General features: G+C 35.9%; 3 protein-coding genes across 5 annotated transcripts; 1 reads left to right on the forward strand and 2 right to left on the reverse strand.

Moving 5' to 3' along the window:
- The first annotated feature begins 22,410 nt into the window (after window positions 1–22,410).
- LOC104225741 (vacuolar cation/proton exchanger 3-like) lies at window positions 22,411–28,888 on the forward strand. Of its 3 annotated transcripts, none has more exons than XM_009777606.2 (13): window positions 22,411–22,526; window positions 22,692–22,753; window positions 24,254–24,401; window positions 24,593–24,660; window positions 25,038–25,066; window positions 25,897–26,093; window positions 26,226–26,438; window positions 26,646–26,780; window positions 27,038–27,154; window positions 27,235–27,288; window positions 27,597–27,713; window positions 28,096–28,192; window positions 28,514–28,888. In XM_009777606.2, the coding sequence occupies exons 2-13, from the start codon at window positions 22,713–22,715 to the stop codon at window positions 28,540–28,542; spliced, it is 1,245 nt and encodes a 414-aa protein (XP_009775908.1). In that variant the 5' UTR covers window positions 22,411–22,526; window positions 22,692–22,712; the 3' UTR covers window positions 28,543–28,888. The 3 variants fall into 3 exon arrangements, with proteins under 3 accessions (XP_009775908.1, XP_009775907.1, XP_009775906.1); XM_009777605.2 differs by having other exon boundaries at window positions 22,423–22,526; window positions 24,254–24,517; XM_009777604.2 differs by having other exon boundaries at window positions 22,423–22,526; window positions 24,254–24,660.
- A 205-nt stretch (window positions 28,889–29,093) lies between these two features.
- LOC104225742 (beta-galactosidase 7-like) lies at window positions 29,094–33,910 on the reverse strand. The gene is made up of 17 exons (XM_009777607.2): window positions 33,746–33,910; window positions 33,400–33,495; window positions 33,190–33,302; window positions 33,033–33,099; window positions 32,831–32,923; window positions 32,564–32,713; window positions 32,254–32,339; window positions 32,028–32,136; window positions 31,843–31,930; window positions 31,611–31,738; window positions 31,338–31,499; window positions 30,897–31,105; window positions 30,689–30,792; window positions 30,487–30,596; window positions 30,162–30,383; window positions 29,471–29,688; window positions 29,094–29,366 (listed from the first exon to the last, which is right to left on the reverse strand). Exons 1-17 carry the CDS (start codon window positions 33,908–33,910, stop codon window positions 29,255–29,257), a joined length of 2,232 nt encoding a protein of 743 aa, XP_009775909.1. The 3' UTR covers window positions 29,094–29,254.
- A 2,654-nt stretch (window positions 33,911–36,564) lies between these two features.
- On the reverse strand, window positions 36,565–58,798 carry LOC104225743 (flowering time control protein FPA). Its single transcript, XM_009777608.2, has 4 exons — window positions 58,616–58,798; window positions 57,715–58,023; window positions 38,788–40,019; window positions 36,565–37,849 (listed from the first exon to the last, which is right to left on the reverse strand). Exons 1-4 carry the CDS (start codon window positions 58,619–58,621, stop codon window positions 36,631–36,633), a joined length of 2,766 nt encoding a protein of 921 aa, XP_009775910.1. The 5' UTR covers window positions 58,622–58,798; the 3' UTR covers window positions 36,565–36,630.
- Window positions 58,799–72,089: the final 13,291 nt, after the last annotated feature.

The following is a 72,089-nucleotide window of genomic DNA, read 5'->3' on the forward strand; positions in this document are numbered from 1 at the left end:
AAAGGTGTTAATTCGAGCGAGGTCGAATTGTAACCTATTTTGATTTGGCGATGGCTAGTGTCGCACCCCCTTTTCTCCTCCGTGGAGAAAGTCATTCTGACGTTCATGGGGGTAATAACTCGTTTCCTTTTGGGAATTGGGTATTTTTGAAGAGCCGCCACCTAACGGATTATGGTGCGTTAGGGCACCTAGAGCGATTAACTCTTGGATTTGTTTGCATTACCAGAGATTTAGGGTAATGGCTCGAAATAACCTTGAGGGGAAGGTGTTAGGCACCCTTCTTGGTCCACAACTGTGGGTCCCGGCCGAACTTATACTTACAAATTAGTCCATTAACAAATAAATAGTTGAATCAAATAGTTTGCAAGTAAAGCACGTTGGACATTATATAACTCAAATAATAAGACAGAGATTTGAACAAGTGGTATACATATAAAACAACGTTTTAAACAGAAGAGATTTGGGAAAGGAGCGGTCCTAGGTTGGTTAGCCTACAGGATCACCCTACACAATATCCGGTAAACACTCCTCAATGAGGGGCTACACCTGACATTAGCGCGTAGTCATCATATACCATATCTACCCTTCCCACCCCCTTAGTGGTTACTAAAGCGAGTGTTGGTTAGCGATCTTTATTGTGTGCTGTTACTCGTCCCTTCTTAACGGTCCTGGAGGAAATTTAGGACCTATACCTATAGGCAGTTCTAGACAGACCCCTAAGGTTTAAAGGAGAAAATACTAAGGCGACAAGCAAGAACAAATAGGACATTAGCACATAAGGCAGAAAAGAAGCAATTAAAGGCTCAAATTTACCTCCACAAACAACGCACATAAGCAGCACGACTCAAACACAAATAAGGGTTGTATTGTTAAACGGTATCCTAAGACATGATGTCTAAGTGAATATCAAGACATAAAAGATAGGCAGTTTATTTTATAAACTCAGAAGTAATGGCCCTATCAGTATGCCTACTGATTTTAAACCTGTTAAATTAGAACAACATTAAGTAGTAGAAACAGTTTCAGAGTTGCAGGATTTGAAAACGCCTTATAAGATTGCCTACACGCTGAATAGTGGTGTCCTAAGAGCATGATAGCTACGTCTGATATAGTAAAACAATGGGCAGATTTTAAAACAGACTCTTGAGTTCCTATAGGTATGCTTTCTAATGGTAAATTAGAGCAGTACTCGAAAGAATTCATTTCAGGGAAAACAAACCACTAGTTAGACCAGTTTCGAAGCAAACTAATCATGAACTGGATTGACTTATTTAAACTAAACTGATTTTAGATCTATAGGCAGAATTTCTGATGTTGTTTCCTATATGCATGATATCTAATTGTTAAGAGCTGATGTTAGAAACTTGTAGACATGATAACAAATGAAAATACATATAAATACCCGTTATAACAAAAGTTGAACTAGATCATATTCTATAGGCATGGTATCTACTTGTGAAGTTGATTTTAAGACCTATAAACATGATTTCTATTTTTGGAACCACTTGATACCTATAGGCATGATTTCTAACATGGTAAGGCAAACATAGCAAATAAAATATCCTATAGGCATGGTTTCTACCCATATTACCCCGCAAATATGTAACTACCCACCCTTTTTCACTAGTCACCCAAATATTCGTTTACAAATTATTACAAACCAAATGAATGAATTACATAAATAAATAAAAATAAAAAAAAGTTACACTATAGGGAGCTTAAAGCAGGCCCAAGTGATTTCCAAAACCTCCAATAGCCTCAAATGCCAATTTCATAGGCAATATCATTGTCTAGGTGCGTCAGAGTTCCCTAAGGATCTCAAGGATCTCGGGCAGTGCTCACACCTAGACTTTGTAATCAAATTGAGTAAGTGCAGTGTGGAAGGGCCAGCCTCAGTGTGCCAGAGTTCAGAGAGATCTCAAGAGGATCCCAAGGCAGGACACACACTGGAGGGGCAGAACCTAGGGACTTAGGAGTAGAGTGAAAGTGCTTGACATAGTTTGAAAGGGTTTCAATAGGAAAACAATGTTAAAGAGATTTTCTTGAAATAGTTTTGTAAAGAAACATAGGGAGTTATTAAATAAGACAATTTGAAAAGGGTAAGGTGACTAACAATCAATCAAACCAAATACAGAACCAGAAGAGGTTCACCAGCACTTCACTACATGGAAGCACACAGGTACACACATCCACTCAAGAGTAATGGGGATTTGGGGTAAGCATAGTGCACATAGTAAGCATAGATACACATTGGTACAGAATCAAAGGAGCCTTGAAAGGGACAAGGGCTTTTAAAGTACAGCATGAACTTTAGAGTTAATACATAATCAAATAGGCTTAGGATAGCTAATTACTTACACAGGAAGGTGCATGCCAGAAACCAGAGAAACATAGTCACATTAGGGCATACTAGAAAGGGATTCATGAGTAGGCTAATCCTAAGGGTGTATAGAGCATGCAGTAAAGAAGACAATGAAGTAGACATGTTATTACAGGTTGAACAACAAAATCATAGATAGAAGCATATTAGAAACATGACAAATTGAAGTATTAGGAGAAGCATATTGTTTTGGGACTTGAATTGAAATTAGAACATACCAGTAAAGAGATAGTAAACACAAAGTTAAAGAGAACCCAGTAGTTAGCCTTGGCTTGCAGCCATCTGATTTTAGACAGTACGAAGTAACATAAAAGATAGCAGAAAGCTTTTAGTGTAAAAGAGAGAGAGAGAGAGAGAGTTTTTTTAACCAATTTTTCGTGTCTTTGTGTTAATGAGAGTATATATATATATATATATATATATATATATATATAGTAGTTCAAAACTAGGTAAAATAAGGCAAGAATCACAATAGTATAGTAATTATGGAACTCAGAACCAATTAGAGCAAAATCAGTATAAGTACTCCCGTAATTTAAGGGAATCAGTTCAAACAGTAAGAACAAGTAACAAATAAGGAAAGAAATCAATGTACGACTAATAAGGAAAGATTTCAAATTCAGTAAGTATAGGGTAAACAATTAGGGCTAAGTTCAGAAAACTCTAATTAAGGAGATAGTCAGTAGGAATAAAATACCAATGCAGACAAGGTAGGCGAATCAATCAATTTGAATAAAAAGGGTAGGAATCGAAGGTTTAAAGGAAGGTCTTCCAATCAAACCATGAAATGGGGAATCCAGAATCAATCAAAGAGAAAGTCATGAGTCAGTGTTTAGCATATAAATAAAGTAAGATAAGAATAACCAGACATAGCAAACATGAAGGTTAAACAACACCGATAGAAAGAGGCAAGTCTTGAACAGTCAAGATAAACACAAGCACATAGAGTTGATATAAGTTAGGCTAAAAATACAGTAGGAACATATTCGAGGCAAGATAGTCACAGAAACTCAAACAAGAAACAGTCAATCATGCTAATATACAGAACCAAACGAAGAAACCTAGAAAATTAGGGCTTTCAACATAGACGAGTTGAAGAGGTAGTAAAATCATAGAATCTGTCAAAAATATGCAAGAAATAGAAGTTTAAACACAAAGAATCAGTTAAACAAAATTGTAAAAGAAGTTTTGAAACCCTAATTTTTAGAAGAATGTGAAAAACACTTGAAATCAATGATTCTTGTAAAGAGCTCCAAGGATAGTGTAAAACATTAAAGAGATCTAGGAGATATAGGAAGAAATTAGGGTTTTAGAAGAAACCCACATAGAGATGAAAGAACCTGTCTAGAATCCCAAGGATCGTAACAAATACAACATGATTTTGCTCGAAATCACACTGGAGTAGCCAAGAACAGACAAGTGACGAACCCTAGATGCAAGTCAGCATGGCCCTGGGCCCTTGAAGACCTTAGAGAAGGCAGGCATCGCATGAGAGAAGCCATTGGAGGCTTAGGAGACCATGAGAAGTCACCAGAGATGACCGGAGAAAAGAAGTCAGTGGTTGAAGGGTTAGGGTTAGGTTGAGAGTGTTTTGAGAGAGGAGAGGATCTTAGGACGGCGGATGTGGGAAAATGGTTAGGGTTGGGGGGTCATTTGGAATAAAAAAGGCAAGACTAAACGAGGGACGTTGATCTTTTAGATCAACAACCAGGATTTGATAGGTTTTGGGTCGGGTAGGTGTATTTAGGGCTTGGGTCGGGTTATTTAAACCAAAATTGGGCTGGGTATTGGGTTTAATTGAGGCTAAAATTGAAATGCAATTTGGCTAAATTTTAAATAGCCAATTTATCTCCATATAATTTATAATAAATAATAGATAATTCCTAAAAAAATAATTCCGTGTACTACAATGATTTAAAATAGATATTTAATATTTTAAAAATATAGAAGATCAGTTTTATGCATATAAAGGTAATTATACATTAATAGGGCTAATATTGCAATTATATGCAAATTAGTTTTTGAAATATAAAGGCAATTATAAAAAATGCACAAAAAATATTTAAACAACATTTTGGCATAAATATAGGATTTATATGATTAAATTATTACAACAATTATTCGAGGAATAATTATTGGAGATTTTATGAGTAAAAGGAGAGGAAATAAATCAATTTAAAATCTTTAAAACTATAGAAAAATTATAAAGACCTTGTATATGCTTTTGTATGCCTATATATGCTATTTGAAAGTATATATATCTATAAAATATATAGAAAAAAATTGGGTATCAACAACCAGTGGCCATAAAGGTGTTAATTCGAGCGAGGTCGAATTGTAACCTATTATGTTATTTTTTGGAGAACATTATACGTCGAAATACTGTTTAGGCGTGCATCGGGGTGAGTTCCGATGTGTTTGGTTTTGCTTCTACTGGAGAATACTAGGCGTTTCGTGGGTGAGTCCTAGTGTGCTTAACCTTGCTTTCATTGGAGATTACTGTGCGTTTCGTGAGTGAGCCCCCTGTTCTGGAGATATTCTTGATAGTCGATCTGTGTTGAACCATTTCAGTTATTTGTAATTCAGTACGGCTTATAGGGCTTTGCTCGGTCACTGCTTGCGAGGTGGTATGGTACGAAACCTTTTCATAGGGTGTTTTGGTGGCGCCCGTTCCTTGTTCGCATACCCATGAGAGCGCTCGTGTCCCTGTTCTGAACCAACAAGAGATCGTGGTAAGTGAAATCCAAACGAAATTGCATGTTACCTTGGCCTGATAAGTTGGTGAAAAGAGGAATGGCGCCGTAGGGTCGCTCGCTTCGCCCCGTACTCGAATGATGATTTCAGGTTTAGCGGCCGTTTTCAGCTCAGTCGTTAATTGTGTCTAGGCTTCTCGTGGGTTGGACTTACCTTGCATGTTGGGATATCGAAACCGAGTCCTGGTCCGACCTCGTACGATATGCACAAACAACAAGGGAAACATGTCATACTTTGTTCACAAATTGTCCAGTGTGTGTGGATATGAGAATAGGGCAGGATGTGCCCGCTGTTTCAAAGGATCACACAGTAGGCTATCGTCCCTTCCCAAGAGGTGGGAGTACGGGTCGGTATATATGGTAGATACGTCACATGGGGTTGCGGTCATGCCAAACGCATAGTGACTGCGATTCTACTTTAAACATGTATATGGTGTGCCAAACCCACCGTTACAGGTGAGACGTGAGTTTTGCATAGATATCGGTCACAATTTCTATTTTATGTAGAAATCCGACCTAGATCGGTACGGTTATATCAAAGGCTTACCTACCATTCTTTCGAGTTGGCATTTATGCCGAGATGGTGAGACCATGACAGCCTGGTAGTGATACTTGGCTGGTTCTAGATCTAACGGAAACTAAATAATTTGGCTAAGAAATCCCCACAGACAGCGCCAAATTGTTTGACCAAAAAGTATTAAACCTTTTAGTTAAATCAATTAATAAAGAAATAAAAAGTAAATCTTAGCCAACCATAATTAACTCTAGATCTAAGCATATTGAATATGAGAGGCGAAAGAGATTGAACTCATATAACGTTCTTTAAGATGATTAATAGACATTAAATGTAAATAATAAACTTACATCTTTCATACATTGTTCCGTACTTGTAAAAGCAAAGATGAAAAAGAGGAGAAGTTGTTGATAACTATGGGATCTCTCTTTATTGAGTCAACAATGATGATTGCAAGGGGTTGTAACCAAAATTTGGACTTTTAGTTTGTTGTTGGAGGTTTCTTCCTACAGGGGACCAAAATTCGAGAGTTGTGAAATCTCGGATCCCCTTTTCCCTTGCTTTCTTCCCCCATATATATATTACCAATTTTTCCCTTTATCCAACGGTTTTTAACCAGCGTACCCTCTCATGACTGTAGTCTTCCTTACTCGCCCAAGTATTACGACATATGTTCTGCTGAGTAAGCTTTCTGATGGCTCGATCTCGGCAGTGGCCGAAATATTCATTTCTATTACGCCTCGTGGGCACGAATATGGCCTGGTCGACTCCTTACCATTCCTTTTAATGATAATCATCTTGTAGTCAGATTTTGACCCATACAGTACTTAACCTTTTAAATTATACTATGTGTTCTATTTATATGCTATTATTACTATTTGAGAAATTAAATAACCTTTTATTAATTATAAGGAATATTATTTTTCTATTGTAAAATGATTGATGTTTTACAATAATTTTATGTATTTCCTAATTATCTAAATTTTAATTTAAACTTCGGACTCCTTCAATTCATTTGGTAGCAAATGCAACATCATTAGTTATAAATATTGGCTAACGATATAGTTTTGTAGTCAAGAGGTCATAGTACCAAACACTTGTCATTGTGTATATACCTACCATTTATTAGAGGAAAATCAAAATACTCATTTATCATTGTGTATATCTACTGGTTAATAGAGGGAAATCAGTATATAAATCAATAGTAGTTCATAATAAATGTGATTTTATTATTCTATCTATTTCAATTTATGTCACTTAGTTTGATTTTACATAAGTTTAAGAAAAATAAAAGACTTTTGAAATCTGTTGGTCTTCCTTCTAATCCATTATAATTATAATAACGGATAATTTCAAAGACCTCCCTCCAAGTTTCACCTTATCACCCTGACATCTCTTGTAGTTTACGATATTACACATACCTCCCTTATTTTGATTTTCTTGTAACCATTCTCTAAACCTATTTAAAATAAATATAAATAAAATATAATTTGACATATTTGCCCTTTTTAATATTAATTTCTTTCAATTAATTTTTTTAAAAATAAAAACGCATTTTTGTTGTCTTTGGTTAGTTATATTTAAGTAATTGCCAAACCATTTTACCGATGCTTCGACTTTAGATATCTGCTCATATTATCCGATCTAAACTCTAAAGTTTCCATTGAGATTTTATCTTATAAATATAGACAAACAAGCACATTCTGTCTTTTTCTTGTTGTGAAAGATGTTGCAACTAGTATACTCAAACAACTAGCATATTTTTCATTTCTTTCCTTAATGCTAATGGTGTGATACTTGATGGGTTTATAGTACCGTAGCTTTATGTTTTGATGATCTAACAAATTTACTGTCAAAGAACCAGATAAGTGACCTGACATACTTGGTACACAACTAAATCAATGGACTCAAGCTAAGTTGAGTTATTATAGCTTCAGAAGATTAAAAAACAGGGACCGGATTATTACGCCCCGCAATATTACGTCGATATTACGTCCTAAAGTATCATATTACGATGATGTTACGTCATGCAGTATTATATTACGATGATGCTACGCCTTGCAGTACTACATTACGATGATGTTACGCTTCGCAGTATTAAATTACGACGGTGTTGCACCCTGTAGCATTGTACATTGAATTTGTCGTAAGGTAATTAACATCAGTCTAAGGAAAAGATTATTTGGAGATTAGAAGGATTATACTATTTCAAACAAGTGATGAGAAAATTCGTGAAGGTGAGAGGGGAAGCAAGTCAAAGAAAATGAATTTTCGTCCAAGTTTGGCATGTTGGGGGTACAATTCGGGCCGAGCGTTAATACCCGATATTTATGGACTAGTACCATACAAGGTATCATATGAATATGATAGTAGAATGTATAAAGTGTATTAAAAATACGTAAAATTTTAAGTAATTTGAGACAATTCTTAATTATGCGAATAATTATCTAATTACCGGGTAGCGGGATATTACCTAAGTAAATTAATTAATTGTTGGATAAAGATCAAAATACCCCCAACGTGACAGCTAGCCACCTTATAAAGAAATAACTAAGAGTTATTCTTTGATTAGATGGCATAAGGATTTGATGTGTTAGCTACACATTCCCTTTATTCCATATATCTTTTCAATAACCACTACAATCTGAAGACTATCCATTCTTACAATTTGAATGGTTAGCCATGAATTGACAAGTAAAAGTCACTACAAATCAAAACGTTAGTCATTTTTCAAGCTTTCAATAAAATGTCTTTCAACCAAAATCCAACAATTCAAGTCAAAGTAGGATTTTGCAATTATAACGGAGTACGATGTAATCTTTCTCAAGAATATCATACAGATTTTTTTCTACTCCGATCTTGTCGTTACGTGTTGTCGCAATTGACTTGTATTAGAGGGATTGTCAAGAGAATCGACTCAGGTATGTTAAGGTTATCCTTTCTTTCTTTTGGTATGATTCATAAGATGCAAACGAAACGTGCTAAGGCACAACTTTCATAAATAACTCTATTCATAGAAATGCTAGAGATGCTTATGTTCTTGATTCTCCATGTGTCATATTATTCTATCGTCTCGTCATGGGTCTCAGAAAAATACGTAAGTTAAAAAAAGTTTACTTCATGATATTATTCAAAGGCATAATGGTCTTATGACAATCCAAGAGATTTTATTGACGAACTTCTCATGCATTGCATACATGTACATTGACCCATGACCAGATGGCATTATATACGCGTATATATGTATGTATATTATAAGTGTATGGAATATGGGAAAAGGTTACGGCATTATATACACACCACCACCTGATCAGCTGGTCTACGTTGATGATTTGCCCACAGTAGTCGAGATGATATGATGGGATGCCCTCAGAGGCTTGATGATGTTATGGACAAATATACCCATGCACGGTATGACATTTATACGCATATACATGATATTATAAAAATGAAATGATTTACAGGGCATTGCAAACGTACATGTCGAGTCTTTTACTACATGTCTTTCTCATGTCTATTATTTATTGATTTCCATTTCTTACATACTCGATATATTATTTGTACTGGCGTCCCTTTTATCGAGGGACACTGCATTTCATGCCCGCAGGTCCCGATAGACAGGTCAATAGCCCTCCAAGTAGGCTATCAGCTCAACGGAAGATGTTGGTGCGCTTCATTTACTTCGGAGTTGCATGTTTGCTTAGTATGATTTAGATGTGTATTCTTAGAGGCTTGTAGACAAATATCATGTACGTAAATATTTGTATGGCCTTGTCGGCCTATGTTCAGTATATGAGTGGTTATTTTGGCCTTATAGACCCGTACGTCATATGTATAAGTTTGAATTACATGTTGGATTGTCCAATATCGAGTATTTCTCCATATTTTATTGTACTTATCTCATGACAGCCTCTCTAGCTCATTTACCTATGATAGTATGAAACGAAAGATACGTTACGTAGGTACTAGGTTGAGTAAGGTATCGGGTGCCCGTTGCGGCCCATCGGTTTGGGTCGTGACAAAAGTGGTATAGAGAAGTTATATCCTAGGGAGTCTACAAGTCGTGTCTAGTAGAGTCTTGTTTATGGGTGTGTCGAGCACCACACTTATAAGGAGGAGACTACATGGCATTTAGGACTGTCACTCTTTCTTCTTACTCTAGATCGTGTGGTAGAGCTCAGTTGTAAGAACTCAATTTCCTAAACTCTATCTTATTCATAATACATGATGCCTACATATAGAAAGATGATCAGTACGAGATTGCATGTAGTTGAGGCAGAGGAACTCGATTTGCATCATACTTATGATGAGTAAATGTAAGGTCTTCAGTAGATCATGTGTGTACTAAGACGTGTAAGCCTCTCGATAAGGAGCCTTGAGGCAAGAATATCTATCCACCCTATGGAAAAAGGTAATGAGAGATTCAGAAAGTAGATACAAGCTTCAACAAGTAAAAGGAGCAAGATGAGAAGGGTACGAGGTACCCAATTAATAAAGATTTTCAGTATTTACAAATTCAGGCAAAAGAGTATAAGCCTTTTGAGTTACCTTCAATAATAATAGAGGCACGTACAAATGGCCACACCCATCTCATTTATGTCTTATGGAAGTTAACAGAAGTAGTATAAGAGAAGTACGGGATATTAGGATCTGGCTGGGTTAGAGTAACCCAAAATGGTTAATGAATTGTTTGCGTCAGTTGACATTTCCGAAGGATAGTGCAAATATGCTAATAGATCTCCTTGTAAGACACCTAGGTGATGCACTCTAGAATATTACAATTAGATTTGAATACTAGCGTGATCAAAAAAAAATCTCGAAGATAGGCACTGCAAGCCTGGAAGGGATAAATATTACCTTAGTGTGACACTCATCCCTAGTAGAGCGAGGATATTGAGCAACCTGAAGAGCCGATGAATGAAGCAAGGAGAGCTAAAAATAAAAGAATGTCTTGTTGAAATTTTCACACGAAAGGGACATGCAGAAATATTAGCAGAGTAATGAGAAAAGAGATAAGGAAGAATTATGAGTGAGATGTGATACATGGGTGACAACGGCAGAGTGTTACAGAATCTCTAGTCAAATGAAGAAAAAGACGAGAGGTGACAGGCCTTGAGACTACAAAAGAAATTAGGTCATAAAGTCATATCCTCATTTCAAGAAATAAGCTCGTGACTCCAATGCGACTGCCAAAAGGAAAAGTTAGACCTCAGAGTAATATAAATAAGTATGGACTGGTGAACAAGGTAAACTAAACATGAATTAAGGACTGAGTGATTTGATAATGGTCGGCATCATGAGAATTTCAGATTGCGTTCCAGCCATAATAGAATGGACGACCGAAGAATACCCTTTAATAGTCATTTAGGAAGACGCTTCCCTAAAGTAAGCAATGTGAGCAAAGTAAGGAATTTTGTTATCCTTAGTATAGAAGAATTACCGCAAGACGAGTAAGGGTCATTGATGATGTAAAAGGACGCCAAAGATAAAGAGGTAAAACATCTACAGGTAGATTGTCGTAGCTCCAACTCTTAGTACTCCCCTAAAGGGGGAAATATGGAGTGATAATGGCATTAAGTCAAAGTTAAGCGGTTCTAGTAATTATGGAATGGTAAAAGAAGAATATGATAAAAATAAGAAAGGGATGTTATTGATAAATAAGGAGCCAGTGCGAAAAGTAAGTTAAGACAAAGGAAATAAACCAAGAAAGATTGCGCGGAACATTAATATGAGAATGAGCCAACGAGTAGTTGGTAGTTAATTCAGGAAGAGCCTAGTTATGGCTAAATAAGAAGCTACAGATGAGTCAGCAGATCATGCAATATAAACATGGTAAAACCCAATATAGTGAATTCAGCCTCGCAATAATGTCATTGTAATACTTGAGAAATATTTAGATAAGAGTTGGGTAGTTAAAAGTATCGTATGAATGTTATGAAAATAAAAGAGAGTGCCACTGGGAAGACAGTCAAAATATCAGTTCAGAAGCAACCCTACAAGCACAAGGGCGTGGAGATAAGTAACTACGAATAATTATAGGCAAGGAAGGACATCAAAAGGTCCGTAATAAGCTCACAGTTTTACAAAAGTCAGAGGGTCCTCCCTAAATACCACAATGAAAGACTAGCTGAGAAAGTAAGGAAGAAGGCTTCAGCCTAAGCTCAGTGACCTAAGGAGGGAATGGTCTTATAAAAATAGTCCCACTACAACATTGTATGCAGGCTATATAAAAGTGGCACCTACTGTGGCAAACGAACGGGATGTAAAGTCAAGAGTAATATTCGAGATTATATGAGTTGCACGAAAATTTCGGCATGCGTGAGAACTAAGATAAGCTAAGTATGCATGCAAAAAGGAGGCAGAAGGCCAGGAAAAGTAATAGCTTACATTTAAAGAAAGTTGAGAAGGAACGAAAGGAACTATTCCATCAATGATCTAGAGTTAGTTACGTTATGAACGCACCTAAGATTTTAGAGTATTATCCATGCAGCATATATATCGGCATTCATATAGCCATAGAAGACTCCAATATAAGTTAAAAGAAAGAATTGGGCCCAGGACATAGACAAAGGATTGAATTGTTAGAAGATTGTATAATGAATATGTCATAGCGTCCATAAAGGGCTAAAGTAAAAATCAATACCATGAGCCACAGATCGAGAGATAGCTTAAGCCTACACAAAAGCTGATCATGAGCCGCAGATTGAGATGGAATGAAAAGGCTTAAGCCTACATAAAGGCTGATTGGAAGTATGATGAAACTAAAGAGTTACATCAACGAAGTAAATTAGGAATCTGATTATTGGACCCAGAGAGTTATAGACCTCGTGATTGAGAACATTGCAGGATTACTCTTATTATCAGAGGTACAAGAGAGAAAGTACATTAGCCATATTCTATAATGGCTCTACGATAAAGCCAGTTAGAAGAAGTACCAGCCTCATAAGAAGTCAGTATAAAGCTCTCACCGGATTGTGTTATAATAAAAGCTTCAAGTTATGGATGTGAATTATACCTATATGGAAAAGGGGGTCATGAAGGAGATAGAAGATGTGATGTGAGACTTTAAGGTAAGTAAGGTAAAGGTTAATAACATACGAGATACTCAAATGCAGAAGGTCATAAATAGTCCATACTTCGGATAAAAGGCTAGAAGCATGGGGATTCAATATCCAGGAATAATAGCTGCATCGTTAGTGGCATATCTTGCAGCCTATGGTTTCTAGGTATCGAGAGGTCTAATTAAGAGAGTAAAAGAAGAATTAGAGAAGATGTGATGTCTCGATTGATATTCCAGAATAACATAAGAAAATCTATGGTGCAAGAAAGTTGAAGTAAGGCTGCGAGTAGTGTAAATGGATATGTACGGTCGCAAGCTAAAGTATGGTAGAACGACAAGATTGTAGTAAGACAAGATTAAGGATAAGAAGGGGCGAGTGAGAAGGTGACAAAAATGGATAAGCCCTCGGGATTAAGCCCACAAAAATGAGAGAGAGATGATGGATTCTCTAAATTATATAAAGCTCAGTATAGCCTGAATGAGCTCAAAGGAGTCTAAGACTAGCAACATTTAGAAGAAATGGAATGCTGACTTGGTAATAAAAGGAGGGTATAATTATGACAGATAAAAGATTGCGTTTCGGCCTTCGATTGAGTAATGATTTGAAGAGGATTTCACGAATTTTATAGAATTAAAATACCCACGTAAGGTGAATCACATTGGGATACTATAAAATATGATTATTGAAGTACAATATCGCCCCCAAGTGGATCAGGAAAATCACTTCAAATATTCCTCGATACAACATAAACCCTAGTGGCAATGTATTACGTAAGAAGTTTCAAGTTATCAATGGAAGATTGTAGATCAACATTGAGGTGAATCGACAACGGATGGATAAAAGTTACAAAGTACGAGATGAGACTAGGTCACCCGTCTTAAGGTGAACAGTAATGAAGAAGCATTAAAAGACTTAGATTTATGCATATAGGATAAGCAACGAGAGTAACATGGAGTTTTGTCGTAGACCTCAGTAACAATAAATTGAAGTAAGAGTCAGGGTACAATATGACCTGGCTAGATGCAGTAAAGTCATATGTTTGGATAAACAGATTTACGAAATAAGGAATAGCAATATTCGTAAGTTCAACAGAGTACCGAGTGAAGAATTTCAGTATACCTATAGATGCCCAGAGGGACATCTTGTCAAGCTCTATATATGTTTATAGAGTGAGGCCTAGAGATTGGCTAAAAGCTGGAGGGAAAAGGAGAGAAGATTCACATAGGCTCACTTACAAAGTCAGAGTCATACAGGCTGCATGATAGGAGGTAGCAATAGTTACGAGATTGGAAATATTTCGACCACAAATCGTGGTATGAGAAAGAGGACTAAAGGGGGAATGTCCTGGCCTTTGAATTTATTCACAGAACAACTACCTAAATGGCAAGGGGAGTATTAAAGTATTCGCAAGAGCTATAAGTTATGAAAATGATTAGAGCATCAGTCAACATTCGAGGATGAATGTTCCAAAGGGGGGAATGATGTTACGCCCCGTAATATTACGTCGATATTACAACCCGCAGTATTATATTACGATGATGTTACATCATGCAGTATTATATTACGATGATGCTACACCTTGCAGTACTACATTACGATGATGTTACGCTTCGCAATATTAAATTACGACGATATTGCACCCTGTAGTATTGTACGTTGAATTTGTCGTAAGGTAATTGACATCAGTCTAAGGAAAAGATTATTTGAAGATTATAAAGATTATACTATTTCAAACAAATGATGAGAACATTCGTGAAGGTGAGAGGGGAAGCAAGTCAAAGAAAATGAATTTTCGTCCAAGTTTAGCATGTTGGGGGTACAATTCGGGCCGAGCGTTAATACCCGATATTTATGGACTAGTACCATACAAGGTACCATATGAATATAATAGTAGGATGTATAAAGTGTATTAAAAATAAGTAGAATTTTAAGTAATTTAAGACAATTTTTAATTATGCGGGTAATTGGTTAATTATCGAGTAGCGGAATATTACCTAATTAATTAATTAATTGTTGGATAAAGATCAAAATCCCCCCAACCCCCAAAACATGGCAACTAGCCACCTTATAAAGAAATGACTAAGAGTCATTCTTTGATTAGGTGGCATAAGGATTTAATGTGTTAGCTACACATTCCCTTCATTCCATGTATCTTTTAAATAACCACTACAATCTGAAAACTATCCATTCTTACAATTTGAATGGTTAGCCATGAATTAACAAGTAAAAATCACTACAAATCAGAACGTTAGTCGTTCTTCAAGCTTTCAACAAAATGTCTTTCAACCAAAATCCAACAATTCAAGTCAAAGTGGGATTTTGCAATTATAACGGAATACGGTGCAATTTTTCTCAAGAATATCATACGAATTTTTTCCTACTCCGATCTTGCCATTACGTGTTGTCGAAATTGACATGTGTTAGAGGGATTGTCAAGAGAATCGATTCAGGTATGTTAAGGCTATCCCTTCTTTCTTTTGGCATGATCCATACGATGCAAACGAAACGTGCAAATGCACAACTTCCATAAATGACTCTATTCATAGAAATGCTAGAGATTCTTATGTTCTTGATTCTCCATGTGTCATATTATTCTATTATCTGTTCATGGGTCTCAGGAAAAATACGTAAGTTTAAAAAGTTTACTTCATGATATTATTCAAAAGCATAATGGTCTTATGACACTCTAAGAGATTTTATTGACGTACTTCTCATGCATTGCATACATATATATTAACCATGACCAGATGATATTATATACGTGTATATATGTATATTATATGTGTATGGGATATGAAAAAAGGTTACAGCGTTATATTCATACCACCACCTGATCAGCTGGTCTACGTTGGTGATTTTCCCACAGTGGCCGAGATGATATGATGGGATACCCTCAGAGGCTTGATGATGTTATGGACACATATACCCATGCACGGTATGAAATTTATACGCATATGCATGACATTATAAAAATGAAATGATTTATAGAGCATTGCAAACGTACATGTCTTGTCTTTTACTCTATGTCTCTCTCATGTCTATTGTTTACTGATTTCTATTCCTTACATACTTGGTATATTATTTGTACTGACGTTCCTTTTACTTGGGGACATTGCGTTTCATGCCCGCAGGTCCCGATAGACAGGTCGAGAGCTCTCCAAGTAGGCTATCAGCTCAGCGGAAGATGTTGGTGCGCTCCATTTGCTTCGGAGTTGCATGTTTGCTTAGTATGATTTAGATGTGTATTCTTAGAGGCTTTTAGACAAATATCATATACGTAAAAGTTTGTATGGCCTTGTTGGCCTATGTTCAGTATACGAGTGGTTATTTTGGCCTTATAGAATCGTACGTCATATGTATAAGTTTGGATTACATGTTGGATCATCCAATGTCGAGTATTTCTCCATATTTTATTGTACTTATCTCATGACGGCCTCTCTGGCTCATTTACCTATGATAGTATGAAACGAAAGATACGTTACGTAGGTACTCGGTTGAGTAAGGTACCGGGTGCCCGTTGCAGCCTATCATTTTAGGTCGTGACAAAAGTGGTATCAAAGCAGTTCTGGCCTAGGGAGTCTACAAGCCGTGTCTAGTAGAGTCTTATTTATGGGTGTGTCGTGCACCACACTTATAAGCAGGAGGCTACAGAGCATTTAGAACTGTCACTCTTTCTTCTTACTCTAGATCGTGTAGTAGAGCTCAGTTGTAAGAACTCAATTTCCTAAACTTTATCTTATTCATAATACGACGATGCCTACATATAGAAAGGCGATCAGTATGAGATTGCATGTAGTTGAGGCAGAGGAACTCGATTTTGCATCATACTTATGATGAGTAAATGTAAGATCTTTGAGTAGATCATGTGTATACTAAAACGTGTAAGCCTCTCGATAAGGAGCCTTGAGGCAAGAATATCTATCCACCCTATGGAAAAAGGTAATGAGAGATTCAGAAGGTAGATACAAGCTTCAACAAGTAAAAGAAGCAAGATGAGAAGGGTACGAGGTACCCAGTTAATAAAGATTATTAGTATTTACAATTTTAGGCAGAAAAATATAAGCCTTTTGAGTTACCTTCAACAATAACAGAGGCACGTACAAATGGCCACACCCAGAGGCGGATCCAGGATTTGATAGTTATGGGTGCCACTATATTTAATACAAGCCTACCACTAATCGAGAAAATTGAATTAGGGGGAATCAAATTAGGGTGTACAATCAGTGATTTAAAAAGTGAGGGCGTGAGTCGGAGCGTTTTACTTAATACGGGGCGAGGCAAAAGCCTCGAGACATGGGATGTAAGATCTTTAATTTTTTAAATTTAAGAATTAATAATATAACATTATAACATAAAAATATAAAAGATACATTAAAAGTTCATGAAAACTAAAAAGAATTTAAGAACCACTTATAACATCTAGCGTGTTTTACAAGTATAAATAATGCAATATTATTAAAGTTACTATGAAATATAAATTTTCTACAACGTCCTAACTTTCAAATGATTAAAATTCATAATTTCTTAAAAGTATATCAAACTGCGTATTTTACCTCCTTAAAAGTAAATACTCAATAAATTTTATCAACATTATAATTTAAATTATTACTCCTTCATGAGAAACATAAAATTATTTTTAAAGAGTAAAATAACAAATATATGATAATTTAGTGAGACATAGAACTAAGACATGAAGATCTATCAAGTAAAGATATAAAATTTGGTTATCTATTTCAGAAGAGATATTCAAATGATATTCAATTAGTTGAGTTACTCACATTTTTCATATTCCTATAGATAAAAAAGAGCTTTAATCATTCATTTGTCGAAGAATTTTGAGAGTCTACAATGCTAATTAGTGAATTCAATACATGATTTGCATAGGAATTATGGAGGCAAGTCCCGAGCGTTAAGCGTTAGACATGTTTAGAGCGCATAACCGGGCGCTTGGGGGCGTAAGTCTCACAAAACTAAACCCTACACATGAGTCTCAAGGCGTTTTGATAGTGCCCTGCCCCGGGACGAATCCCAGAAAAACTTTTTAAAACACTGTGTACAATATGTCGCTTCATTCTACTTTGAATTAATTTGATTTAGTTTTATTTTGAATTAATTCGGTTCGCTTTACAAAATATTTTATGCATAAATAAATACGCGATGACCAAATTAAAAATGTTTTGTCCTTTATTGAAATCAAGAAAAAAAATATTAGATGGATAAAAAATAAAATGATTAAAATCATATTCACATAAGTAGTTTAAAATCTAGAAAAAGAAAATAGTAAGAAAGATATAATTTAACTAAATAATAAAAATGAGGTTGTACAAAGAGAAAAAAAACAAAGATGAAAAAAATCAGAGAAACCAAGAAAAAGAGAAGAAAAGAACAAAAAATGAAAAAAGTGACCGGACCTAGTGGAAGAGCGAACTGGATTGCCGCTAGTAGGTTTCGATATTGAGCGTCGCCTGTGCAAAAGTTGCTCACTAACCATGGCACCTACTTCCATTTTGTGCTTATGGGTGCCACTCATTTATAATATACACAATATTCGTGAAATACCAATAAATACGTAAAATTTACCCGAGCGTATGGGTGGCGTACCATCCTCTCTGATCTACATAGATCTGTCCCTGGACACACCCACCTCATTTATGTCTTATGGAAATTAACAAAAGTAGTATAAGAGAAGGATGGGATATTAGGATCCGCCTGGGGTTAGAGTAACCCAAAATGGTTAATGAATTGTTTGCGCCAGTTGACATTTCCGAAGGATTGTACAAATGCTAATAGACATTTCAACTGTCTATAGATGGAAAGTGACTGCATGTTGTACTGTTTGAACTGTACATGCAAACAGTGCAGCACAGTACAACAGTCACTCCCCATTGACCAACCAAGTGATTACATCATTCAAATGATCTCATCTAAGTTGTATTAAAAAAGAGCATTACAACAAAACATCACTTGAACATTTGAGAATTCATTCAAGCACTCCAACCGTTCATCTGTCAAGCATTCAATTCTCAAGTGCATCAAGAACAAAGTACAACACTACTCCGGACCAGTTCCTACAGCAAGTCTCTTGTATGTCCTTAGTTGAGTTGTAACTTTGTAATTGTTCTTCATTATAATTCCTACTTTGGTTATCTAGAAGCTTTATTTAGGAACCCCCTGTAAACCATAAACCATCAGTGTTGTGTCGTGACTAGAGTTAGTCATAAGTTGAAGTTTTTGTAATAGGTGTATTGCAAAGTGGCTTGTAATAGGTGTATTACAAGTTAGGGAGGGATTAAGAGTTTAATTCCTAGATTGCATAGGTTGTAATCTAAAGATTGCTGATGGTGAAATTGAAATACTACCAGTATAGGTCGTGATTTTTTATCCCCTTGGGCAGAGATTTTTCCACGTAAAAGTTCCCTGTTCCATTTACTTACTTTTGCATTAGTGTTATCTGTAGAAACCTATATAGGACCTGGTCTCTATATAGTTTGGTGGACTCATATATTCTATCAATACTACAATTTGCTAAGAGTTAAGCTGACATTTCAGAGTGATTGATGAACTAAAAACAAGCCTACACTTAAACAGAAAATATCCCTATATAATTTTGCGTTAAATAATATGTTTGAGGAAACAAAAACGAAGAAATTCAAGAACTACTCATTACTGATATTATCATTTCCAACAAAGTCTAATTTAATTTAAACAATATGACATAAACATTAATCGTCCTACTTGGTACTCGCCCTTCTCGATTTCAGACGGCTGATGTTGTAGCACCTAATCTTCAACATATTGGAGTATTAAGAGTGAAAGAGAGATGAACTATACTTAATAGTCGTAACCAATAGTTGTGCGGTCACTCTAAACTCTTACAAATTCGATTGCCTTGAGGAACCAACATCATCCTCCCCTATTGAACATTCATTCAAGAGCTTAGATCCAATCTTGGTTCTCCTCTTCCAAATCTCACCAGATTTTGTTGCCCAATAGTCGAAAAACTCATTTTCCTTATACATACCCGTCTTTCATGAATGAGAAGCATATAGGACTCAAACTTGATTTATAGGACTCAATTTTGGATGATTATCTATATTTGTTGAATCCCTTTTCTTCTCAGTTCGTGGATATACTACTAAAAGCTTTTCCGGTTGTTTTCATCAGCTTCCTCTTTTGGGGAGTTGTTCTTATCAAATTTGTTGTCGGTCGCCGGAAAATGTTGGGTTGCCTCAAAAAATCAAGTAGCCGATGAACTGGTAAAGGTACAGATGAAGAGAAGCTACTAAGGGCATCTCCAACTTTACCCCATTTTTGGTCCCCAAAATGGGAATTTCCCCATTTTGGGACAACTTATTCCAACCATTCCTCCATTTTTTCCCCCAAACTTTTTTTATATTCTTCTAATTCTTCTATATTATATTATTATCTTTCATTTCAATTTCATTTTTTAATTTTCATTAAACAAATTCCATCTTTTATTTTTATTAATTTGTAATTTCCATAATTAAAACAATTCCATAAAATTTTAAATAATATAATTTGTAAGCAATTATTATAGATTAACTAATAATTCAAATAAAAGTGAAATCATTGCGATACAAGATTAATTAAATACATATTACATAACGATAAAATTCATTCGAAATACTAGATAAATATTCAACTTCAACCTCTAATATTCTCCCATAAATGATCTATTAATGCATTACGAAGTGGAAAATGAGCATCTTTGTCCTTAATTCTTCTATGTCGAAATAAAAATTCTTGAAATCGTTGATTTTCATCTACTGCCATTTCTACATAAAAATAATAAATACACGAAAATTAATTTATCAAAATTATACACCAAAGTTAAGATATAATATTATAAACATAATTAGGTATATATAAAGAGATAAATTAGAAGATTAAATAATAAAAAGTGATGAATAATAATGGGGGAGATGAATAGTGTACCCCATATTTGAGGGAACACTATTCATCCCTCATTTTGGGGACAAAAATGGGGGAGGGTTGAAGCTAAATTTCCCCAAATATTTCTCCCATTATGGGAGATAGGGGCAAGGTTGGAGATGACCTAAGACCTTTCAGAAGTGTAATTAGTTTACTTTGTTTAAGGGAAAGACACGTGCAAGCTTATTTGGTCAAAACAATCGTGATAAGCTTTGCACATGTATCTATATTTAAATTAACTTATTGGTGCAGGTTTATTTTTAAAGAATTTGTTATGTAAGTTATGTTGATAATGTTTATTAATTGACAGAAACTAATATTAAAAAGGGCAAATCTATCAAATTATATTTTATTTATTTATTTATTTATTTATTTATTTATTTTAAGTAGGTTTAAAGAATGGTTATAAGAAAATCAAAATAAGGGAGGTATGCATAATATCGTAAAACACAAGAGAGGTCAGTGTTATAATGCGAAATCTGGAGCGAGGTGTGACATTGTTGTTTAATCTTTAATTCTATGTTACTCCTTCCGTTCCAGTTTATGTGAACCTATTTCCTTTTTGGTTCGTTCCAAAGAGAATGACCCCTTTCTAAATTTGGAAACAATTTAGGTTAAACTTACAATTTTACCCTTAATGAGAAGTTTTTATAATCACACAAATATTCGGGCCCCTTTTTAACTTGTTTAGGACTACAAATTTTAAAAGTCTTTATCTTTTTTTAAATTTCATGCCCAGTCAAACAGATTTACGTAAATTGGAACGGAGGGAGTACTATTTTGGAAAACTTACACAAATGCCCCAAACAAATCTCAACTTACCAACCTCTAGCCATTAGTCATAGACTTACCAAAACTAGCCAACAAAAATTGAAAAACCAAATAATAGGGTTCTTTCTATCAAAGAATCATATGCAAAAATCATCTTTTATATTTTTAAGCGTGATTAACAACATTACATACAAGACGGAAAGGAAATTTTATGGATGAGGTAGCAAATAAGGTGATGAAATACAAAAAATATATACAATATTCCAAAAATCTAAACAAAAAAGGAACTTTTTCAATGGGTATAGTTGAAATTCATTGAAAATATATAGATAAGTCAATATACAAAATTTGAGGAAGATTGGAGGTGATTTGGACTGATTTTGTATCAAAATTCGTAATTAAATCGAGTTCAAAAAAGTCTTCTGCGACACATGTATCAAACATGTATCACGCACGTATCTCACACACATGTATACATGGATATACATGTGATACACAATTGATACAAATATGATACATATGTGATACACAAATGATACACATATCATTTTTTTTTTCATGTTCAGCTTTTACTTCGAATTTTCAATTCAAACCACCTCAAAACTTCACCAAATCATCCCAAAACTGAGATTCAAGCTCTTTAAGTTGTGCCCGATCTATTCTAATAACACCCACTCAAAACAAAGCAAAAATTTGATATCTTTTTACTATAAATAGTTAATTAGCTAATATTAGTAATATTTTATTAATTTGCCAATTTTTATAATGAGCTACTTGTAAATGGCCGGTAATTTCCCTACTATTTTTCATAAATGAATACCCAACTCTTTCCGCTGTACCAACCGCCCCGTTTTCTCACTACGTACTTCACACCGCAAACTACGCCAAGCAAGTAACTAACGACAAAAGAAAGATCTTTCTAAGAAATTAAAAAAAAAAAAAATCGAAAAATAAATATAAGGAAAAGAAAGAAAAAGAGGGGAGGATTTTTTTAAAGAAAATATTGCAATTTCAATGCTCTGAAAATCTCCTCAAAAAGAAGACATGCATGTCACGAACTGAGTTTTCTAGCAGCAGTTGTTGACTCTCATCAGGTGAGTTTAACTTTTTCTAGGAATTTATTGATCCTTTGATGTGCAAACGCATATTCAGGAATTTCTCCAAAATATTGCAATTAATTCCCAGAAATGTGTGTTCTTGTTTTAAGTTTTGATTAGTTATTGTTGATGGAAAATGAAAGTTTTCTCTTTTCCATGCAGAGAAGAACCATTAATTAGTGAATGATAATTCGCATTTTACAGGAGCGAAGTCCCATCTTGAAGTGAGTTTCTTTCCTTCTCTGTTTGCAGTTACATTTCCATATAACACATTCCTTCTAAATTCTAATGCATTAGTTATATGGCGTCACACCCTAGGAGTGTAGTGAGATGATTGTGATCCCTCCAGGGACGGAAGTAGATCATAACTTCTAGGTTCTTTCGAACCAACAGCTTTGGCTCAGACCCTGTAAATCAATTAAGGGATCTACTAAACAAATACAATTATATAATTTTAAACCAAGGAAATCAAATGGGATGTGGTAGAATTTGAGATTCGAACTCATAATATTCATTTCCTAGATCCGTCTCTGGTCATCCTTTACCAAATGTCTTGAGTTCTAACCCTTACAAATGGAGATTCTCTTTGTAGAAAGCACTTTACCCTTAGTGGGCCTATCCGGTGCGACTACGAATTAGTCCCCCGGTGGGTTTCAAACACCGGATGCCTATACTAGTAAAGACGAATTATGGCATCATTCAACCTTAATATCCTTAATGATTATGCAAGAAGAGAAGAAATGCACTTAAGAAAATGGAATTCAAGTAGACAATTGTTGGTTAGAATTGAATGTATGAGGAATCATTGCTTATTTCCCTTACCAGCTGATTAGATTCCTATCTTTCTAATCTAGGGTTGCATATCACTTGGGTAAGTTTAACGTAGGTGGTTAACGAATTCTTTAAGATTTAAGAGAGGTGATCCAGAAGCGGACCCAATATTTTAACCCAATGGGGGCACAATATTCTACTCAACCAGTGCTCCTAAAGGGTTTTAGTTCATGGTGCCAAGTGATTTAAATTAACCATTTTAAGGTATACACATATACATATACAAGATTTTTGCCAAAGTTTATGGGGTCAGGTGACCCCATAACACATAGGTCCGCCTCTGAGGTGATCACAACATTTAATAACAAATGTTGTCAGTTTTTTCCCTTGCACTCTTAAGCTAGTGAACACCGTGAACATTTTTGAATAGCTATTCAGCCCATTTCGTCAAAAGATAAACAAGGCGGGTTCTATCATAAGTCGTTCCCGACTCAAAAAAAGCGCAACACCAATAAATTCATGAGAGATTATTTGTAAAACAACTAACTTACACCCGAGATTTTTGGCTATTATCAATGAAGGTAATATAGAATATATTTTTGAAGAATTGATTTGAGTTATTAACTTGGAACGTCTTATTATTTGCGCAAAGCAGTAATTGTGTGCACCTGCAAAGAACTCAAATGTGGCAACTGTATGATAATACGATATGATGGCATTGCTGCAATTGATATTGATCAGGAAGGAAATCCTTTTCACTTATGCTCTATATTAACTTTGCCTCCATTAAAGGAGTCGCTTTTGGTTTGTGTCCATTATAGGAATTTGTGTTATGCGTATCAAAAACTTTATCTTTCTGCATATTTATAATGGTCTCTGAATGCATGAAAATATCTTGAAGGGAATAAAATTTGTCCTTCATCACATCTAATGAAGTGATACTGGCTATACAGATGGGATCATCAGAGGGAAGAGCAGTACTTCAGCTTGAGGATGAGGACCTTGTCAGATCTGAGCATTTTGATAGAAAGACATCTTCTTCGGGCGCCGCTCCTCAAGGATCTTCTTATGATGTTGAGGAAGATGATGACAGTCCTAAAAGTATATTGAATAGCATACGAAAAAATATTCAGATTGTTTTTTTCTCCAACAAGTTAAACATACTTGTACCTTGTGGACCTTTAGCCATAGTTGTCAATGAGTTAACTGATCATCACGTGAGTTTTCAAACTGTTTTCAGACCACAAAAATTTTATGATCTTTATACGAGCTCATGTGACATTGTATTTCAGGGATGGATCTTCATACTTAGCTTGTTAGGCATCATTCCCCTCGCAGAGCGTTTAGGTTGGGCCACAGAGTAATTTTCTACAACCAATGCCTACAAGATGTTGCATGAGCAAATCAATAAGGATCAGAGGGAACTAAATGTATAATTGTCAAATGCATGCCAGCATTTCTTGACATGTTGAGCCTCAGGCTTAGTTTTAAACTGTGAAATGGAAGTTCTTTTGAGCTAGGCAACATTTAAACTTATATATGTCCATCTTTTGATGTCTACATAATTTAAAAAGACAATAGCTTTCTGATCCTTTCGCTGTTAAAATGTCAACATTGGACATTGTATTTGGAACATAAGCTGAAGGCTACTGACTTGTTTTTCTCTACAAACATCTAATACTGTTATACATTTTCCAAGAAGTAACTAATTTGTGTTTGGTTTCATTCTTTGTATAGGCAGCTGGCTTTTTATACTGGACCTACAGGTAGTCTTGTCTTTACTAGTCGATATGCATGTATGTTTTGTGTAACTAATTCATGGTCGTTTTGTCTCTTTATGTTTATAATTCTATCAGAGTTGCATAAAAGGAAACAGCAAACATCACTCATCTCCATTTTTGTTTTAGTATATGATGTATAAGAACGTGATGTTTTTGTGTCATCCATTGCTTTTCACCTATTAATTGTCTTTCGGCATTATCTATGTAATGTGTGCCTAGGAGAGCATGTCCCAACAATATCTGTATTTCGAGGATTCATCATGAATTAGATAACTACTTTTATGCTGGCCGCCATCCTACTGCAACCCCCCTCCTTTATCTGGGCTTGAGAGCTGAGACGAGCAATGTGAGCAAGCTCTCACAGGCAGCGTTTCTTGCATTCAGTTAATACTCCACATAATCTCAGGATCTATTGACCTGTCTCCTGTACCAAGTGATTACATACCCTTCATCTACTATCTAAGTAGCACTATTTCAAGTAGCTGTCTTCACCAACTATTTGACTTAAAGCATTAGCTTCCTGCAAAATTACCAGTATCTTCTTTTCTGCTCCTAGTTAAAACAAAATGTGCAGCCAATATATTTCATTTTAAATTTTCTAAAGCTACTATCTTAATGTTGCCTTCTGAACATCGTTACTTAAATAACCTGATAATTTTGGATTTCTTAGATATAGATCTGCTGTACATGTTGCATATGTTTTCTAACTTGTAGTATTAAGTATACTGTTTCTAGCAAACTTTCCCATGGTTTTTGTAGTTGCACAGCATTTAGCCAATATCATCTCGATTAATTCTCCGTTAAAACTTTCGCAGTTGGAGGACTTTTAAATGCAACCTTTGGAAATGCAACAGAGTTAATAATTTCAATGTATGCTCTGAAAAGTGGCATGATTCGTGTGGTGCAGCAATCACTATTGGGCTCCATTCTGTCCAATACTTTACTAGTGCTTGGATGTGCATTTTTTGGTGGTGGCATTATTCATTCTAATAAGGAGCAGGTTTTCAACAAGGTAATAGTTTTTTTACTCTCCATATATATGTGCTTTGTGTACACCAAAATCAATAATAGTTTTGTTCAAGTTGCGTCATGATCAATGGATAACACTAGGATAATTGGATCTTTTCCAAATTCTCTTTGTTAGGGAACTGCAGTGATGAATTCAGGGTTGCTTTTAATGGCAGTTATGTGCTTGCTGTTCCCTGCTGTCCTCCACGTTACACACACTGAAGTGCATTTTGGGAAGTCAGTGTTGGCGCTTTCCAGATTTAGCAGCTGCATTATGCTTGTAGCATATGGGGCATATCTATTTTTTCAGCTGACAAACCAAAAGAATCTTTACATGCCAATGGCTGAGGTTGGGGTTCTTTTTTTTTATAAATGGTGCTATCTTACATACATAAATTGTTGTTATGCGTTAATCCTTTCTTTTTGTATGGTTCTACTAAGTTCATCTCTGATTAGAAAAATTAAAAATCCTATCTCCGTTATATTCCTCCTTTTGCGTCCATTCTTACTTCATGAGTTTGCTCCAAATTTTCCTCTGAGTATAGTACAATTTCAGGAAGAGGATCAGATTGATGGGAGTTCAGATAATGAAGAAGCTCCCGAGATATCAAAATGGGGCTCAATCCTATGGCTCTCTGTTATGACACTATGGATAGCAGTCTTGTCAGAGTACCTAGTCAATACCATAGAGGTAAGTTCATCCTAAAAAACTACTGGCTACTGCTATAGATTTGTATGATTGAAACGATCCAGGTATTACTTTATCATAACTCACAACAAAGAAAAAGTCCTTTTCCAAAATATCTATCAGTAAAATAAAAGAAAAACTGTGTGCCGAACCTCCTCTACTTTTCACTTCAGTATGTTACATAGGAAAATGTGACCTTTTTTCCCTTTCCCTTTTGGTTCTTTGAGTCCCTCATCCAATAAAGATGACAATTTTTTCAGGGGGCGTCTGTTGCAATGGATATTCCTGTAGCATTTATAAGTGTGATACTGCTCCCGATTGTTGGAAACGCCGCTGAGCATGCTGGAGCTGTCATGTTTGCTGTCAAAGACAAGCTTGTACTTTCTTCAACTTTCTTCATTGTAAAGCTAACGATTTACAATCACCATCCCTCATTTACTAATTAGTGGCTGTGCAGGACATATCTTTGGGAGTGGCAATAGGCTCATCAACACAGATAGCCATGTTTGGGGTAGGTACTTTATTTAAAGAGTTCCTGTATCGTGATTTGCACCAATGAGAAACTTTAGGCAGTAAGTTATTTCTGATCTATGTAATCAAGGTATATGTATCTCCATAGCTTTGCAGTTACTTTACACCTCGCTTTTTTTTCAATTTTTTATTTCAAGAAATACAAAACTTTTGTTGCTTCCTGGATTACCCCCTTTTATTATCAAGTAAACACATTTTTAACTCCCAATTTTGAGCCATGTCAACTGCCAAGTGAAAAAGGAAAAAAAGGATAATTTATGCTTGTTTTCATCTGTTCTTTTGGTGCAGATCCCATTCTCTGTTGTAGTTGGATGGATAATAGGGTGTCCTATGAACTTGGACTTCCAAATGTTTGAAACAGCCACACTTCTAATGACTGTTCTTGTTGTAGCATTCATGCTGCAGGTACGCTATCACTCTACATATTTTACTAATTTTTCCCTTTCTGGCCTAAGATGAGTTTATATGGAAGTACATGGTCATTGAAAATTCATATAGCCGACCTCAACGTGTTTGGGACTGAGGCTCAGTTGTTATCGTTGGGCATTCATCTTCTATTTAGAAATGCTGGTGGAGAATTTAATATTTAGCGTTGTTCCGCGCAAATTGCTTCACGACTAAATGTCTAGAGTGGCCATATCTTATCTTGTTAAAGAATGGTTAATTGGTTAACATTGTCGCAAGTCTTGCTATGGCCTGGCTATACTTGAGCACAATGGTTGGAATTTACATTTATCTTGTCCTATATGTTCCATCCTTGCAGTAAAACGATATCCTTTCTTTACAGGACGGAAATTCTAATTACTTTAAAGGGCTGATGCTCCTTCTCTGCTATCTTATAGTTGCTGCAAGTTTCTTTGTACATATAGATCCAGAGTCTATACGTAAGTTTCCCTCTCTCTCTTTGTGCAATTATATTATATGGTAGCACTGCTAATCTAATATGCATTGCTTTCTTGTTTAGTGAAAGCAAAGCCAAACACACACGCGCGCACACACAGCAGTAGGTGTGCTCGCACCGGCTATACCTCATTTCATTCGAACCCACTAGGTTTAACTCAAATCTTGTATGTGTGTTACAAAACGATGAAATTCGTACAAATAAGGATTTCAAACCAAATAAATCAAATGGAATATGGTAGAATTAAACTCGAATGTCCCATAAGTTAAATTCTGGATCCAATGTGTTGTAACTGATTTTGCAGAGGACAAGCCCAGAAAACATAATGGCTAAAAGAGTGATTTCATGCTAAAGCTGAAGTGCCTACGAAGAGTTGCATGAGATGAAGAGCCAACCATTTTGGAAACATTAAGCAGTGATTTTGATAAGAATTCAACTGCTGCTATAGCTCAAGGTTGATTAGTTTTTCCTCCATTTGTTTAGTAGAGTAGTATCTTGCATTTTTGATAGTGTAGGCAAAATGTAAGTTCATTTTTTTCCCATTGCTAAAAATAGGATGTATATTTTTATTTATCCTGGAGCAGAGTTATAATTGTGAGCCTCTGCAAACAAATATTATGCATGCTGTGCCAAAGGAAATATTGTGTTTAATATTAATACATGTTTTCACCTACTAAAATCACTTAACCATGGTTATTACTTATTAGTTACAATCTGGTGTAAGCAGTCTTTTGCGAATAAGTGCATAAATTTAATATTCAAGAAGGATATATTCAATATTGGTTTCGAAGTGCATAAATAGCTAACAGGGAGACTGTAGATACTGAAATAACAAGTAATGATTTTTTATAAATATTATGGTCAAAAACTGAGTGTATGACGTAAATAAATATCCATAATTTCTCTAATCTTGCTAAACTGTATCTAAATATCTAATCTAGGAAATCATACTATATGCTAGATAACTAAGTAAAAAAAGAAACTATGAACTAATTAATTGGAGAAATTATATATCATCCATGATAAGTCTTGGCTAGTCTTGACACTAATCTTGTGAAACTGTTTGAACATTTACTTTTGCAGGGTGACCGCCAAACTCCTCAAATATAACCAAATTGTTGTCACTCTTACGCAAGAAAGATCTTGGTACATGATACCTATCAAAAAAAAAGTGACAAAAAATTTATAACATTAAATTATAATAAGGTTAATATATTGTTTAACCAAAATATTAGGTTAAAATTAGAAGTATATAACGTACCAGCGTTGAGTAGGTTGTCCACAATTAGTTGCACATTTCTCAGGATGATAATTACCACGATAATCACATGAATTACTACAGCCATTCTCTTTCTCAAAATCATAAGAAGTAAGCCAATATCGACCTATATTATTTCCATTTACCCAAGCTGTACCTTTCCCTAATCCCATCATATCCAACACAACAGGATCATCACCAGATGGAGTCTTGAATGTTGTCTGCCCAAAAAAATAAAATACAAATTAATAAAAAAAATAAACAAGACTCTAAAAAAATTTCCATAATTTTCCACAGCCTACTTAGTAGGCGTTTGGATATAAAATTTGTAATTTTTGAAAAAAAGTAGTAGTATTTAGAGTTAAGTTGAAAATGATATTCAGAATTTAAAATTACATGTGAACATGCATTTCACTTGAAAAAATATTTATTTTTGAAAATTTTCCAAAAACTTACAAAATTTTATGGACAAACATATTTTTGAGAAAAAAACTCGAAAAGAAAGAAAAAATTTCTTATGGACAAGCGGGTCCTCATAATAGATGCACAGGGGCGGAGCTATAAGGGGCGCGGAAGGGGTTCGCCAGAAAATATATATCAAATTTTTTATACTTATATAATAGATATTGAATCCTTTTAGTGAAACCGTCACTGTAACATATACCTTATAAAATAGTAATAAAAATAATAGTACCTTATACCATACAAACATTCTGTTTGTTTGGAGAGTTTGAGCTGGTTTCCAGTTTCTATGCATGTAATCTTCATCTTCCCAAAGCCTTCTTTCAAGTCCTTCTAAACCAATCTTGTATTCCCATTGGTTATTTGTTAAATCTTTTACAACACCACTCGGTGATTTCAACACAACTGGACCAAGAATTCCATTCTTGACCTTGTCAAAATAGGCTCCATAATTCTAAGACAAATAAAAAAAATTATTGTTAAAAAAGAATAAAGGTAAAATAAATTAATAAATATTATCTATATAAAAAGTGAAAAATTAGAAAATTAATACTTACAGGAAATCCAACAGTGACACTAAGGAGAGATAATGTGTTCTTTCCAGGTTTGATCTTCAAAAGTTGCTGAAAGTCAAAACTATACTTTCCATCTTTCGCCCATTTAGTCCCTAAAATATAATAGAAATTTAAATAAAATTAAACCAAACCATAATAAAATAAACTTACATATTAAAACAATAATTATTTAAAATATACATACCAATATGCTTGCCATTGAAAAATGCATAAAGAACATGTGCATCAGTATGAACTTCAAGAACAGCTTCACCACCATAAAGTGGATCAGATTCTTTAATATCCACACTACAAAAATACAATTAAATTAGTCGGACCAGTGATTAAATTAGAAAATAAAAATAAAGACAAACGTAGAAATTATCAAAGAAAGAAAAAGAGAAAAATATTACCTTGTCATGTACCATAAGTAGTCACTAGTATCATTTGCCACAACTTTTTGGTCAAGGAGTTGATTGGCATATAAAACACCTTTCTTTTTAATGTTAATAAAAGAAGGCTTAAGATGTGAAGGTTTCTCAGCTCTCCAACTCCAATCTAAGCCATTAGGGTTATCACCATTGTTTGGTTTTCTCACCATGACCTTTTTTGGAGCATTAACCTACGAAAAAAATTAGAACAATTAATACCGCTCATCCAACCACTTAAACTAAAAATAGTCGGCAGATATATAATATATATGTAGAATCTATGTATAATATGTATGTATTCGTGTGTAATAAGTGTACAAACTCTGTGTACCAGCTAAGAAAAGTAAACAATGAATACTATAAAGATCCCATTATATATTTTTGTAAAATTTAAAGTATAAAAGCAAGAATTATATGACATACCTTTGCTGTATTGTATTTGACATTGACACAATCAGGAAGAATACTAACTGACCAAGCAGGAACAGTGTAGTTTTTGCCTTCAAAATTGAATATCCGATCATTTTTGTCATTTGCATTGGCTAAGAAACATACCCTTGAACCTTGGTATTCATACATAGTACTCTGGACAAGACCATATTAAAAAAATAATTCATAAATTATTACCGAATAAATTTTAAGAATATATATAAAAGACGAAAATAAAACGAAAAATGTATATGTATGTATACTGACCGTATACTGCCAATCATCATCACCATAAGCTTTTTGTGTTGCATTGCCATATGTGAGAAGTTTCTCAACTGATTTAAGTATTTCATGAAGCTCCTTGAGATGTCCATATTTAGGTTGGTTTAATTGTCCTAAAATATTTTGAGCAATAATTAGAATTACCCCATTAAATAGTCATGCATTATAATCAAAAAGTTAAATTTATGAAAAAATATTTTTCAACTATAATTATTACCATATTCATTAAGGGGTGCATCATAGTCATAAGTTGTAGTAATATAAGGTCCTCCAGCTACACGGCCAAAGTTAGTTCCACCATGATACTACAAAGAAAAAAAAATTAAAATAATTAATTTTTATGATAGACAAAGCAAAGAATCAAGCCAAAAAAAAAAAAATCAACATGAATTATTTACTAACCATATAATAATTCTGCAATGTGCCACCTTTTTGGAAAAAACGAGCAACAGCAAATGCAACATCTTCAGCAGTTCTATGAGGATCTCTACCATTATTCCAGTCTTTAAACCTTGTTTAAACCAAAAAAAAAAAAAAAGTAATCACATATTTAATAATCAATAATTTTTATTTAAAAGAAAAAACCATGTGTATATTAAATTAAATTTTATAAATTAATTTAACTTACCAGCCAGTCCAATTCTCTGTCCACATCTTGGGAATTTTGCGTTTAGGATAAAAGTTATCAGCATAATAACCATTTGCTGTATTGATCTGCAATTTTCAAAATAATAAAAGGCGAAATTATTAAGCAATAATATAAAACAATCGAGTTGAATAGAATAACCCTGTGTATAGAGTCGCGCATTTAGTAAGGAGTTATTCTCGAATGCAGGATTTTCCGATGCAAATCCGCGATTTAGTGGGTTCCAATATATGTACGAGTGGAAAATAAAAAAAAAATTAAATATAAAAATAAAAAAAATAAAAACACTAACCATGGGGTCTGGAGCATCATCTTGTTGACACATGATCCAAGGGACACCAATATTAAGAGACTCAGCAAATTTTGCACACTCTTGAACATATATTTTCCCATCATTTCCATATTCAGATTCAACTTTCCAATTGCCATATTCGTTCTCAATCTAATTTATTGGAATTAACAAACCAAAAAAAGGAAAAGAAATTGGGAATTTCACTTCAAATATCACGAATTAATATATTTTATTTTTTAAAACTAATAAAAGAGACATAAAACAAACCTGAGAGAGGATAATTGGTCCACCTTGAGAAGCAAAAAGCTTTTCTTTTTTCATCATGTCAACAATCTTGCTGACAAAAGTCTTCATCTCATACTATAAATCAAATTAAAAGAAAAAGTAAGTATTCGGTTTGAGAAAATTAAAGTTATTTTAATTTTGAATTAAATGTAAACTAGGTCAGAAAGCCAAAAATAATACTTACCATAAACGGAGGATTGTTGGTCCTAACAGTCATATTTTGTTTGTTGTTTAACCAAACTGGAAACCCTCTGGAAGAAAAAAACAAAATAAATAAAAGAACATTAAAAATGAAAAAAAAAATTAAAATATCAAATCACATGATTAAATAGAATAATTACCCGTAATTCCATTCAGCACAGACGTATGGACCAATTCTCAATATGGCATAAAGCCCTTCATTTTGTATTAATTTCATAAACTTCACAAGATCCAAGTTTCCCGAGAAATCATACTAATTATTTTTAAAAAATATAAACAAAATCAATTAGACAGAATAAAGAAAATCATTATCTAAAAAAGTTGGCTGATTAAATATGATAAATACAAACCTGACGATATACAGGCTCATGAGCATTCCAAAAAACATAGGTCTCAACTGCATCAAGACCACCCTCCTTAGCTTTCTTGATCAAAGATGGCCACATCTAAAAAATATCAAAAACATTTAAAATTAAAGTTCGCCTTTTAAATTTTGCTTTTTGTTTCACTACCATCGTCTGAAAAAAAAAATCGTTACGTTTTATTAAAAAAAACATGTAACATGCCTCAATTGATTTGAGATTGAGGTATCACACATAGTTGATTGATTGAAAACGTTAGCATAACAAAATAACATTATATGGTACAAATATTTTCGACTTTTTGATAAAAAAGAATAACAAATATTTGATGTACCTCTGCAGTGCTACGAGGATAATGAATAGAACCAGATAATATAATTTTTCTTTCGCCATTAATTTTTAAAGCTCGATCATCATACGTGACTTCAGTAGCAAAAGAAATCAAGCAAGAAGCGAAAAGAACTACAGAAAGTAGTAAAATATTTGTGTATGTAGCCATGGCTGCACCTAAAGTTGAAACTAACGTAGAAAAAATTATTAGAAGTGACCTCTATTTATAATACATAGTAGTAGAGCAATTAGAGACCTAGTTGAAAACTTTATTTTATATTCTATCTGTTATTTAATGTGAATTTATTGTGTTTTATTCAAGCTCTAGTTGTTAATTTCTATAGAAGTCTAGTTTAGCGCCAACTTTCTTCCATCATTCTCTATCTCTTTTTATTATAATTGGGTAATTCTTGTAATTTTTTGGCTATTTTATTTTGTAGATTTTGTTTAATTAATCTTATCGTGTGAAGCATACTAAATTTTACAAAATACTTGATTTAATTCGGTCCAGTAAATATATTACGTCTACATTACACTTTTATTTTATTTTTCCATCGGAATTGTATATTTTAACCTTTTATGAAATTTAAAATATTATTATTGTGAAAGCTATCAGATATATTTGGATCTTGGAAATGCCAAGGATTTAGATACCTTACGTAAATTATTTTATCAACAAAATGATTTGTTAAGGGACGAGTTCTAGCTTATATAAAACAGTTATCTTACATGTAAGTTTCAATTCTTACCAACCTCTTTCTTTTTCCGATAGAACAGGGGAATATTCAATCTGATAAATTTAAATAAGAAAAATTTGAGAAGCAAGAAATTAACTTTGAAATATATTTAAATTTTGAAATTTTGGAAATATTACAATTGTGGTAAAACATTTTACTAGACTTCATATCATGTAAAATGCTATAACAATGAAACGTAGGCTGATTTCAGAAGTATACTTACTGGTTCCTCTTAGTCGGGTCAATTAGTTTTGTGACCAGAGGCGGATCCAGAATTTTAAGTTTATGAGTTTCTACAAAAATCTCAAGTTAATATATAATAATAACTAGATTAACGAACTGAGTTCCAAGCTAAATATTCTTATACATTTAATAAATTTTTCAATACAAATACAAGATCTAGGGAAAAGTTACTAGGGTCACAGGAACTCGTAACTAATGCAATGGATTCGTCCCTGTTTGTGACCTACTATAATTTTTAAAATTTTACGTCAAATCTTCTCCAAAACTTTATTTTTATACATAAGAGATCTGAAAATAAAATACGAGATATTTTTATTGGATTATTTTCTTCTGTTCAAATTGCAAAGGGTTATGTTGAACCATTTCTTATTACAACCTTCAAAAGTGCATAAATATGTGATCTTTAGTTAGTACTATACTGATTAGACAGACTTGACAAGCTTCATTTATGAAAATCAACCTTAACTAATATCTATCCAACAACTACCATCTTTGGACTTACTATTTTAAGTACACCCCAATTTATATACTCATTGGTGTAACAATTAATTAATTTCTTGTTTTAATGGCATAGTATTTTAAGGAAATAAGTGTTATCACTTACGCTAAAGAAATTAAGAAGAAAAAAAAATAGTTATATGAACATGAACTCAATAGTTTGGTTAGAAGTTCTCTATCTTTGTACTCAATGGCTTAAAAAGGTAATACCAAATAAGTGCAGCAGTTAATGTAAGTCATATTATAGCAATATCGAAGAAATTTAGCCAGGTTTAGAGTGTTTGGTAGGAAGGAAAATGCTTTCCTTGAAAAATGTTTTCTCGACAAATAAGTGATTTTCTTACTTATTTTTCGGTGTTTGGTTAGGTAACAAAAAATATATAATCTAGGTAAATACTATATGAGATGAAATGGATAAGAGTGGGGGGTGGGGAGGGGAGGGATGGTAGCTCGGGGTCTAGGGGCCGAGTGGCGGTGGCGATGCTAGGAGGAGAGGGAGGGAGTGGGCGGGGGTAGGGTGGGGACAGGGGATGGGAGGGGTAAGGGTTGGGGGTAAGGAATAAAATGAGGAAGGTTAGGAAGGGTTTGGAAATATGTTTCTCCTTTTGGTAGGGAAGTCATTTTTTGGTATTTGGAGGAAATGAGTTCATGAGAAAAATATTTTTCAAAATGTTCAAGCTAACCAAAAATAGGAAAATTGAAAAATATATCTCGGAAAATATTTTTATTCGTACCAAACATATAGCTCGCACCGGATTGAAAGCATTTCATCTCTACCTTTGCAAATCACCCAGAGTACTTCTAAAAGCTAGCGCTCAGTCAAGATGGTTGTTGATAGGACTTATTTTCTGTTTCTTGATTAAAGAAATAGCTCCATTTAGCCTCAACAAAAAAAAGTGAAGTGCTTGAAATGTCTGACTTCCATATTCTGGTTACAAATCGGGCGAAATTTTAAAGCTTGATTTGAAGAATTACAATTTTAATGCAAAACATAGATATTCCATTTAGGGAGATGAAAATAATGACATGTCAAGCCATGAGCATAAAAGCCAAGGAAATAGAAATGGCACACTTATTTGCACAAAACACAGCCAGACGCCCAGTGTAACAATCAAAACTGTACAGTAGAAATCCCAACTCCAAGCCTCGAGCTATCAATGATAGGGTAGAATGAATTAGTCTTCGACTACAGGACAAACCACAAGTACAACAAGCAATATATTAAAAAGTTAAGAAAGACTTGGATCTGGAGGAACAAAATGATGCAGCAAGTTTCATAGCTCTAGGTCAAATTTGAAAGCAAAGCACAACTCAAGACACTCCCTCCCCCTCCCCCTCCCCCCTCCCATATAGAAGCAACTAAATACATTCAGCGACTATTGACCTCTATAGGTACGTACATATTTGCTCATTAGGTCCCTTTACCCTGTTGAATTTGATGAAGAAGAGCTGCTGCCAACTGCAATGTTGCCTGCAAGCGCTTCTGTGGGTCCGTTTCCTCGTCTGCTGCAGTCTGCAGTTGGTTTAAGTGAGTGCCCTGTTGAAGATCTCTCGGAGGTGGGCCTGGCAAACTCATAGTTGGCTGTTGTTGCTGCTGCTGCTGAAGCAATTGCTGCATTTGACCAAATTGTGATGATGAAAGATCAACAGCCTGATTGTTTAAGGGTGGAAAATTCTGATGTGGTCTGTATGAGTTGTCAGGCATATAAGCAGTGCCTGATTGTCTAGGATCTTGCCCTGTTGATGTAACCCCTGATTGCCTCTGCTGCCCAAGAAGTGATGAGGCTAACAATGCAAGTTGTTCTGATTGAAGAGGTGCTGATGTTGGTGTCTTTGCCTCCAGAGGAGGTCTGTTATTCCCATTTGAATGGATACTTGAAACTTCACCCCTGTAGAAGCTTGAACTTTCGTGTCCTGTACTAGGCATGACAGGATTATATCCCTGAACCATTGCAGGATCATTTCTGCCACCGGATGATTGTGAGGTGATATTCTTAGCACCAGGATTCATGTTCTGCATATCATGGGAAGACCAGTTCTGTCCCATGGCAGGGTACTGCTGATTGACCATGTAATTATTCCTGTCTCCACTAAGTGGCTCCGAAAAGTTACCACCTGGGTGAAGAGAGCCTGGAAATGAAGCAGCTGGAGGTCCTGTATCTATGCCAGGAAAAGACATATTACTACTGATTCCTGGCCTCTGAGTAGTTGGGTAAGATGTAAGTGCGGAATTAGGCCCAGAAGGCGATATCGGCTTGGCAAACGATGTCATGCCCTGGAAACCGGTAATACTGCTTTCATTCTTTTCAGGCTGTTGGTGAAGAGACGCATAACTGGAACCAGTAGGTTCCAATCTCAAAACAACACCAGAGATGCTCAGTTTTCCTGGTACTTTAAGGACTTTTTCAGAGAAGTCTGAAGGAGGAACAAGAAACATAGTGGTCCTATCATCCAATTTCGCCACAGCAGCTCGCTGCTTCTCACCAAGATAATTCATGAATTCATTGTAAAATGCCATGTCAGGATCACTAGCTGGAACGAAGAAGACAACCCAAGAACCAGCTGCTTGATAGTAATGCTTCGCAAGCATGTCTAAACTAGTCCTTGCTGTGCAGTCTAAGAATACAGGTCTGCAGAATTGTGAACCATTGCAAACTCAATGGAAGAAAAAGAATTTTAAGTTCTATACATAACACGTGGGTGTAAAGTTCTCAATCTAACAAGATAAGCTCATTTTTTCTTAAGTGTGGTAGTTTGATCCCAAAAACCCTGTGAACAAATGTATGAGAAGACAGAAATTCGTAATTCTAAGATGAACGAGAAAGTTAAAACAAGTCTTGTGACTACTTAAGTACCATTCTAGATTCTTCCCATGTACTTGATAACATGAACAAAGATTTCCTACTCCATACAAGAGAAATGATGATTGCCTCAAAGGGCAAGAAGGCGCAAAATTCAATCTCTGAAATCTCCTTAAATTAGGTAGAACAGACTATTAACACTATCCATTTTTTATCTCTGACTTCTAAGATAAGAGATACCCTAATCGAAAATTTTCACTTCTACGTAACTAGGTTGTAAAACACCGAATTCTCCAAAGAGTACACTATCAGAGTTCTATTACAATTCATTCTCGACCATATAAACGGAAAATGATTATATTTGACTTGAGCAAGCCTAAGTATTGCTCTTACATCATCAATCGCCCGAACACTGTACAAGTCTTGTAGAAAGTTGCTCTAAAGTGATACTTACCTGAATGTTGAGCTTACCAATCCAGCATTTAAAAGTTAATTCAAAAGCACATATAGGAAACTACAATTGTTATACAACACGAGCTCCATGGACTAAGTATGATTTTATCAGTTACAGCAGAGTATATTTGCACTTGTGATATTTCTGTGAGGAAGGGCTTCAAGTAAAATGTCTAGAGGGTAGGAGCCCTGTAGTTCGAAAAAGATTTCCAACTGGAAGTCGTCTATCAGTTTTTATTTCAATAACTTGTGAGCTTTAGGGTCAGAAATTATGTCTATGGAAACATTTACCCCTGAAGCAAGTTATTACTTACAAGTTCATGTCTAGATGTTTGCCCACAGGAAAGCATCGAGCGCGACAGACAGCAGTTCCTCCCTTGGCTATTGTACCTTCCCATTTCCACTCAGTATTCATGGATGAGGGATGTGGTTCAGGAGTCAATCTTTTCTGCTCAGCATTTAAAGCCAATTGACCAGACCCCACCTTAAAACCATCAAAACGTGAATTCCATCGTTCATTCTCCTCCGGATAAGGTAGATTCGAGTTCATCATCCGCTCAGGGATCTGTCTATGAACATGAGATCCAGAATCAAAGTTTTTATCAAGAACCTCGGATTGGGAAAATTCATGGTACCCCCTGTGTTTTGCTGGTTCCATATCAGTGAAAGGATATTCTGGAAGCTCACTTTCTGGAGGATAGGAGCTGGTCTTCAGTTTCTTAGCTTCATGAAAGACTAAAGGATCTTCAGGCAAGTCCCATGAATCATCATACAATGGATCTTGTCTAGGGAACCGCTGAGGAGAAAACTCACGTATGTCTAAAACTCTTTTCCTTGGAGGACTACGCTGATTGTAAGCATTGTCCCCATGCCCCAGTTCAGAATCCAGAGCTGGAAATCTCCTCCTGTCAAGTGCACCATCTTCACCTGCCCATGAATTACCCCTTCTGCCAAAACCAACACGACGAGAATCACCAGGATCCATATCTGAGTTAAACCTTGGAGACCTCATGCCATGATCTCCAGAAGCATTACCAAAGTCCCTACCATGGCGAAGGTTCTCAGAAGAACCAATGTGCCCATATGATCTCAAATGTGCGGATGGTGAATCATTCATTGAGCTCCTCTCCTTGTTAGAGGTTCCAGATTCCGACCTCGCAAAACAAATATGTACACGAGGATTGCCAAATAATTTTCCTTGTAACGTTTCTTTTGCCCTGCAAGCTGCCATCACATTCTTGTATCGAACAAAGGCATAAGTTCTACCGGGAAATGCAGTAATCTTATCTATTTGTCCAAATGGGGAAAAGGCTTTTCGCAAAATAAATTCGTCTACTTTCAATTGTGCAGGAAACCCAATCCATAAGACCTCACTGGGTTCTCCACTCTTATCATTTAACCTTGATTTGTCCGGATGTGGTGATAAGTCAGGAGTAGAGTGGCGAGGCCTCAAGTCCCTTTGCGGAAGTGGAGATCTTCTTATCATGGGACGTTCATCTCGACGTGGAAAATACTCTTCATCCCGTGCTGGAGGTGATGATTTTTCCTGTGATATAAAACCCTATTTAGAGCAGAATTATCGCCATTTTTTCTAGATATATTTTTAAATTAAAAAACAAACAATAAAAGAGAGGTGGATCTGCTAGCATATAGATTAACTTCTTCAACAGAAAGTAATAATTATACATGGTGAGTTGCGGTATCATTGTTGAGAAGTACAACACCAAGAGACCCATTAGTAGAAGAACATGCTGCATTATGGATCAATCAAAACCCTCAAAATTTAAAACTGGTCTCAGTTCTTGTGAAGGGCTTTCTTTCCATACTCTAGTTACTAGTATACACTCTCCAATATAGTAATACTGCATTATCTTCACGAGGGTACTGTGATAATTGCAGCAAGAATCTGGAAGTAAGATGATGAAGCGTAAAACATACATGCATATAAGAGATGACAAATGCAATCATCTAGATGGACATCAGTTTAACTACTATTTAAACAAGTTGGGAGTAGCTTAACTTCCAGGCTCATATAGCCTACAAACACAGAAACCAAGTCTATAGGGGACGTGGCTACAGCATCATGACTTTAGACCGTCTCTTTTAAGTGCAAAGAGGAAACACGAAGTCCAGACAGAAGTATAAATGTCAATAGATCTGTGTCTTAACAAAAGCAACATTCTTCTGGTAGAACAAATGCAAGATTTCACTGATGCAGTGACCCGTGGATGTGAAGAAGCTTTGAGGGATTTCCACTGAATTTCTATAACCAATTCTTACAGAAGATATGATAGGAATACACCTAATATTTTACTTGCGAGGTTCACTCACATGCAGCTTTCAGTTACCTTTCTGAGACTTAGAGCCCGTTTGGCCAAGCTGTCAAAAACTGCTTATTTTGAAAATTGCTTTTGTTCAAAAGTACTTTTGCAAAATAGCAATTTGTGTTTGGCCAATTCGTTTGAGTAGTGCTTTTTGCAAGCTCATTGTGTTTGGCCAATCTTTTAAAAAAGCATTTTTAAGTATCAAATTACGAAAAAAGACAATAAAGGTTCAATTTGCGATTAGTATTATTTAGAAAAGAAAAATAAATTTAAACATTTATTATAAAGGAATTCAATTAAAATATGAAACGTAAAGTAAGAATATAAATTAAAAATTTCAATCAATATAAAATATAGTTATTCCAAATCAATAACATTGAGTGTTCGGTATTACTTATTGTTTACATGATAATTTAAATATGTCAAAATACATCATTCAATATAAATTTAAAATTTACTCTTAGGAATAGGAGAAAGAGAATATAAATATGATTAAAATAAAAAAGAGAAGAAATGTATAGTAGTAATAAAAAGAAAAAGGAAAAGGAAAAGAAAATGTTAAATTAATGAGGGATAATTTGAAAAATATAAATTTATTGTAAGGTTATTTTTATCTTGAACAAATTATTTTTCTGCTTCTGCGTCTGCTTCTTGGAAGAAGTTTAAAATTTGTAGCTTCTCTCAAAAAGCAGAAAAACTGCTTCTGCTGCTGCTCAAAAGTACTTTTTCATTTTGGCCAAACACCTTAAATTTTCCAAAAAGTACAAAAGTACTTTTGGCCTCCCAAAAGCTTGGCCAAATAGGCTCTTAACTGATCAGATCCATAGGAAAAAAGCCAGGCATAAAGCACAAGTTATCACTAACACAAAAGCCAAAAACGTGTCCAGGCATTTTGAAGAAGACAACCCAACAACATATATCTTCTGTTCTAGCCCCTAGATTATCTATGAAAGGAAGCTCTAGAGATGTGTTAAGTTACAGGACAGCAACACAATCTCCTAACTTGAAAAGAATATATTTCGAATACCTCAACTTAAGACACCTATTTGCTCTTCTCTGGAGAATATCAATGGTGCACTTGGATAAACACCGTGGATGTAACCAATCACTAAGCTAAGCATCAATTTGACAACCTTCATCCTGCCATGAACTGGGAAAACCAGTTGGAGAAGCAGAGTGGGAATAAATAACTAAGAGAAGCTTCTCTTCTCCTTTGCGGAGTGAAGCAATAGTGGTGATGTCAAGAAGCACAAAGTGAAAAAAGGCGCCAAGTTCCGCAAGAGCTCTAAGTTAAAAACACTATTAATACTCTTTACTGAAGAAAGCCATATGACAAGAATTGCACGTGCGTACGCAGAGTCGCAGACACACATACATATGCATGCACTCATATATATATGTACATACACACACATGCATACAATACTGCAAGTAAATAACCCGAACAACAATTATATGGATGAATTAATTAAAAAAACTACAGTGAGTCAAATATAAATGAAGCAAAATGATGACAATCAAATCAAAACCATCTTATATTACTTACTAGGATACAGAAATGCAGTTCTAAAAAGTGTCCATTGAATGGGCAGGAGATATAGGAGATATGTTTTAGAAAAAGCTCTTTTCACTGGGAAGTGGAAAAGATGGCAGCACTATTAGGACCTCAACCAAGTACACTTAGACAACACTGAGCAGAAGTGGAAAAGTTACACCGAAGAAGACGAGGATCATGGTCATTTGCATATTAGTGGCAAACAAAAATCCTTCAAAATGAGGGAACAATCTGCACATCTTGTAAGTCAAACTTGTACAGTTCTTCGAATTGGAATTTCCGAAGAGAAAACGAAAAGAATAAAAATGATTCCATTTCACAAACCTCCCTATAAGCAATCCGGAAACAACAATTCATGCAAAACAAGATCTCACCTAAATTGCCTAATTTCTAACCTGCAAACAAAACAAGAAAATTGGGATCCTAATAATCAATAATTGGCATGAAGCATGCACATAAAATAGCACAATTAAACATGGGCATGACTCCAGAAATCACTTAATATGCAAAACCTACCTGAAAAAGGATAACAGTTTGGACAGCTTAGAAACTCAAATAGCATACGAGCCTTATTCTAACTAGTCAGGTTCAACCATTTAAAGAAAGTATAGGTCTGAGACCGATCATGTTTGTTGACAGATAGACGCATATCCCTCATATACTAGTCAGTGACACATCTAACTCATGTACTAGTCATCCAGGGTCACCTGAAAACAGACGACGACTCGAGCTCGAGGAAATAGCAAGAGTGGAAGAAATTTCATGTAGATGTTTGTGACTTCAGCAAGGGGATAAAAATACAAGGCTCTTTCATAGAATGGCTAATGCCCATAAAAGATATATTTCTATTGGTAGAATAGAAATAAGGGGAACTATTAGAAGATGCAAAAGTGATAAAGGAGCACATACTGGAATTTGTTCCAATTTGTTCAAGGAAGCAGAGCACTGGAAACCAGATAGGAATAATGACAGTTTGGCTTGGATACCATGATAAAAAATGGATTTTGGGTCTAACTCGACCCCAAAATATAGCTCATGAGGTAAGAATTGCTCAAGACCGTCCCCCATCCACCACCGATGTGGAAATCTAACATCTTGAAAGTTTTTTCTCTCCCAAAGAGGATAGGTTTGAGATAGGGTGAATGCTTATCAGCTGATCTTTTTATCATGGTGATGGGACTCTCGACAGAATGTTATCCCAAGTTGTGGAGATGAACTGGTCAAGTGGATACAGAATATTGATAAGGAAGGTAGATTCTTGGAAAATATGCTGACAACACTTCGGTTTTGTGTGATGCAAGCAAGAAGTAGACTACATCTAAAAAGGATCCTAGTTGCAATCGGGGCAGTAACAGATCTTCATAGAAGAACTTATTTTCAAGCAATATTTAATGAAATATTCGAGAGCTAGCAGATAAGTTTGAGCTGCAAGGTTGAACAACTGAAACAAGGTATCTGGAAATACTACTTGGCGCAAAATACAAGACAATAACACATGAAAGAATCCATTGAAAAATGTGAAAAAAGTCTAACCACGTGGAAGAAAACAAAATCTATCTTTTTGAGAAAAATTGTTATTGGTGAATAGTGAGCTTTATAGCATCTCAGCATACCTGATGTCATTAATTCCTATTCCGTCCAAGATAGAAAAGGGTGAATAGAGTAAGGTTAGGATGACGTCAAGTCGTCATGCCCCTTATGCCCAGCGCAACACACATGCTGTTAGACCCCTGACAAAGCTGATCGGCAAGCGGCACGGCAGTGGCGAGGGTTTTGGCATGATGGCCTTGCCATTGGCCTATGTGCGCGGGAAAATCAACATGCAAGACAATGCGGGGGTGTTGTCAATGGCAACAAACTGTTGCTAAGGCAAGTGAGACGGACTACACTTGTATTTGAGGGCTAAAGTGTGACGGACTACACCAAAGCAAGAGTGGGCTGCGTACAAGCAAGGCCAAGACCTTGACGGAACTAGGCGGGCTGGATGGGAGCTTGACAAGGCAAAACGGGAAAGACCTCGGCGCTAAAGTGAGGCAGCTTAGTGCCAAGGCAGTGGCATTGGCAATGTGATGTTGCCATGACTTAGGTGAGCGGGCTGGCACCTAAGTTACTTGTGGGCAAACGACTTGGCAAAGGGAAGGGCATCAAGGCTTGGTGACTTGATGCTAAAATCAGCATTGACAACGGGCAGACTTGATCAAGTAGGGGCGACTTGACAAGAACAATCAACTGTGACAGCAGGCGGCGTGCGGCAAACAAGTTCGTGGCGATGTCAAGGAAATTTATAGCACAACGCAGCTGGATATAATGGCGTTGGAGCTTGGCGCAATGCAGCTGGATATAATGGCATTGGGCCGATCCAAGACTAGACACGAAATTGGGCAGCAGCTGGCCAAGAAAATGCGCACATGTGGTGCACATGATGCAGTTGGCGGTTACAACTGCCTTTGTCCAAGAGTTGCTGATTATAGGCTGAGTCTATGCACGTTTTTTAGGCATGTTAGAGACATGTCCTACACGTTTTGATCATGGGGATCATGTCCTATCAGTTGGGGGATGTCAACTGAACATAGGAAACACTTTTGGATTGACTACACTATATATATGTGTGTTAGCAGCCTTAAAAACGGGCTAAGTACCTAGGGAGGGAAATGGTCTGAAAGATAGACATAGGGTTGTCTATTTTATGGCTTGAGCATGGCGAAATATGTGCCATTGCCTTGCCAAACGAGTGGCAGCACGAGCGGCCTTAGGCAGGGGCTTTTATAGGGCAGAATCGTGCAAGTGTAGGCCATTTTTGTGAGTTGGTGCCTGCCAAGGGTGGCAGCACCTTGCCTAACTCGAGAATTTCCTTTGTAATTGATTTATTATAAAAGGTTGGGAAAGAGTTCCCGTAAATCTGTGTTGCCTTTGTTTATTCATGTTGCCTTAAATTTATTCTAAGTGTTGAACCTCGAAAGCGAACGAAAATTGGGTAAGGCTGAAGTCAAGTGGGGACTTGACTGCCGCACATCGGGCAGCATTTTCGGCGGACTGAAAACGCCCCTGTGACACATGCCATCATGGCTGCCGTTAGGTAGAAAAGAATGCTTTATATAAACATCTCAACAACAACAACAACAAACCCAGTAGTTTCCCACATGTGGGGTCTGGGGAGGGTAAGATGTACGCAGCCTTACCCCTACCCTTGAAAGGGCAGAGAGGCTATTTTCAAAAGACCCTCGGCTAGAGAACGACTGAAAAGAAAAGGTAATTGCAACAAGTAGGAATAACAGCAAGATGTAATTGCAACAAGTAGGAATAACAACAAGATGAAATAAGATTGAATCCAAGAATGCAGTCAAACTCTAGGTAGTAATAGCCATCTATCGATAAAAGATATCATACTAACACTAATGCTAGCGAACTGAGTAAGACAAAGAGAAACGCTCGACTACCTGCGAACCTTCTACCCTAATCTTTAACCTTCACACTCTCCTATCTAGGGCCATGTCCTTAGTCAGCTCCAGTTGCGCCATGTCTCGCCTAATAACCTCTCCCCAAGACTTCTTAGGCCTGCCTCTATCCCTCCTGCTACCCACCGAGGCTAACCGCTCGCACCTTCTAACTGGGGCTTCTATACTTCTCTTAATATGCCCGAACCATCTCAACCTCGCCTCCCGCATCTTATCCTCCACGAGAGCCATTCCCACCTTTTCCCGAATAACTTCATTCCTAATCTTATCCAACTGGGTGTGCCCACACATCCACCTCAACATCCTCATCTCAGCTACTTTTAGCTTCTAGGTATAAGAGTTCTTGACCGGCCAACACTCTACTCCATACAACATAGTTGGTCTAACTACAACCGTGTAGAACTTACCTTTAAGTCTCAGTGGCACATTCCTATCACACAAAACACCGAAAGCGAGCCTCCACTTCATCCATCCTGCTTCGATACGATGCGTGACATCTTCATCAAGGAGAACAAGGAGAAGAATCAAGGAGACCAGTTTCCTACAAGAGAAAATCATGGTGGAAAAAGTGAGGAGAATTCTAAACTCGAGATATGCAAAATAAAACACTCCCCGAGATGGTACTATTTTAGGTCATCATAGATTTTTCTATCAATTGAAGTTATTATGCTAACAGATTAAATTTCTTCATAACGCCTTTAGGGGCTTTTCCAAGACTCTTTTAGAGTGAATTCCTAGGGAAAGGAAATCAAGAAGGAAGAAAGATGCATCTGATAAAATGGGAAAAGTGATGCAATGTAAAGAGGATGAGAAATTAGGATTAAGCAATCCCAGGCTTCACGAAAGCCTCCTATTTAAATGGCCTTGGAGATAGAATAAAGGGAAAAATAAGCATTGCAAAGAGGTCATCAAATAAAAATAAGTGCACAATATCCATAGAGTACTCCAATTCACGCTCCACATGTATTTCATTCTGAAAACGTATTAGTAGTTTTCGAAAACGTTGAAAGTTGGTGATGGAAGGAAAATCAAAATTTGGGAGGAAAAATGGTATGGGATACCGAGATTTAGGAGGAATTTTCATGACTAGAAGTGGAAGAATTTCAAAACTTAGTCGGTTTATTTAACAAAGACGGCACGTCAGAGGATAACCACCACGATGTATGGAGGTTGGGGCGTGGAGTATTCTTGGTTAAGTCATATTATGAGAAGCTCTTGGTTCGGAGGAGGCTTCCTTCCATATAGATCTATTTAGATCTGTAAGGTATCCAAAAAGGTGTGCTTTTTCACTTGGCTAGTAGTAAGAGGGGTAATCTAGACCTAAGTTGCTCGGACTCGAGTACGAGTGTCCGATACGGGTGCAGATCTAGAGGTCGGATCTTTTATGATCTAAAGTTTAAGATTCGGGGATACGGATACAGGTGGGGGGATTCCGCTAAAAATAATTCAAATATCCAAAAATAAAGTTATAAAAATATATCTATTATGAGAGATTATGTGGAAACCATACAAGGTATTTTGAGAAGGAGAAAATATTGATCAACAGGAGAATCCGAGAATGAGATAAAAGGAAAAGGCCTGACATAAAAATTTCTATGTAAAAAGTATTCCATTTTGTTCAATTTCACCCTAACTTTTGTTTTAATTTCAAAAATCATTGTATCTGTCCTGAATTTCTCCGTCGACTTTGGTCAAAGTACCCAAAATCGGTTGACCAAATCCGGTACGGATCCCACACCCACACCAACGTCATGCCAACACGGGTGTAGCACCCAAAGTGAAGAGTCCGAGCAACATAGATCTTGACAACAGAGAATATAATAAAGAGGAAGGTTACGCACAGAATTTGGTGCTTTATATAAGAGAGTCGGGTGAAGACGTCAACAATCTCCGCGTTCCTTGTTTGATAGCCTCGAAGTTATGGTGGGCAATGTTTTCTAAGGCTCATTTAAGGCGCGCTTAAGCCCTGAAGCTTAGAAAAGCTCAAGGAGGGTAATAAGCCTCACCTAAGCGGCGCTTTAGTGTAGGCAAGGTACTAAGGCATGCGCATTATCACCCACGAGTTCTATCTTGAATCAAGCAATACTAAAAACAATGATCGGCAAATAAGTGTATTAGTTGTTAAAGAAAACGTTATAAGTGAATTTGTTACTTTTTTCTTGAATTATAACAACAACAAAACCAGTGAATTTCCACAAATGGGGTCCGGGAAGGGTAGTGTGTATGCAGACTTTACCCCTACCCTGTGAGGACAGAGAGGTTGTTTGTGATAAGACCCTCGGCGAATGATAACAATAAAACAATAGGTAGTAATAGCAATCTTAGAATAAAAGGATACCATAATAACATTGATGCTACCGGTCTGAGAAAGAAAAAAAATGTTCGACTATCTACTAACCTTCTATCCTAATTTTCTTGAATTACACATATTTATTACTATCCTTCATTGTGCTTTTTCTTAACTAAAGCCTACACTTCAATTAATCTTTGCATTTAAAGCCCCAATAATCCTCGAGTGCTTGTTAGAGCTTTTCGCCTCTAACAACACTGATGGTGGGATATTTTGAGATAGTTTGGAATACTTTAAGCGATGCCAGCACTCTAAATGAAGTAATGTTCGGCTGGAACTGTGGTAGATCGAAAAGAGGACGCATGGCGTGCGATGTTGCTCTACTAGCACTTATATGGGCCGTTTGGCGAGAAATAGAGGAGAGCTTTTATTCCTTATTCCTTATTTCAACTTTGTACAATGGTGACCTTTAATTCCTTATTTCCTTTTGGTGCTCCCATGAGATTCTTTATGTATAAAAGAAGATTGTGTGACGTTCGTTGAAAGCTAAATTTTTTTGTTTTCTACCCTTTAGGCATATTTCTTGTATTTCTTGTATATTTGATTTTTTTGTGCCCAAATGTTCATAAAATTAGAAGTGTAGCAAAAAATAGGGGAAAATACCTCAGCAGAAATCTTCCCTAATTTGTACAGCCTCATGGTTAATAGAAATTGTTGCATTGCAAATTGCTGGTATGTAAGTAGTTGGAATTTCCAATTTAAAAGAAATTTTAACGATTGGGGCATCCGGCAGTTGAACGATTAAAAAACTTGCTGGGAATGGTTGAAGGAGGTACTCCACATGACATACAATGAAACTATTGTGCTGGACAGGTAGAAAGGATGAAAAACTTTCTACGAAGTCCCATTACGAACTACTGGCAAGGAATTCCACTAGATACTGCATGGCCATGGAAGAACATAGACCTTTTTCTCTATTTTTACATGGTAATGGTTACCTTAGTTTGTCAAAAGAAAAAAAAAATCCTCTAGGCAAAGTACAGAATGGCTATGGAAGATAATCCGGAAACAAAATGCTACAAGCAAGGTAGCATGTTTTGGATAGATAACTGCACATCAAACTTGTCTGACACAGGAAAATTTGCAAGAAGAGAGCCTTAAACTTATGCAGTTGGTGCTGCTTATGCAAAGAGAACTCGGAAATTGTGAATCATTTGTTGACATTGAAATATGTACATATTCATGGAAGATTTGGTAATTGCTCAAAAAACATGTCTAGCAGATTTGGTGTATGTTCCTAAATCTTTATGGGATTCAATGGATAATGCAAGGTAACCTAAAATAAGTATTGAGCAGCTGGCAGGGGCAGCGAATAAGGAAGGAGTGGAAGCTGATACGGAAAACCATCTCTTTATGCATTCTTTGGACAATTTGGCCAGAAAGAACACATAGGTACGTGAAGGTAGGTAGGAGAATGCTACTTTAGCTAAATATAGATCTATCCAGAATCTGAAAATTTTGGTATAGGGCTCCTTTTGTAAATGATATAGCAATAATGTTTGATTTCATGGAATCTCTACACCGATAAGATTCAAATCCAGCAAACTTCTGTACTTTCTCAGTACCAAATTTATGAAGAAAGAAAAATCTGAGATCTCAATATTAGAAATATATCATGCTCATATTTGATCTTACCATACCAGAAGAATTTGATGCATGCCGAGTTTTCATCTTGCAATTCTGTCTTTACATGATATGAGAACTTCTCCAGGGAATTTAAGATAGCTAGAAATAGGCACAAACCAATTGCTAGTGGAAATAACTGGAAAGTGAGAGGGTGAGAGACACCTAGGGGACAGGGTCGGATGATACGGATGAATACCAGCAGCTAACACTGTCCCCTGTCCCCCAAAGGAAAACAATGAAAAATCAGAAAGAAAATGGTGCTCTAGAAATATCACAGAACACTGAGCAGTTGTTACATCCCGTACTTTCGTACGTTGAAGTGCATCTAAAGTGAGTCGACGTAAGCTCGAAGAGCAAGACTATTCTCAATTTCATAAGTGTTCAAAACCATGAACAGCACATGTTGGTTTAGAAGTTAAAACGAATCGAAGAAAGTAAGTTTCGTCGAAAGTCGGCAAAAGCTATCGCAATTTACGTTCATAAGTTTACTGAAATTTGGGTCTAATTTCACTTAGCTTCTCTCCTAATATAATTGGAGTTACGGGGTCATCCACCCACCAAATTGAAGGTCTACGAGTCTAGTTTCCAACGTAAACCGTTTGTCGATACGGCGTTGGAGTAGAGAGATATTCGCGTTTTTGTGAGATTGCACAGGTAGCCCCCTTTGGGACCCATATAGACGGTGGGAACTTATCCAATTATATATAAACGATGGAGAACATAGACGGTGGGAACTTATCCAATTATATATAAACGGTGGACGGGTGGAGACCCCATTAAACCTCATTTTTCGACCGAAACTGATCCTCACCCTCTCCAAACACTCCCAAGGCAGTTCCCTACCATTCAAGTGACGTTCTACAAGGTTGAGAAGTGATTTCTCCTTTAAAAAAAATTGTGATGTTAATTTAGCTTGTTCTTCCCTTTGATGTCGTGGAATTGAAGTTACTTCAAGTTGAAGCAAGGCATAAGTGGGATGATTCTTGTCGTCCAAGGTAAGAATATCATTCTTCTCTATGTATTTGAGCTTAATAGAGCTTTAGATGGGTTGGATAGCGATGAAATTGCAAATAGAGGTGGCTATGTTGAAGTTGGATTCAGGGTGTTGTTGTGTGACGTTTTGAGGGATTGTTCTTGTTGTTCTTCATGTGTTGGACATATAGTTGTTGATTGTTGTTGTGTTGATGTTGTTCTTGACTTGAGGGATGTAAAAGAAACGGGGGTAATGCTGCCCGATTTGATGTAAAGCAAGTTTGTTGCTCATTTGTTAGTTAGCATGTTTCTCTTTTTGATGCTAGTGTTGTTTCATTTGTTGTGTGACGTGTTGGGACTGATTTTGTGGTATGTATATTTATGTGTTATTGATGGTATAATGAGGATTAGACGGGAGTTAGGCGAAGATATATGTTGTAGAATCAATGTATAGAGCGGATTGCCATTCGTCGGCTAGTTGTTATGCTTCTCTTCATTAATAGTAGTATTGTTTCTTGTGTAGCTTGATTTGTGGAGAAGGCTAGTTCCGTCATCGCCGTGAAAAGGTCCGCTTAGAGGTATGTAAAGCTATTCGTTATCCTCTTCCAAGGCATGAATCTATAGTGAGTTTCCCCTCCAGAAAAGTGAGTTCCAAAATGAAATGCTTAGAAATGTTATACCCGTGTATTCAGCAACTCCCTATGTTTTTAATTGATGTCGCCCTGATAGAATGTGTTTCATATAGCTCTTCACAACCCATGTTCTTTTCCGGTGAGTGTAATTGAGCTATAACGTTTCCCTCGTAAAAACCTCCTTAGTATAATGACCTTTAATGCGAGTTGTTCTACTCATGTAGTAGCTAGTTGTGTACATTCCTTACTTGAGATTGCCCCGAGGTCACGAGTTCCATATGTTCAGTAGTAATCCCTTGTTTCTATCCGAAAATGCATATGAACCACAACGGCTCCCTCGTAAGCATTCATATATCACAACGACCACCGTTAAGGGTTGCTCTACTCATGCTTTTAGTAGCCCGTACATGCCTTAACTAGCAGCACCTTGGTAGGTCCAGTTTCAAATGTTTGTTAGTAGCTTCTTATCCTATTTATAAGGCGTCTATGAGTTATAGTGACTTCTTTATGAGGACTTCGGTATCATGACGACACAAGTTGGCACTATGTGAGCTGTTTGTTGTAGACGATGGTAGAAATGATGAGATTGCCTTTTGTTGATAGTTATTGCTTGTAGTATGATTTGATTACCTTAGTAGAAGTAATATGAGAACTCTACTTATTAAGGCATGGTGTTTGTACGATAAATACGTACAGCAGGCGGGTCTAGTGACCTAGTAGTACATGAGTGCTAGCCTAGCAGATACGGGCATCATAGCCCGATAGACGACGGATACGCTAGTCCAGAAGTACCGGCTTATTAGTCAGGTATAAGATCATAGTACCGGTGCGCGAGCCGAGAAAGTACAGACTTACGAGTCTGGTAGCTAGCACATACGTACGAGACGACACGAGTAGTTAGCATTTCAATTTCATGTGTTCGTGTGACTGACGTATGATAGACTAGACACGGTATAAGTTGGGAGATGTTATTATAGAAAATTCAAGAAGACAAAGCTACATAGCAATGCTACGGGTCCCGTTTGGTAAGACTATGGTATATGACCTTCTAGACTTACTGTATGATGTGAGCTCTGATCTCCAGGTGATTTGACCCTTGTTTTATCCAATTATCTTCCTTCAACATTCTTTTATTTGATTGCGGTACTTATGATTATTCAGTTGCCTTACATACTCGGTACATTATTTCGTATTGACATTCCTTTGACCGGGAACGCTGCATTTCATGTTGCAGGTTTAGGTAGGCAGTTTGACCCCATTTTATGATCGGTAGACTCCATATCATCCGAAGTGTAGCCGAGCCTAGAGGTCCTTATGTTTTGAATTTATACATAGACTTATGGGTAGGTCAAGGCCCTATTCTGACTATGTTTTATCCAATTATCTTCCTTCAACATTCTTTTATTTGATTGCGGTACTTATGATTATTCAGTTGCCTTACATACTCGGTACATTATTTCGTATTGACATTCCTTTGACCGGGAACGCTGCATTTCATGCTGCAGGTTTAGGCAGGCAGTTTGACCCCATTTTATGATCGGTATCCATATCATCCGAAGTGTAGCCGAGCCTAGAGGTCCTTATGTTTTGAATTTATACATAGACTTATGGGTAGGTCAAGGCCCTGTTCTGACTATGTTATGTCTGTCAGATGTTCTTAGAGGCTTTTGTAGACGTATGTGTACTTGTGGTCAGTTACCATATACTAGACAGATGTCTGTGTTGGTTGAGACCTTGCAGGCCTGTGTGTTGATATATATATATATATGTGTGTGTGTGTGTGTGTTTGGGATTTTGTGATTGTAGGTGTTGCAAATGTGGTAAGATACTAGTTTTACGGAATGGGTAGCTCACGTACGTAAGGCATTAAGTGCACATCCACCTCACCTAGGTTGGGGTGTGACAGCAGTATGGGTACAGGCAAATTAAACATCTTCACATGTAGCTGTCTTAAATTAATATGGCACAAAGCAATACACCTATACAGCCTCTAGGATTTTGTCCTTCATGATATAAGTTCTGCTCTGGAGGGCTTGTAGTCTCAAGTGCTCACACAATGGTCCAAGTGATTAATCCCAAAACAGAAGTATCAAAACCTCATCTTAGACAAATCTGGCAGCTGAGCACCTTTGAAACAATAAAACAGAATGCAAATCCTGTTTCTGATTAAATAAATAAATAATTTATTTTAACAAGTGGTGCAAATTCATAAGCATTATTTTGGGATCACCAATGTATTAGAACCCCAATGTCATGGAAATCAACTGGTATCATTTTCCAAAGTTGGCCACACAGCAGCATGAGAAATAGACAGCATAAATACATAGGTGGAATACAATACTTGACTTTTATGCCTGGCGGCAATCTTACATCCTTTAGATGCGCAGTTTATCTGCCAGTTGTCTGGCTGTAAAAGGAAGAGTTAGTTCACAACTCTGGAAGCCGAAGACGAAGCGAGGAAGCAGCTATAGAGCAGCAGATAAAGAAGAGATTTAGGCAACTGATATAGAGCCAATTCCAGTAGACTTTTTGGAAGGTCCCATTGGCATGCATCCAGTAGAATTGAACCTACAAATTCGCCAATTATGAGTTGGGTCCAGCCGGTAGCAGTAACATGCTTCCACTTGTTCCTAGATTGTGACGCTTATTTGGGATAGAACCGTCCAGTCCGCAAGACTATGAACGTATAAAAATAGGCACACCCCTAGACCAACTTCATGATGGACATATAAAAATAGGCACGCCCAATTCAGTGAACCTCTAGAAGAGCGAAGTAGAATCATCTCATCCAAACAAAGCATGTAAATATTTCAAGAGCTGACCAAAAAGATGAGGGAGGCAAACTCATTTAATGTTATGTTCAAGGAAATTCTTTCTGTACATTCATTTGTTTAGGAATCAGGATTTAATTAAATATAAACATGCAGTAGGCAAAGTAATTCAACCGCCTCACATGCAAATAGATATAAATGGATTGCCTTCCCCGGAGGAGCTGACAGAAGTAGCAACAACTTAGTGAGCAGCAGTCATGCATTTTGCTCAAGTGATGATACTCTTTGTTTTGCGACTATAATATTGACAGTAAGTTATACTTCAGCCATGTACTGGCTTCTATTTGCATCTTAGCATCTATGTATGCTTGGCAGCTGTAAAATTTTCTGAATTAAGAAATTTCACTTTTCCTGAAAATATCATCGCTAATTATCCAACTCTTCAGTCTTACCTCTCCTATAATTTTGTTTCCAGAAGCAGGGGGAGTTTGCCTCAAGATCGGTACTTTCTGAATACAGATTAAGTTAGATCACAGACCACCATAGAAAGAGATAATTGTGTCACAATTTCAAAGCATTCAAGTAGGTCACATAAGAGAACTGCTGCTTATTTTTACATCAATGGCCACCAGTCATTCAGGTCATGTATGTGAATTTGATGTATGATAGAATACATCCTGAAAGAAAATTGAGAAACCTTTCTTATCAGTTGATGAACTACCAGATTCAAGTGTTCAACTGGGGAAGGCTCTGTACAATGTCCTGTCATACACTTTAATTTGGATACATCACTCACAGTTCTGGATGGCCTTTTGATCAGTTTGTTTCGTTAGGTGCTTATTCAGTCCAAACATATGGTTGAGAATGAGAATCCTTATCACTGGGGTTGTTGCAGTGTCAATCACTGACACCATTATGATCTAAGAATTGGGGTTTACTGTGTTGGAGTGAATTCTAGAATAGCTAATCTCTGTGTTTCCTCTTAATTTGGTTCATTGATTCAAAAAGGTAATAACCGAAACTCTATGGATGAAAGCAGTTGTAATTCTACTTTGTGGCTTTTGAAGGCACCGCACATGAGATGTTGCTTGTGAAGGACTTCCAGTATAAAAGAGATGTAGCTCATAGGAATTTATTTAATTGTGAAGCCATGATAATAGTAGTTTGAACTAGATCACAACTAAGAAACCATGCAATTTGATAAATTTTCGTGATGCAAATTCTGATAATTCTGATATTAATAGCCTTTTATTATGGAGATGTGTTGCCAACGTAATTTTAATGAAAATAGCAGTAAGATGCGGATGGTTAATTTTCATCTCTGGAAAACTAACAGGTCTACATGATGGTAACTGAATCCCAACTGTATGCCATACAGAGAGGTCATAGCAATAGATGTTTTCCTGCTTGAACAGGATCTAATTTTGATTGTTTACTCTAATCTTATATCACGTGCTGCAAATACTGTTGCCAATTCCTAAAGGCAACTGAAGATAAAAGGAAACAATTTACTAAATGCTAGCTTTTTGCTTTGTCATGGCAAACTAATAAGTAATACTTTTGCAAAATGGAACAAGGTCACTATCTCAAAAACAGGTCCAGATTTATGCTCTGCCTTGGGGACAAATCATCTCTTAAATGCATATGAATAAGAAAGAAACGTGTGCATTCAAACACTCGCAAATGCGTATATGGTGCTGCTGCTGCACGAGTATGAAATTTGTGAGGTGCTACCTAATACAGCTTGGACTATCCTAGAACAAAAGGAGTCATCTAAAATTAGGACTTAACAGATAAATGCTGCCACTGAGCAGCTGTGTGGTCCAGCTCAATTGCAGCACTAAGCAGCCAGAGGTTGATTAAAAGGACAGTCCACCTGTCCTTTAACACATCCGATGAATTGACACCAGCATCTATGCTCTCACTGGTTATTAATGAGCAAAAGTGCTAAAAGAAATGCATAGTTGGATACTCCACATGACTCTGATGGCATTTTACAGTGATCAAAAACAGACATTGCTTGAGCAAGGAGCTCGGTTCCTGATAACTGATTTTCATGGAAACAGAGTAAAGGAGACCAAAATGGAAGGCCCTTGTGGCCATTGTTTACTCAGATGATCCATAACTTGTGGATTAAAGAGTGCACTTAGTGAGGTGTAAAACCTCTCCTGAATCCTGTGAAATTTCTCGTCACTCCCTACCCTCACAAATTAAGGCTACAAGATCCCTTGAGGGAGAAAAATACAAGGACATTCTAATATTTCAGAATTGCTAATGCCACAAGACAATCCCTGCTAAGTCACTGCCATATTCTGCATGTTTGCAAAAGATTTGTGGAAATTTAATCTGCTGAAAATTTCGGAATTGTCTTTAGATTCTCCATGTCATATAGGTATTGGATTTCATTTCTCCTTCCCTTTTTTTGGGTCAATTCTCCATTGGTTTCAGATGATTAAATGTTTGACTACTTTAACCAATTGTTACAATTTTTCCATCCCTTTTTTTTGTGTGTGTGTGTGTGTTTGGGGGGGGGGGGGAGAGCAACCACCTGTTATGATCTATAGTATTAGCCACTTAGTATAAGTTGTGTTAGAGCTTTGAATTATCCTAATTGATTACTCATCATTTGCTCAGGATAGAGTGAAAACTTCTGAACTAGTCAAAAGAGGCTGAAATACACTGGATGGAGTATGGTTGACAACGGATGGACTGGGCCATGCCTGGCATATTTAGGAATTGGACCCCCTTAGGGACACACAGTACTCACCACACACACACACACAGATAAATACACACCACAAGTCCCGTTCATAGGTCATTTTTGATCTTTTATAGAAGGATATCATGCAGGAGTTATTGTACAAATTATACCAGATTGCCGCTCATTTGAAATATTGCTCACTTTTGGAGGTTGCTGAAACAACATTTGCAAATATTTGTGTTTAGACTGCTGAACTTCTACTATTTTCCTTGGTCCAATGATTAACTGCTGGGGTTTCACCACTTGCCTTAGTTTGGAGTTTAAGTCTTCCATAAGATTCTAGACAATTAAACCAATATTTATACATCTACTTTTAATGTTCGGATTGTTTCTGCTTATATTAGTCTAGTCTACAGTTCAGTCCATGCCTACAAATCGAGTTACAGAAGCACTAAGTGCGCCCTACTTCCTAGCCTCTGAAATAAATTCTCATGACCTTCCGGCTTCCACAACAATAATGTACATATAATGCTGCCATGAGTCCAGTATCCTGATTATTGAATGAAAGCAGATAGAATGGCAAATGGAAGATCAAGATCCAGATCAAACTTGGACGGTTGCATTAATATTAACAACAAACGTTTATGAGTAAGAAAATGCATCTCATAGAAACTTTCTACGGAAAAGTATAGCAGTATCAAGTGCTCTGCCGAGAATTTTCTATGCGCAGACAACAACGTCACAAGGAAAATTAGGCACGGAAAAGTATAGCAGTATCAAGTGCTCTGCCGAGAATTTTCTATGCGCAGACAACAACGTCACAAGGAAAATTAGGCAAAGGTTGACAAGACTAACCGCCTTTGTAAACTCAATCCTAAGTGGATTGCCAGCAACAGCATAACCTTGGAGATGTCTTATAGCAGCAAAAGCCCCTTCCTCGTCTCTAAAATTAATGAAAGCATAGCTTCGACCTGGTTGAAATGCCACACTTTCCAGGTCTCCGAAACGTAAGAAATGATCGGCCAATGTACTTTCCGAAAGACTATGAGATAGATTTCCAACCCAAAGATGTCTGGAAGGGGGGTTTTCGCGACCATGATGACTCTTCTCTTCAGATCTTGGAGGATGATCCCTGCGATATCTATCTCTCCCTCCTCTGCCAGTCTGCAAAAGAACCATGTAAAATTTATAAGCTAGATTTCATGGAAAAGAAAAATTCTTTTATGACAGTGGTGTCTATGCAAGCTTGCGCACACCTCAGACTATTTCACCGGCTACCTGCTACATCCTACCAGCACATATAGCAGGTAACTATGCCAACCAGCAGATATGAAGAAATCACCTAGCAAATATTACCGTAATGAAAGGGCACAAATTGAACTGAATGGATACCGAAGATTCATGGAACCAACCCCAACTACCTTGGAGTCAGGGCTTACTTGTTTTATTAAATAGCATGTAACACATTCCCAGGCAGCCTGGTACAAAAAAGCATCCCCGAGTTCGGAAACACAAAAGAAATTGTACTAAAGTAATTCAACAAAACATACACAAGCCCTAATGAACTAATGACAATGCTCAAACTAACTTGTATGAGCAAATTCAGCAAGGAAACAAAAAATAATTCAACTCTATACACCAAAACAAGCAAAAGCACAAATAAACTAATGGCAATGCTCGAACAAAAACAAAGTACATAATAATATCAACTACGTAGGGTAACTGAAATAGAAAAGTTTTCAGAGAAGAAATTTACCGACATATGTAGATTGGAACAAACTGAGGAATTGCAGTTTACGGCATCAACTCTTGTAAGAGAGAACACAAAGGGAGTGAGTGGATTAGGGTTTGAGATAAATCACCGGCGAATCGAGTCGGACCAAGAATGAAGTATCCGAAGATAGGTGGGTCGTGGTACGTGGCCCCCTTTTTGAGCAAATGTTATTCCATCCCTCAATGGCTCCATCACATTATTTAACATATAGTTAAATGATATTATTAAAGTTAAATATACTAACTAAAGGTTTTAATCAATTGCTGAATTAAAGTTTTTATAAAATAAATATAGTGTTATAAATCTATTATATTATGGATGTTCATTTAGTACTCCGTTGTAAATAATCTTCTTGAAGAAGCTTATCCATATGGGACTCCACCGTAAATATGTTTATCCATTTAGTACTCTATTGGAAATAAGCTTCCTGAAGAAAGCTTATCACTTCGGTACCCAGTTATGGATAAATATTACCCTAGGTAGAAGATTATCCATACCAGGTATAATAAGTTTATCCATTCAGTACTCCGTTATGGATAAACATTGCTCTCAGTAGAAGATTATCCATATCTGGTATACTAACAGCTTACACAGCAGCTTGCAGTAGCAGCTTACACAGCAACTTGCAGTAGCAACTTACATAGCAGCTTACACAGCAGCTTATAGTAGCAACTTACACAGCAGCTTGCGTAGCAGCTTACACAACAGCTTCCTTTCTTCTATAAACAGAAGAGATTTCAGTTCATTATGTACATCAGTTTGAATTCAAATAATATATCAGTTTCTCTCTATACTTGTCTTTACTTTACAATCTTTATTTTATAACACGTTATCAACACGAGACTCTGCCATCTCGAGCAAATACTTTGAAAGTATTAGAGGTAAGAACTTTCTTTTCCTAAATAATGTCAAATCTTTCTAAACTTGAATTTGTAGCCCTAGATATATCGGGCAAAAGCTACATGTTTTGGGTGCTTGATGCTGAAATTTACCTTGATGCGATGGGTCTGGCAGACACCATCAAAGACAAAAATCAGGCATCAAACCAAGACCGTGCCAAAACAATGATATTCCTTCGCCATCACCTTGATGAGGGCCTGAAAATGGAATATCTTACTGTTAAATATTCAGTCATACTGTGGAATAATTTGAAAGATAGATATGACCACCTGAAGATGGTCGTTCTTCCACAGGCACATTATGATTGGACTCATCTAAGGCTACAAGATTTTAAATCTATCAGTGAGTATAATTCTGCTATGTTCAGAATTATTTCCCAATTGAAATTATGTGGTGATAATATTACTGATCATGATATGTTGGAGAAAACTTTCACCATTTTTCATGTCTCGAATATGCTCCTACAGCAGCAATATCGAGAGATGAGATTTAAAAAGTATTCTGAACTTATCTCACATCTTCTTATAGCAGAGCAACATAATGTGCTATTAATGAAAAATCATGAAAGCCGACATATTGGTTCTTGTCCATTCCCTGAAGTGAATGAGACGAACTTCCACCAAGCTAAACGTGGAAGAGGTCGTGGCCCTAGTCGTGGTCATGGCCGTGGTCGGGGAAGAAACCCCAATCATGGTAATAATAATGCACCAAAGAAGCCTCCTCACCACCAGCAGTGGAAAAGGAAGGAACAAAAACATGAAGTGGTGCAAGCGCCAAATGCAGAAAATGCATGCTATAGATGTGGAGGAAAAGGGCACTAGTCATGTACCTGCCGTACGCCAAAGCACCTGGTTGAGCTTTATCAAGCCTCTCTAAAGAAGACAGAGAAAAATTCTGAAACAAATTTTATTTCTGAAGATAATTTAGACTTCATGCATTTGGATGTAACTGATTACCTTGCACTCCCAGAAGGAGAAACAAGTCATGTAATCGGTGGTGAATCTATAGAAATGTAAATATTTTAATTTTTGTTGTTTGTAATAGATAGTATGGTTATGTAATTGTTGTACATAAAGAATAAATTATGATTTGATAATGATGTTTACTATAATATATCTTATTTATGTCATTTTGAAGAATATGGATAATATTATTAGATCAACTTAAACTCTAGCAGAGTTTGCAAGAAATATACAACCACCAGAAGTAGTTATATTTCATATATCTCATTGTAATTAACCACCAGAAGTGGTATATGTCTATGACACCAGAAGTGATAATTTAGGCTTTTTATGGTTACAATTGAAGATAAACTACATAAATATTCTCTATATTAAATGCACGCCTCGATTTGCTCCTGAAGTAGTAAATATTTTAAAAGAGATTGTGGCATCACGATTTGATGTGATTAATGCGCATTCAGATAATTATGTTCGATTTCCTGAAGGATGAGAACTTTGGATAATATTAATCCATTCCCTGAAGTGAATGTGACAATATTAATAAATCGGGTAAATATGAACGCACTTTTGATGTGAATATATCACAGTTCACCTTCAGAAGAGGTAATATAATTGAGAGAATATATACTCAATATTTCGTATTTTAAATTTGCTCTTGAAGAAGTAACACAATTTAAATTGCCTCCTGAAGTAGGAAAATATTATGAAGAAGAGTTTTCTTGTGCTTAAACAATTGTTTTACATTATTTATTTGATTGTGATTTTCTCTCATGATACCAGAAGTGTATGAGAAATATTTGATAGTACAAAATGTATCAACAACTCCTGAAGAGCTAACTGTTTGCCTAAAGGATACATGACACCAGTAGTGCCCGATAAATATTAGATTGTGGATAATAAATGAAGGCTCTCGAAGAGCTTATATACAAATATGTCATTCATATTATATGATTATGGTCAAAACATATGTTGTAGTAAACCTGAAGTTTACTAATACAAATGGCTATCATATTGAGACTACAAATGATTGGAAGATTGATAATCTTCATGTTTCCACAATCATAGGGGGTAAAATAATATGTATGTGAGAAGTTACCTGTCTTATTCTTTAATTTGTACTATATCATGTATCACAGTAAACCAGAAGTTTACTAAAGCAAAAGTTTATGCCATAGTAAACCAGAAGTTTACTAAGAGATAGCACATGACATGATAAACTTGAAGTTTTCATTTGCCATTTTTAAATGAGCTATTTGAGAATTCAGATAAGCATATACTAAAGAACTAGAAGATTCTTCAGGAATTCTCATGTGTTGCTTGTTCTCATAATGAATTGATTATACCAGCTAAAGTTGGGACTAAGACCCCTGATTCTGAAATATATAAAAGGTGAATATGGGCCCGTTCACCTATCATGTGAACCACTTATAGGTGCATATATGAGATGGTTACATGTGTAATTATTGTCAACCTGCAGTTTGGCATTTGGAATTGCTTTTCTCGATTAAGAGCATAATTTTCAGATTATGAAATCAAGACAGTTCATCTTGATAATGCTGGTTTATATCCAAGCTGGTTTAGCATTGAATACCTCCTATTAATGGCTAAACCATTGCTTATGAGAACAAAGCTTCATGTATTGGTCTAAGATTTTCTAAATTGCATATAGCAACACTTGTATGTATCAGATCAATAATATATGATAAGTCCTCCCTTCACAATTGGTTTAGGATCGGAAACCAAATATTTTTACTATTTTTGTTGTGTGGTATATGATTAATTTCTCTACCATAATACACAAAGATATGTTTCCCAAAGATGATTGGGGATATATGTTAGTTTTTCTAACATTTCGGGGATGGAATAAACAGTTGAAAAATATGCTATATGAATCGAATTATCATTAATATGTTCCTCACTTAGAAGATAATTCAAGTCGAATGCCAAAAGCATTTGCTGATCCAAAATTAAATATCATATTTCAGCTACAAATGCTCCTATTAAAATTAAAGTCCCTGAAGGATAGAGTTTACTGTACGCATGAAGCGTGGTAGACCAATCGGTTCCAAAGGTAACAATCCTTGAAAAATAGTAGGAGCTAATGATCAAAATGATCATAATGAGGAGGAAATAAGCTCTAGAAGAGCCCACGACATAACATTTCATGAAACTCCCGAAAAAGTTCAGGTACCTGAAAATAAAGAAAGTGATGAGATCTCCACAAGTTATGTCGCTTCGGAACTGACACAAAATGATCGTCGACGATATATTTAATACAATATAGTGCACAATATTGTAAAAGATTGTGAGGATCGGACTAGCAGTCCAGACACTTGAAGATGTCATACCATTTAGATACAAGTCTTAACCTATATGACTTATTTGGCTAAATCTATATGAAGATCCTTGAAGGATTGAAAATGCCCGAAGCATATAATTCAAAGTCTTGAGAAATGTACTCGATCAAATTATAAAGATCTTTGTACGGTTTAAAGCAATCTGTGCGCGTGTGGTATAATCGCCTCAGTAAATATTTGCTGAAAGAAAGTTACATAAATTATGTTATTTGTCCATGTATTTTTATAAAGAAAATGTCATCAAAATTTGTTACACTTGCTGTTTATGTTGGTGACATAAATCTTATTGGAACTCCGGAAGAGCTCCAAGAGGGTCTTAAAAATACTTTTACATGGACAAAGTGTACCCATTAAGTACACCAATGAATATTCAATCACTTGAAGTGAATAAGGATCCGTTCCAACCTCTAGAAGAGGATGAGGAGCTCCTTGGTCCTGAAATACTCTATCTCGGTGTAGATGGTGCACTTATTTATCTTGCTAATGCTAACAAAAGTGGTGCAGATCGTATTGGTAATGCAGATGCAGGTTATTTATCCGATACCCATAAAGCTCGATTTCAAACCGGCAAGCAGGGAGTGCATATGATTGAGATCAGTGATTCATTCGAGAAACATGTGGGTTGGAATGTGATAAAAGACCCACAATATTATACGGAGACAATGTTTCATGCATAGCACTATTAAAGGGAGGATTTATAAAAGGAGATAGAACGAAGAACATTTCACCAGAATTATTCTACATACATGATCTTCAGGAAAATTGTGACATTGATGTGCATCAAATTAGTTCAAGTGACAATCCAGCAAATTGTCTTTACCAACATCAATTTTTGAGAATATGGTATACAAGATTGGAATGCGGAGACTCAAATATTTGAAATAAGGTTTTCTTCAGGGGGAGTAAAATGCGCACTGTACTTTTTTTTCCTTTACTAAGGTTTTTCCCACAGGGTTTTCCTTATAAGTTTTTAATGAGGCAGCCGGCAATGCGTATTACTAAATATGTGTACTCTTTTTCCTTCACTAGGATTTTTTCCCACGTGGTTTTTCCTAGTGAGGTTTTAATGAGACACATTATCTTTTAATGAACATCCAAGGGGGAGTGTTATAAATATATTATATTATGGATGTTCATTTAGTACTCCGTTGTAAATAATCTTCCTGAAGAAGCTTATCCATATGGGACTCCACCGTAAATATGTTTATCCATTTAGTACTCTATTGGAAATAAGCTTCCTGAAGAAGCTTATCACTTCGGTACCTAGTTATGGATAAACATTACATTAGGTAGAAGATTATCCATACCGGGTATAATAAGCTTATCCATTCAGTACTCCATTATGGATAAACATTGCTCTCAGTAGAAGATTATCCATATCTGGTATAGTAGCAGCTTACACAGCAGTTAGCGTAGCAACTTACACAGCAACTTGCAGTAGCAGCTTACACAGCAGCTTGTAATAGCAGCTTACATAGCAGCTTGTAGCAGCAACTTACACAGCAGCTTGCATAGCAGCTTACACAACAGCTTGCATAGCAACTTCCTTTCTTCTATAAATAGAAGAGATTTCAGTTCATTATGTACATCAGTTTGAATTCAAATAATATATCAGTTTCTCTCTATACTTGTATTTACTTTACAGTCTTTATTTTATAACCTATAGCAAGTATTATTGATTTGATGCTAATATTGATTGGAAGTACATTTTTTCCCTTTCTCGGGTTTAGTTTTTTTGGGTACAAATTGCAACATTTGTAGTTTGATGTAATTATAACTATATAGTTTGTAAAAACAAAAATTAATGTACATGTTTAAAATGCATTTAAGTATCATTAAGAAAAAATCTAACTAAAATATCTTTAAAAATGATTGCAAAAACGTAAAAATGATTGGGTAGGGAGGAATACTTAGACCGTGTTCTCCGGTAGATAAACAAGAATATTTTGTTCAATTCTATTCGGGGAAATGGAATAATTCCCAAAAGAATTATGCTACTATAGCTAAAGAAATCTTTGCTATAGTAAAATATGTTATGAAATTCCAGGCTGATTTATATAATCAAAAGTTTTTAATAAAAACTGATTGCCAAGCGACAAGATTCATCTTTAATAAAAATTTTAAGTATGATGTATCCAAACAAATGTTTGCAAGGTGGCAAACTTTATTAGCTCCATTTGATTTCGAGATAATATACAAAAAAGGGTCAGATAATACTGTCCCTGATTTTCTTACCAGAAAATACTTGAACTTATAGTTCTTTATTTGTCTCTTGCAGATTATGAGGCCAGCATACAGACCTCCTCGAGGTGGAGGAAAAGGAAGGACATCTCCCTATGGCAGAGGGAATAATATTCTCGCTCAAATTGGAAACCAATAATTAGTATCTGCCAATATTACAGGAAATTCAGGTGTTAATACAGTACACCCATTATACAAAGATTTCATGGATTTTAAAATCCAAAAAGGAAGAAAGTACATCAAATTCACCAACATATTCCTCAGTGATAACAGAGGACAACCATGAAAATTTGGAGGTTTATAACCGCAAAGAAAAGAAAGAATTAATAATTCTTTTAGAACAATCCGACCTTAAATAGAAGGATAATCCATGACAATTAATGAGTAGGTTTTTAGACACAGCGTCATATGCTACTCCTGTATATAAATATAGAATGCATTATGAGATAATACTCTCAGCAACAGCATCAGCTGAAATTCAGCATTTTTATCCGGCACATACCAAGAAAACTTATAGTTTTTCTAAAATTATTTTTAAAAGAATATTAGCCTCAGATGAATGGAGAATCAGTACCTTAAAGGACAGAGAATATACTCATCCTGAACAAAAAGTCGCAATTAAATTCAATTACTGGGGCTATGTGAAAAGTTTTAATAAAACTTTTCTCTATGAAAATCCTAATAGGAAGCACTCATGGTTTATTAAATTATGTTCTAATATGTTCAAACAACAAATTCCAAACTGGTTTTGCAAATGGTGGAAATTATATGGTCCATCATTAGAAATACTTCCTCCAGCTTTCAAGAGTTTATACACTAAGTGGGTTGATATATCACCTGAAATAATTTCTTTACAAAAAGATAATATCTTTTATGATGGCATTGGAGCCATGTACTTTTTTATAGAATTTTCTTTTCCGTGGATAATGAAATGGGATGTAGATATTGGGTATACAGAAGAAGGAATTCCTTGCTTACATAGAATTTATTATACTAAATTCTGGAGTAAATTACTCCAACCAAACCAACAGGGAAAGATGTATGGTGAAGATTTAATAAATGAAATTAAAGCCAAAATAGAGGCGTATGAAACTCAGGAAATGCAAGAAACTGAAGCGGTAGAATTAAGTCCATTTCAACAAGTCAGCAGAAAACTTCAAATGAAGAAAGGAGCCATCTCCAAAAAGGAAATCCTTGAATCATACTTTGAAGAAATAAAAAAGGACTTGGCAAGAAATTTTGGAGTCAGTGATAATATATCAATGACTTCCATTGATAATACTTTAGATGAAGAAACCTGTATAGCAGGGGAAGCTCAAGGAAGCCAAAATGCAAGTGTTAATCTTGAGGAGATTGAAGAGTTCTTGGCAAGATTGAAAGAAAATGCAGAAGAATCTTCTGCAAATAAAACGACAACAAAGGAAAAGATAAAGCTTGAATAACTGAAGGCCTAACCCCGCACATCAATTATTGGGGAATAAAGACAAAACTTTAATAAAGTCATGGACCCCTCAATTAGAGGGAATCTAATTTTATAAAAGTAGATTGTGCGATAATAATAATTTTATCTTCGTGTTGGCCATCTTGTAATTATTATGTCGGCCATAACATTATTTATGTTTTATTTGTTTTTGTTGTCGATCCATTATAAAAGGATCATTTTATTCATCAAAGAGGGGAGGCATTAGCCAACACTCTCCCTTCTCTCTAACTTCTCTCTACTCTTGTAAAGAACCTCTCTATAATCTTTTAAATTAAAAATAAAAATCAAAAAGGTCACTTGGTCGAAAATCCAGTGGTCTCAAGTATTGAATTTTGTTTTGTTTATTTATATACTTATTCTTAATAAGTCTTCTGATTTCAGACATAGTGTAAGGCCCTTCTTGAGATGGCATTTCTTCTACCTCTGTTCCTACTTCTAAATTTGTAGGAAATTTCTTAATGATTTGGGACCTTAATTCAAGGTTTAACAACCCTTAATAGTTCTAAAATACTATCATTGGTTAAGACATTAATATTCAAGTCTTTGAACTGAGAACAAATATTATATAGATCATCATTTGTGTTACAACACTATTTTGGCATTGTCCCTTATTACAGGATTCTTGCTCATCTTCAGAAGATGAAATACAATCTTCTTCTTGATGGACTCGTAAGTCTTCACTGGTCGATGAATTATCACTATCAAATATTTCTGGTGAGGAATTTAAAAGAATCTTATATAAAGAATCTTTGATATTGTCATCTAAATCAAGTTCTTTAATCTTATCCTTAATTTTACAATTTTTAGCAAAATGACCTACTCTTCCATATTTGTAACAGGCCTGAGGTTTTTTGATTTTATGAACACTTTTCTAGCCCTATGAAAAGCTTTTTTCCTTTGAGATTTTGCATACTGTTTTTCAGGAGAACCCTTTTTCTTATGTAATTTTTTCCTACTAGTAGGAATATCAATAGCAAATTGTTTGCAAAATTTCCCTAATTGTTGTCTCTCAGTGAGACGATGCTTCTTTATATGTTGATTTAGCTTAATCTCATTGCATAAAGCTAAACCTTCTTGAGTGCATACACTAAATAATTTTCCATATGAGTAATTATTATAATCAATACTCATTGTTGTGCCTCTAAGGGTTTTTCTGACTCTTTCAGCAAATAAAGGAGGGAGTCCATCTATAAATTTAGACTTCCAATGAGTATTATTACTCTCCCGTAATTCCATTACTTTGGATAGGAAAATATCTTTATACCATCTAAAAGATGTTAAGGTTTTACACCATAGATTTTGGAGCATAGTCCTAATAGTCTCACTATTATCAGACCATCTTCCAGAAAAATGTTCTATAATATTCATAACTAAAGAATAGACAGAATTTTGAACAACCTTATCATCTTCTATCTTTGTCGCGTTCATAATCTGAAAACGCTGGTCGTGGGTGAGCTAATTATCCCACCAGCCCTTTAATTGACCAGTAAATCTGGCTATGATCATTTCAGTAATAGCCATATCCGTATTTTTATTAACTTTACAGATAGTACTGTACATAAGCATTCTATGTACTATCGTATAAATTTGCCTATCAACAAGGCCATCTATGTTCTATTCATAGATGTCTGATCCACTATAACCTTAGTGATAGTGGTCATTGTCTTATTCTTCTATTAGAACATATTGTGGGGTTGGTCTTGGATTGTAGAACATCCTTTGGTATGTTTTGCGAGCATATTTCTCAGAGATTTTATTAATCTCGTCATCCACTTTTAGATTTTTATCAAACATATGCTCTAAACTTAAATGATTAACTTTAAATTCACCAAACTTCTTATTGAGAAGTTCTTCAATGTCATCAAGACTTTTTAATCTAAAGTATTTTACCTCAGGAGGAGGTTGGATACTTGTAGTAGTAATCTGCTCTTTACCTTTAGTATACTTTTGTTGGATTTTTTGGACTTCAGCTATATTCTTGTCCAATTTTTCCTGTATTGTAATAATTTGCTCACCCAGAATACTAACATACATATTAGTATAATTATTTTGTCTGAGAATAGTATTCAAATTCTTAGATGTAATAGTAGCTACATCATTTTCAAATAATTTTGAAAAACCAGTAAAATATACTATTTTATTCTTTTCCCCTATTTGAAAAGATTGTTGTGGTGGAAAAACTGATTTGGTTATTTTTTCACTAGTGTTGGCCCAAGTTCAGATGAAGTTTTGAAGAATGACAAACGAACTCAGTCATGGACCAGGTTCATCATGTGAGGCACAATATTTATCAACCTAGACATGTGAGATACCCGTGAAGGAGATAAGTCTCAGTAATCAAGCAGCAATGTCTCCTGAACTGATAGAAAAGGTTGTATATTGGATGAGGAGAGAAAGTCTCCTTATGGGAAGAGGACACAATCACACAATCTGGATAAATGATAGGGTTGGAGTTTGTATTGAACAAGGACTCAACTTCGATGGAAGATCAACAAATGAGTCTCAATCAAACTCTGATTACTAACTCATTAAATAACAGTGATTGTTCTCTTTTACAGGTGTTGCACATACGCAGAAGTTAGACGTGAATAGGGAGCAAAATAGCAACGCTTTTTGCAAGCAGTTCGTGTGTGATTCAAGTGTGCAAACCTGAAGCTACTTGAACGAGATAGAAGAACCAGTTCCATTATGTTTATTCTTATTCTAGTTCAATTGTAGTAGGTGGTTTAAAGTTGTACCTTTTCAGCTTTCATAGAAGCATTTGTAATAGGTAATTTGAGTGTTCAAGTTATAGGCTAACTTGAAGGTGTCGCAACAGTTGAGGCTGTGTGCTACACAGGGATTAGAGTTAATCCTTAGGTTTACAAAGAGTTTTGTAAATGATGTTTTGGCTCAGTGATTTTAGTGGATGTTTGGGAAAATCCTACTGAGTAGTAGGTCGTGATTTTTTGACCTTTTGAGCCAGGTGTTTTTCACGTAAAAATCTCTGTGTTCTTTATTTTCTGCACTTTTAATTCCGCAACAGTAGCGGGTAGAACACCTAGAACAACCAGATTCTTCTAGATCGAAAAATTGGGTACCACACAAATCATTTCCCCTCTTGTGTGGTATTGACGTTTAGAACATCAATTGGTATCAGAGTAGGTTATCCTTGAAGAGGCTAACACCTTAGGAAAAGATTAACATGAGTGCACCACCTGGGAACTGGAAAGGGCAATCCACTGCCAGGCCTCCACTGTACAATGGACAATACTACTCTTGGTGGAAGAACAGGATTAAGGATCACATCATAGGAGAAGACTATGAACTTTGGGACATAGTCACTGATGGTCCTTTGGCAACCACAATGAAAAATGAGGAAGGAGTGGTTGTGCCAAAGACAAGGGCTGACTACACTGTTGAAGACCTAAAAAAGTGGGAGAAAAATGCTAAGGCCAAGAAATGGATTGTGTGTGGACTAGGTCCAGATGAGTACAGTAGGATCCAAAGCTGTACTAATGCCAAGGAGATATGGGACACTTTGCAAGTGGCTCATGAAGGAACACCTCAAGTGAAAAGATCCAGAGGAACACTACTGTATTCTCAATATGAGAACTTTACTATGAAGGAAGGATAAACTATCCAAGAGATTTATACTAGGTTCACTACACTGACAAATGAACTTAAATCCCTTGGAAGGATTATTCTTGAAGAAGACAAAGTTGAGAAAATCCTGACAAGGGTTCTGCCAGTCTTATGGGAAAGCAAAATCACGGCCATTCAGGAATCCAAGAATATTGCTACTCTCAGACTGTATGAACTGATTAGAAATCTTACTGCTTATGAACTGAGAAGGCAAACCATGAAGATGGATACACCCAAGAAGGAGAGAAGCCTAGCTCTCAGAATTGCTGAAGGTTCAGATCTAGAAGATGATGAGATGGCTATGATCACTAGAGAATTCAAAAAGTACCTAATTAGAGGAAAGAGTTCTTCAAGAGGTACAACCTTCAACAAGTCAAGAGCTCTTGAGAAACAGACCAATGATAGTTGCTACAAGTGTGGTAAGACTGATCACATGATCAAGAACTGCCCTCAATGGGAAATTGAGTGGAAGAAAGAAAGGGCTGAACGAAGGAACAAGAAGAAGGAACAGGTTCAACAAAAAAAGGAACAAAGGTTCAACCAAGGCTATGGTTGCTGCTTGGGGAGAAACTTCAGATGAAGATTCGGAAGATGAAGCTGAAGAAGAGCAAGCACTGATGGCCATCAGAATCAGATGATGAACAAGAGGTAAGTATCCTTCATCTCAAAAATAAGATTAAATTTTTGTATAAAAAAGTTGGCTGAGCTACTACTAGACTTCATTGATAAGTCTGAGATAATTAACAATGAGAAAGAAGTTCTGTCTAGGGAATGTGTGATCCTAAAAGCAAAATGCAAAAGTCTAGAGTCTAGGGCTAATGAGAGTGATAACACAAATGCTGAGTTAAAGAACCAGGTTCTTGAACTTGATAATAGTGTCCTAGAACTTGGGTCTGAAAACTTAAAACTGATTAGGAACAAGAAAGAAGAAAGTTGATCACACATATCTCACTCTAGAAGAAAACTTGGGAAAAATGAAAGATGAATTGTATAAGAAAGATGAACTCATGAAAGTCTTGAAGGAAGATCTATGAAAGGTGAAACATGAACTAGACAGAACTTGCAAGTGAAACAAGGCTTCTGATGCACTCTCTTGGCTGCAAGAGCATCACAATAGCAACAAAAGAGGACTTGGCTATGGGGTTCAAGCTCCAAAATGGGACTCTAGAAGCAAGTACCTCACTTTTCCTGAAAATAAAATCTGCACACACTGTGACAATGCTGGCCATTACAAAAATGAATGTAATGCAAAAGAAAAGGCCAGTCAAAAGAATAAAATCTTTGTTCAAGAGAAAAACAGGCTGTCTGGGTGGGCAAGAAGGAATCTGATTCATCCTTTTGCCTATAGAAAGGGACCCAAACTAGTTTAGGGTTCCTAAGACTAACCCCTGATTTCTTTTTGCAGGTCTAAGTGAAAGGGAGGAGGCAAATATGGTATATGGATAGTGGCTGCTCCAAACATATGACTGGGAACAAGGACCAGTTCCTTTCACTTGAGGACTTAAAAGGAGGTAATGTCTTCTTTTGGAAATGGAAAGAAAGGTGAGATCATTGGGGTTGGAAAGGTAGGTAAAATAGATTCTCATTCCATAGAGAATGTCTACCTGATAGATGGCTTGAAATATAGCCTAATAAGTGTGTCACAATTGTGTAATAGAGGTAATCTTGTAGCTTTTACCTCTACCAAATGCTTTGTGATTAACCTTACCACTGACAAGATTGTTTTGCAGGGAAAAAGAGTTAACAATATTTACATTGTAGATTTGTCTACTCTCTCAGAAAATGAACTCACTTGCTTAAGTGTGTTGGTTAATGATCCCCTCCTGTGGCACAAAAGACTTGGTCATGCAAGTCTAAATCAGCTAAATAAATTAGTCTCTAAAGACTTG

The sequence above is a fragment of the Nicotiana sylvestris genome, chromosome 6, assembly GCF_000393655.2.
Source record: "Nicotiana sylvestris chromosome 6, ASM39365v2, whole genome shotgun sequence".
Lineage (NCBI taxonomy): Eukaryota > Viridiplantae > Streptophyta > Magnoliopsida > Solanales > Solanaceae > Nicotiana > Nicotiana sylvestris.

Coding starts and splice junctions, on each gene's coding strand:
- LOC104225741 (XM_009777604.2), top strand. CDS start 24,254: ATGGGATCATCAGAGGGAAGAGCAGTACTTCAGCTTGAGGATGAGGAC. Junction 26,094..26,225: donor AGGAGCAGGTTTTCAACAAG/GTAATAGTTTTT, acceptor TCTCTTTGTTAG/GGAACTGCAGTGATGAATTC. Junction 28,193..28,513: donor TATAGATCCAGAGTCTATAC/GTAAGTTTCCCT, acceptor CTGATTTTGCAG/AGGACAAGCCCAGAAAACAT.
- LOC104225742 (XM_009777607.2), bottom strand. CDS start 33,910: ATGGCTACATACACAAATATTTTACTACTTTCTGTAGTTCTTTTCGCT. Junction 32,714..32,830: donor GACCAATTATCCTCTCTCAG/GTTTGTTTTATG, acceptor CCAATAAATTAG/ATTGAGAACGAATATGGCAA. Junction 30,384..30,486: donor GTGTCACTGTTGGATTTCCT/GTAAGTATTAAT, acceptor TATTTGTCTTAG/AATTATGGAGCCTATTTTGA.
- LOC104225743 (XM_009777608.2), bottom strand. Junction 40,020..57,714: donor GGATTGAGTTTACAAAGGCG/GTTAGTCTTGTC, acceptor TTTATATCACAG/GAAAAATCATCACCTCCAGC. Junction 37,850..38,787: donor AAACATCTAGACATGAACTT/GTAAGTAATAAC, acceptor ACAATTCTGCAG/ACCTGTATTCTTAGACTGCA.